Source organism: Rhinoderma darwinii, chromosome 11 (assembly GCF_050947455.1).
Source record: "Rhinoderma darwinii isolate aRhiDar2 chromosome 11, aRhiDar2.hap1, whole genome shotgun sequence".
In the NCBI taxonomy this organism is placed as follows: domain Eukaryota; kingdom Metazoa; phylum Chordata; class Amphibia; order Anura; family Rhinodermatidae; genus Rhinoderma; species Rhinoderma darwinii.
Window position 1 is genome coordinate 10902642 of NC_134697.1, and position 72089 is coordinate 10974730.

Here is a 72089-nt window from a genome sequence, read left to right on the forward strand (position 1 = left end):
TTTAAGAATACAAAATAAGAGAAGGAAGAGAACCATCAAGAACAAGTGGTAGGGTTGAGGTGGTGTATGTATATATACATTATATATATATATACACACATACACACACAAATATGAAAGAAAAAGAAGCTCTTTGGTTGCTTTGCTGTATGTTTTGGGTCATAATCCATCTGTACAGTGAAGCACCATTCTATCAGTTTTGCAGCATTTGACTAAATCTGAGCAAAAAGTCTCACTCTATACACCTCAGAACTCGTCCTGCTACGTCTATCCGCAGTCACATCAATAAACAGCAGTGAGCCAGTTCCATTGGTAGCCATACATGCCCGTGCCGTAACCCTGTCTCCACCATATGTGACAGATGATGTGGTCTACTGCCGATCTTGAGCCCTTCCTTTTCTTCTACGGTTCTCTTCCCATTATTCTGGTACAAGTTCATCTTGGTTGCATCGGTCTACTCCGGCCTCAGTTCTTGAGTGTTACCTTGAGATAAATCCTCTGTATTTACGTTCATGAAGGCGTCTCTTGAGTGTAGACTTTGACAATAATATGCCAACTTCCTCGAGACGGTTCTGGAAATGTTTAGATCTTGTGAAGTGGGTTTTTCTTTACCAAGGAAAGTATTCTTCATCCATCCACTTTAGTTCTTTTCCAGGACTTTTGGTGTTGCCGAGTTGGCCAATGCATTCCTTCTAAGAATTTACCAAATTGTTGATTTGGCCACTACTAAAAAGTTTTTGCTTTCTCCCTCATAGGTTGGATTTATTTTTGACACCTCTGTGGACCGCATATTGGGAGTTCCCATGAACAGCTACCAAATGTAAATTCAACACTTGGAATCAACTCTAGCCCTTGTATCTCCTTGTTTGTCATGAAATATAAAGGGAACAGGACACACCACAACCGGCCATGAAACCACTGATCAGTCAATTGTCCAATTAACTTAGAGCTTGTAAAAATAGAGGGACTATGTAAAAAATGGCTGTAATGCCTAAACAGTTGATGCAATATTTTTGTTAAAAGATAACTAAAAACTTTCTGAAAATTTCTGACTTGTCACAGTGACAGGTCAGAAGTTTTGATTGGTGGGGGACCGAGCACAAAGACCCCCACCAATCGCTAAAACTAGGCGGCAGAAGCGCTCGGGCGAGCGCCGAGCCGCTTGGTTCTGATCGGCTTCTCTTGGAAAGCTGATGTAACGGTCTCAATAGACCATCTATGAAGTTTAAAAAGATCTAAGAAAAGAAAGTCTAAAAAAAAAGCCGATCAGAAACGAAGCGGCTGAGCGCTCGCCCGAATGCTTCCGCCGCTTCATTTTAACGATCGGTGGGGGTCTCAGTGCTCAGACCACCACCGATCAAAACTTGTGACGTCACTATGACATGTCGGAAGTTTTCTGAAAGTTTTTTTACGCTTTAAACTCTTTGAATTAAAGCTGAAAGTCTACACGTCATTCACATTGCTTTGTTTCAAATCCATTACGGTGGTGTACAGAGGCGAAATTATGAAAATTGTGTCACTGTTCAAAAAATTCTGCACCGACTGTATTTCGCCAGTTGCAGACCTTGATAGTCAATAGAACTAATCATATGGCGGTATTTTCTTTTCCTAGTCAAAATACTATATACTGTCCATATCGGAGACTATATTTGGTCTATACTTTCCCATAGAACTGAAGCCAGCCCATTTCAATGCACTCAAACAATTTGACAGTGTCCGAGAATGCTTTATCCTAAAATTTGGGCTGCATGCTGCTACTGAAAGGTGCTGCACCGGCTCCGTCACAAGAACAGTAACGACAAAACAAGGTTATTACAAAATAATGAACTAGCATCATATCTAAACTAGGTTTCAGTGTAACCCTGGTGATTTTTATGGCCAGAAGATAGCAAGAGAAATTGGTTAGTTGTAAGGAACCTCCCCAAAAGAACTTCCTTTTTACAGCTTCCCCCCCCCCCCCATGGTAAAAACATATTAGACATAACACCCCATTCAGAATCGCAGCCTCCGTCATGTCCCACTGACCTTCTTTTCTGCTTCGTCGTTTTTTTCTAATCATGTTTTTCAATATAAATCCCGTGACCTTCATTCAAAGAAAAGAAATGGACATAACCCGTTGCCTAGTTCTCTCGTCCACAGGAGACATAACCCTTCGCTTCTATTCACACAGATGCTTAACCACAACCGTCGACCAGTCCGAGTGACACCTCTTTTTTGGGGTCTGATCTAGGACGCATCATGAGGAAGTAGATGCAATGTTTGTAACGTCTGAAAACCGAGCACAGCAAAATGTGCTGTCCTTATGTCACCCCATGTCTAATATACAATGTTCAGCCATTACATTATAACCACTGGCAGGTGACGTGAACAATGATTGTCTGGTTACAATGGCATCTAGGGGGTCGCCCAGGGGTGTAGCTAAAGGCTCATAAGCCCTGGTGCAAGTCTTTCTTGCCCCCCCCCCCCCAAACATATACAACGCACAGACTGCTACATGTCTATAGGCACGGTGTGCCGCCTTCCTGTGGCAGCCTATTCATGGTCTACTTCTAATAGGGAGGATAATATAATTTTAGTTTTTTCTCACAGGATGACCCATCAAGCGGAACCCACAATAAAGCAATTTAGTACTAGTAAAAATAAGAAAAAAAGTACCTTACACTGGCATTATTAATATCAAGCACCATTAATAAATGCAACATTTCAGACCAGTGCTTCCGTAAGATTTTTCCATTACCCTCCTCTCCTGCCAGCTGGTTGTCCGTTTTGGAATTTAGGGAAGGCAGTGCTGTGAAAACAACATAAAAAAGAGACAGACCCTAATTACTTGTGACTATTGTGGGTTTAAAAATAGTCTTCCAATAAATGTAATAAGGATTCTAGAACGCTCTGGCTTCTATTGGGGTCCTGAGGATTCTTAGTGGTCTGCGGTCCCAATCCGTGTGGTTGCAGGGGATCCTCTTCCCCTACAAATTGTGTTTTCCAGTGAGCAGTCATCTCTCGATAGGTCAGGAATAACGCGGCTTCAGTCTTGTCTTTTGTGCTACTCATGGAAGTTACTTATTAAAGAGGCTCCGTCACCAGATTCTCAAATCCCGATCTCCTATTGCATGTGATCGGCGCTGCAATGTAGATTATAGTAAAGTTTTTTTTAAAAACTTTCATTTTTGGCCAAGTTATGAGCTATTTTATATATGAATCTGAATCTTTTCTGTGAGATTTCCAGCAAGTGAAACGAAGTCTCGCGAGATTACGGAGGTAAACGAGATTTCGTTTCCCTTGCTGGAAATCTCATGAAAAGAGTCAGAAGTGTCAGGATTGTGAATACACATGACGTCCAGGCTGGATTTCATGTGTATTCATTATCAGGACACTTGATTAACGTTAATCTCTGTGTATGCGGCTGCACATCGCTGCTGTGTAAATTAATGTAGAGGAGTGTATGACGCTGACTGGTCACTGATTGGTCAGCGTCATACACGTAAACACGCCCAGTTAAAAACAATACACGCCCAGTTGGACATAGAGAAAAAAAAAACGCCCAGTTGTCCATTTCAAACCTCATTTGCATATATATAAAATAGCTCATAACCTGGCCAAAAAAAAACCTGTTACTGTTATCTACATTGCAGCGCCAATCAGTGGTCCAAGTAGGGCAAAAATACTAACAAGCGTTTGCTCATTCATCGGCTTATCGTTGCCCTGATTACACAGGGCAATGATCGGGATCGAGCCTTCATATAAGCAATACACAGAAAAAAGGGGAACATCGATATACTCAAAAAACCAGGCCATAGTTACTAAATAGGCAGGTAGACACCAGTTCCCAACAGGATGCAGATAAGTAAAAAATGTCCCCTTTTTTTTCTGTGTTTTGCTTTTATGTAGGGAACGAAAAGTTCTAGCGTAGGGACTCGCAAGACAGTGGGTTGCGAGCTTGCGTATTTTGGCCAAAATAACAATACTATGTTTATCATGGATACTTTTACGGTATACACTTTTTCCAGGATGCAGCCAGGTCTTAGGACGTCGGAAGAGCATGGTGTGCCAGTGTCTGGTGTGGCGTGCAGGGCAACTCGCCTGATCTAATAGTATGGGCGTGACTAATAGGCGTTGATCCGGCAAGAAACACTATGCCTTGCGACTGCCACATTATTTGAAGCTTTGGTTGTGTGCAGTGATAACACTCCCCTCAAGGCTAGTGGAGTGGATATTACTATTTAATGCACCTGAGCCCTCTCCCTCTGTAGCATTTTTTACTTATCTGCATCTTGTTGGGAACTGGTTTCTGCCAACCGATTGAGTAAGTATGGAGTGATTGTGTTTTTTCAAGCCTTCATATGAACACTCGTCTGCGAGATCATTGGCCCGTGTAATAGGGCCTTAAAGCGAACCGGTCACCAGCATTTCACCTATTAAACCAGCAATACCTGGCGGTAGAAGATAATTCTAGGTTACATTAAAATAATTTTTCACCCACTAAGTCGACTCTGTACATTGAGTATTACGTTTTTTTAGTGTTCCTGTGCCATATGCTAATGAGCATAAGAGTCATATCTTCATTCAAGACTTTCAGAATTAATCCCACCTCCTTAGTTTTGATAGTTCCTCACCTCCCCTCCAGCACACGCTAAATGCCGCACTTGCACATCAATGTCCTGTTCTGGTGCGTGCGTACAATCATAGCAGTGCATGCGCAGTAACTAGACCTGGACGACGCAGGGAAGGGTGTCGGACCGTACATGCACGCTATATCAGACGAGTATTCAGCTTTGCGGGCGGGCCAGTTTTTGGCAGTGGGCAGGCGTTAAGAGGACCGAACGAGACTGAATGATTATTACCGTAAAAGGCGCAAAATGTTTGCAGAGTTCTTTACCGTCAGTTTAGAAGAGGGGATAACGGCAATGGATCTGACAGCGGCGGCCAGCGAGGGAAGTTCAGTAGGTGAAACGGTGACAGGTTCAAGTCTTCACTATAAAATCTTACGTTATCTAATATTTCTGCTGTACCAAGTTTAAAACTTCCATATTTTCACTTTTAGATTTTAAAAAACCTTCAGATCTTTATTTTCAGCTTGAAAGTCGTGTCCTTGGCATATATAAAAAACTGATGAGGCCTCTTCCACCTTCATGTTTTCTTATTTGCTCAGTATAAGGCTATGTTCACACGCAGTGTTTTCAGACGTAATTCGGGCGTTTTACACCTCGAATTACGCCTGAAAAACTGCTCCATTACGCCTACAAACATCTGCCCATTGCTTTCAATGGGTTTTACGATGTTCTGATCCGAGGTGTAATTTTACGCGTCGCTGTCAAGACTGTCCTAAAAAGACGCCGCTTGCGTGTCACTTCTTGGGATGTTTTTGGAGCAGTTTTTCATTGACTCCATTGAAAAACATCTCCAATAACATCTGTAAAGTACGCCGCGAAAAACGCGAGTTGCTACAAAAACTTCTGAAAATCAGGAGCTGTTTTCAGGCGAAACCAGCTCTGTAATTTCAGACATATTTTGCTACTGCGTGTGAACATGGCCTTACGATTGTTTCTTCTATCATATTTTAATCAGTGTGCAGGCCGAATAATATATAAAAAGACCAAAAACCACGCAAAACAAACGGTGCATTTTTCCTTTATTTGCAGGTACATTGTATTTAACACAAGATTTATGTGATTAGATCGGCCATAATATTATCACAAATCATTTTTAATTTGTGGGGACAGTTTAAAGTCATCATTTTTAGATCTATTTACAAAAACTATTACGCTACTGTATGTTTACTATCAATTCTGCTGGAATTCATATACTTCATGGGTATATAGGTTCCCTCTGACATAGGGGCATTTTTTTTTTCTTTTATTACATTTGACCAGTGTACATTCGTTTCTTCAGTAAATAAAACATTGCCCACAAACCACTGAAAAGGGTATGAAACGTGAAAATACTAAAAAAAGAAACCATCCACGCTGCTGCAGTAATGTAGGTTGCGCACATTGCTTGCTCTTGGTTTGCCATGGCAGCATCACTAGAATTAAAGGGGTTCTCCAGACAGTAAAAAATTGATGGCCTATCCTCAGGATAGGCCATCAATAGCTGATCGGTCGGGGTCCGACTCCCAGGACCCCAGCCGATCAGCTATTTTGAAGGGGGCGCTGCGCTCGTACGAGTGCCGCTTCCCCTTCATTTCTACTCGTTCACTGAATCGTCAACATGCGGCGATTCACAGTATACAGTCTTTGCTACTATTCACTTCAATGGGAGAAGGCTGCAATACCTGTGAATCGCCACTAAACGAGTGTCGACGATTCACAGTGCACAAGCGGAAACGAAGGGGAGGCAGCGCTCCTACGAGTGCTACACCCCCTTCCAAACAGCTGATTGGCGGGGTTCTGGAAGTTGGACGCCGACCCATCAGCTATTGATGGCCTATCCGGAGGACAGGCAATCCATTTTTAGCAGCCAGAAAACCCCTTTAGGGTAGGAACACAACATATTCGGGGCAGATACAATGCGTTAAGCTGCGCAACGTATCGTGCCGAACACCGCAGGGAATGCCGTCCTGAAAACGGCACCACAACGTGATGCGTTTATCCGGTGGAATTTCCGCTGCGTTGGGACGGGAAAAAAGAAAAAAATTCCTACTTAGTCCGGCCTCCTGAGGACGTTGCAGGCCATGTGACGCTGCAGCCTTTGATTGGCTGCAGTGGTCACATGGCCTGCAAAATCATCCTGGGAGGCTGGACTGGAGAAGAAGCAGAGAACTCTGGGCAAGTATAACTTTATTTTTTTCTTACTTGTGATTTTTGCGGCGCAACGCTGTGATTCCGCGGCAAATATCGCAACACAGACTGCTTTGTTGTGGGTCTGCAGAATTAACGGATATGCTGCGGTTGAAGTAACCGCAGCGCAGGTCAATTTATGTGCGTTTTTTTTGGGGCGGATATTTACCGCAGTGCGGGGATGAGATTTGTTGAAGTCTCAACCACACTGCTGCTACTGTAATATGCTGCAGATTTTCCACAATTAATTCGTTGCGGAAAATGCGCAGTGTTTACACCGTGTGTTCCTACCCTTAAGCTGGTAAGAGGTAGAACAATTACTAAAAAGGGGTTTTGCGCGTTTTGAATCAAGTCGTGAATCGAATTCTTCACCATTTTTGATCTGACTCTAGCGTCTATATTAAAGTTTGAAAAACGTTCTGCAAGGAAACAATACACTTCCCATGGGAACATGTTCTCATATTGTGGGAAATCTCTATTTGTGAATGCTCCTCCCCAAATATTTTCTGACTGCCAAAGGAAAAAAAAAAAGGGACTGCTCATCACTTACAGAAAACGGCATCTATATCCAGCTTAAAGCCGCGGTCTGCGGAGCCACGTTACATGTCAGGACAGCGGGTTTCACTGCGACCACCAGAGTTTATAGGATTCTTAAACTGAAACTGGGCTAAAATCAAAAACGTGGCTTTAGGTTACACCCATGTAGCCCAACATTTCCCAAAAAGCTTTACTTTCCTGAATGGGATGACTGGACGTCCCCCACTGTCCTCCAGTCGGCCGCAGCAGAGGTCTGTGCCGACCATGGCAACTGAGCAGCACCGGTATGAGATATCCGGTGGGCAGCAGAGGAAATACTACAACCGACTGCGCTAGTGGAGTTTTTGGTTTTAGCCTTTTTTTTCTATTCTGCCGACCGGGGGGGCTCAGTGTTCGGATGTCATGGCCAGCTGCGGAAAACTAGAATAGTAGGAGCTCTGGCATCGAAGAAAAAGTAAAACTTTGGGGAGATCCAGCGCTCTGTGGGACTGATCAAAAGCGGAATTTACTTTTTTTTTTTTTTTGCCAGAGTTTCAATTTAAGGCAAGAAAAATCAACACAGAAGCATCAAACTGACCAGGATAACAGCATTAGGATTACACGCAGGCTGAGACACGGCGCGCTGCTTGTTCGTGAAAACGGAAGGGTTTTCACGCTATGCCTTTCGATCTATTCTTTAGAGAGAACACAGGTAATAGCGGTGCAGCAATAATGGGATTGAAACGACATATATACTAGGGGCTTGTTCACACTGGTGTCCCCAGTTTACAGCTGTCAGATTGAAGCCTGAAGAAGCTCAAGAGTCGGCTATGGCAAGAATCAGTAACCGAGTGCAAAGTGGCAAAAATCAGCAATTGTGGGGTCAGCGAACTCCTTTGCGTGTGACCATGTAATCCGCAGCACGCTCAATGTGTCAGGGCACGTACCCACACCCAAGCAAAAGTCTGAAAACACTGATCGGTTTTCAAGAGAAACCGCTCCTGATTTTCAGCCTTTTTTTAGCAAATCACTTTTTTCATGACGTTTTTTTACGGCCGTTCTTGGAGCGGTTTTTCTAGAGTCAATGAAAAACGGCTGAAGTAGTGACATGCACTCAGGCGTTTTTTTATGCGGCCATTTTTCAAAACGGATGCGTAAAAAAACGCCCCGTCGGAACAGAACGCCGTTTTTCCCATTGAAATCAATGGGCAGATGTTTGTAGGCGGAATTTGTTTGAAAATTTCTCAGCAAATTAGTTACGTGCGTGGGCACACTAAGCCTAAACACAGTGATCCCGCTCCTTTAATCGCAACGCGCCAAATATCTAATAATGCCCGGGGTTGTGAACCAAAACGAACATCCGATACGATGGTCTATAAAAGAGAATACATGTTTTATGTCTGACGACACGCGGGGATTATTTACCATATTGGTTCTAAAACGCAGGGGTCTCCATTCTGGCAAAGTCTCTGATCTTTACGTCTAAGGCTCCATTCAGACTAACACCGCCAACCGTGGATGTGGAAAAACGGCAGTATTTCACATCCGAGGTGCACCCCAGGAGAACACGTTATCACGCGTCCCCCATATACTAGATGCATGAAGCGCAGAAAATTAGGACGTCCTATTTTTTCACTGACCCTTCCCACGCTCCGTTGTGTGAACGGCCCCATTGAAATACATGAAAACATGGCCGTTGTATTAATGGCCGTCACATGGACTACATAAACGCTCGTCTGAATGAGCCCTTACACCTGCTTCAGGGTGGACATGTACGAAGAAAAACTATTGGGTGACTAAACTTGACATTTCAGAAGTTTCGGTCGGTGGGGGGTCCTGGCACAAAGACCCCAACCGATCGCTAAAAAGCGGCAGAAGCGCTGCTTAGTTTCGGATAGTCTTTCCTTGGCGTGGTGTTTGGCTCAATAGAAAGTATATGAGCCCGTACACCGCTCGCTTGGCTTCCCGAGAAGTGTCATTCAGAAGCGAAGTGGCAAAGCGGTCACCTGAGCGCTTCTTTTTAGCAATCTGTGAGGGTCTCCGTGCTCGGACCCTCACCGATCAACAAAACTTCTGACAGGTCACTACGACATAAAAAGTTTAGTTCCCAATTAAAGCTAAACTTCGTTTTGCGTGTTACAATTAGGCCTCGAGTCCTTCACAAGCATTGTCCAGGGTTAAAAAAAAAAACATGGCAGCGCCGCGCCCGTCCACTAGTTACGTCAGGAATTGCAGCTCAGACCCATTGATGTGAATGTAGCGGAGCTGCGATACATTACACAACCTGTGGCTAGGTGTGGTGTATTTTGGAAGCACGCAGCCAAGTCTTCCTAACCCTGTAACGTTAAATCGCTGACCACACAAGAGCGGATAATGCCAATTTGAACTGGAGCTTATAAATCAGACTATAAAAACACCTAACAAATTGGATGAAACCCATTGAGGGGTGATCGGGTTGTAGATGGAAATGGTCCGCAGCACAGGCCCTTTAACAATTAATCTGTAAGATGCTGATCTATCCCTTAAAGTCGGCAGAATTGTGCCCACTAAATGATCTCCGGGAGGGCCGATGAGGCAAAAGGTTACATGGACGGCTCCTGTGTCAAAAAGTGTCACACGGCGAGGTGTCATCCGCAACTATTAGGCAAGGTTCAAGCTAGGCGTGGATCCTTAGACAGTAGGTGAAGGATTAGAAAAATATATATTTTTTCATAAATAGCGCCACGCCTGTCCACTGCAGTTCAGCTACATTGAAGTGAATAAGGCCAAGCTGCAATACCACACACGACCTGTGTACAGCAGTGGCACTGCTTCTGGAAGGCAGCAGTCATGTTTTTTCTAATCCTGTACAACCCCCTTTAATTGAGGACAGGTATATATAAAAGTAAACATAGTGTTGCTATAATCAACCCTCTGTGCTGCGAGAACCTGGCCTAATAAATAGATATTAAAACTAATATGGGCACAAAATAGAGAGACACAAAAATTCATTGCAATATACTTATCGTACAAATGCGATACCGGTCAAACACCCAGCCCCGCATCATGTGACTGAGGCAACCAATTGCTGGCCATCTTGGGGTTTATTTTTCCAAGGTGATGTCATCGATTTGCTCAGCAGTTCCAGGTAAGTATATTAAGAATTTGTTTCCACGATTTTGGGCCCATATTAAACAAATATTAAGCTAAACAGAAGGACTTTGTAACAGACCCTTGATCTGGAGATCATTAAGGGGGTACAACCACGCTCCATTTTAATAGGGATTTATACAAGTATATTTATAAAGGAAAAGTGCAGCTTTTTACAAACTTCTCACGTGTCTGAAGATCGTATTGGGGGGTTCCGAGACCCTAACCAATGTCTGCAATGAAAGGGCTTTAGTAACGCTTCCGCATCCCAACAGCCTCTCTCAAACGAAGTCGCCGGGAGCCGAAGGGTTACAACACGCTCTACAGATCGGTGGGAATCTCTGCATCCCATCCCCATGAATACATCATGTCAGACTATAGGAACTTGCACAAAGCTGCACCTACCATAAAGGAGCACAAATCTCAAACTTTACAGGAACATGAAGGCAAATCATTCTGAACACTAAAGCACGATTATCACCGAGTGAGAGACCAGACATGAGCGATCACGGGTAACCGGGTCTATCGTATTCAGCCGCAGCTCCGCTCTCGAAAAAACGCCGACTGCAGATCTATCAGGTTCTCGGTAGAAAACGACCGAGCTGACAAAACGGGAGCTGTGAACCCAGAACGAACGCAGCGGTGAGAATTTGTTCTGCACTGAATACAATTGACCAAAAAAAAAAATTTTATAAGTGTCTTTCTGGTACCTCATCCAGTGATAATGACAGGTCAGTCATGTGGGGATGTCTATAGACCCCTCTCCCTGCGTCACATACATTTCGTCCCTGGTTTCTCATGCAGTGAAGCCTTCCTTGATATCGGTTTCCAGTGCTCCTGCATCTTTCGAGACCCCCTCTAGCTCCTAATTGCTCACGCATTTCTGGTTCCTCAGCCTCAGGTCAAATTTCAGTCTCGGCAGCTCCCACACAATATGGCTGCGATTCTGCGCACAATGTTATGTCTCCGACCAGTGAGGTTTCCGTTAGTTGAGCATTTGACACGGGAACCAGCAACGCCATCATCCACGAGCGTGGGCAAGAGGACACTACAAAGTCACAAGAAAGAAGCTACAATTTAGAAAAGCAAAAACACACAAGTGTCTTCTGTACAGAATTAAACCCCATAATGTCTTTAACAGATTCTATAACAGCAGTTACACATCATACGCCTGGTGCTCATTTCCATAGAACCGGAAAATAACCTTTAAAATCACAGAGAGCGATGAAGGAAAATTAAAAAAAAAACAAAAAAAACGACAAGCCCTTTAAATTCTACACCACATTGTAACAAGCTTCCATTTTTCTAGTCTCGGCCTCGGATGTGGTCTTTGACTTCTCAAGGAGCTTATCCCATATAAGACGCTAGTTTGGACACGTCCTTGGCAAATTTAATCCATTAACGCAATAGGACGACATCTCCGTTTTAACTTCGCAATCACCCATTTGTTCTGCGGCGATAAAAAGCCGTTCGTACCAGACTGTGGCATTAACCCGATGTCTAGAGACGGGCTGATGAAACAAAGGAGTCTCAGATTCTGCCAGGATTATGAGGGCGACCAACGCCATGAAACCGCAACGCAGCCGATGTTCCGTCATGCAGCTTATACCTACGTCTGACTATTGTGCGCATGGGTCCAGTGGCAGTGAATAGTATTGGACTGTATCTAGCTTCATAATCAAGATATAGTCTCACCCAGAAATTCTTAGGGGGTGCGCGTTTTAGTGTGCAAGACAGATTCCCAGCGGCTCAAGTAAATCAAGCTTAGATCGCCACCTGGTGTTCTAAATTGGGTGAAAAACCCAGAGCTTCCTTGAAAAGGTTCAAAGACCACATGCAAGGCTACGGAAGACATTTCCTCAGCATCTTGTACCACATAGATAAAGTAGATGCAAAAATATCGATATGAAGCTTTCTTGCTCCATCGTTTGACAAGCAACAGCGCCGTCACTTCGCTCCTACAGAACCCGTAAAGGTGTCTTCATCAGTCTGATCCAGGTCGTCAGCTTCTTGACTGTAAATTTACATATTATACCCAGGAAATGGCTCAGACGATCTCCTTGTATTTGCCCGACTCTGGGCAACCCCTAGTCGTGAGCACAAAGCCGCAGCCTAACTACACATTGAATCAAAAGGCGAGGTTCAGTTTCATAGTTGACAATTTATTACATTCCAGCTTTTTATTTAATATGTAACTTTTTTTTGGCTGTTGGCTTAAATAAGAATTAAAAAAAAATATATATATATAAAATTAAAGAAAAAAATAAAATAAAAAAAAGCACTGAAATGGAGGAATGGGACAAGGGAGAGGCCCCTGCTGCCCGCTGTAGTGTCTGGATGTTTTTTTTCTAAGGGCTAAAGAAATTACTGACCAGAAAGGGACAGGGAAGGAGGTAGGAATGTAAGAAACTAGCTGCAGGTCCCCCCCTCCCCCACCCCTTAAGACAATACGAATCCCTGCTTTAAGCCTGACGGAATAGAAATAACCGCTTCCCATAGATATAAGATTTGTTGATTTATTTATTTATTTTTCCTGGCTGATTTCTATTGTCCTCCCCGCACAAAAAAAAAACAAACCTGCAATGAAAGTGTTGCAGCCTCGAGCCCTCCCGCCTACAAGGACATTAACCTGCACCGATTCTGCGCGCCAACAGACGATCTGTGCGAATAGTCGCCCAAAAGCCTTTAAAAAAAAAAAGTGGCGTCAAGTAGACAATGAAAGGGTTTTAGAGGGTTCTGGGGTCCTACATGTGGAGGGGAGGACAAAAACCATCCAGGAAGATCTGACTTGCACTTTAATGAATAAAAGGATAGTCGCACATGTGAAAATCGAAGATACTGCATCCGGACCCGAAGGGAAGGTCACAAAAAAACCAAAAATATTTCCATCATCAAAACTAATCTGGAGAAGGGAAATGTATAGGAACGTACTAGGAGCCATGTCCAATGAGATGCCCATGTTCGACTTGGCAATGTGTAATGCGCAACCACACAGTGGGCATTTGTATCCGAAGGCCAGTGAGGACATGGCCTATTAAAAGAAGAACTACAAAAAAAGTTAAACTATCGGGTTGGGGGGGGGCCAATTCATTGGATGCTGAAACCCTGCAGCCAGAGGGGAACAGGTATGACGGGTAACACCCTACAAACAAAAACTATAAAGCTCCCTGTTCCCACTGAACCCTTCATCCAGTGCAACAGAAAAAAAATAAAAAAAGAAATTAAAGCAGCAACCTGGGATTAATAAAACAAAAAAAGAAAAAAAAGGGAAAAAGAAAAAAAGTACACTTTCCAAATGCAATAAAAAAAACAGTATCATATAACACTGCTATTAACCCTACTGCTGCTGGAGCAGCGACAGGGTTAACGAATGAGAGTGGGGAAGGAGCAGAACCCCTTCACTGCCGGAGGCACTGCTTTACATGATCCGACTATTTGCAGTGCACTGCAAGAATATTCCAGTAGTAAAGGGGTTGCATAACTGTAAACCATATAGTCTTGTGCATACATATATACATACATAGATATAGGCGATCTTACAGGGGGGCATTTGGACAATGTGCCAATAATGAACAGAATGGGGTAACTCGGGGGCATACGGCAGCTTTTCGGTTGCAGGCAAAGTGGAGTTTGAGACGTGTTTATTATACGCACCCATTGCGGCCGCTTCTAATTGGCTTCGACCAACATTCAGATATCCAAAATTTTAAAACAAACAATGCAGAAGCCTCTAGTAACGAGACGGGCTTCATCCAAGTGAATGTTGCATCGAGCCGTATAGCGGCTGCAGACAATGGGCGCGGACCGGTCCACAAGTCCATATAAATAAGGAGGGAGCTGCCAGGTTATGAGGCACCATGGGAGAGAAAGCAGGCGGCTTCAATGGCCACACCACGCTGGTTGAGTGATATTCGGTGTCATTCTGTTGCATTTGGGGCTCCACAGGAGAAATAAAAATAAGAAAACAATATACTTAATAGTTTAGGGAGCCTCCCGGGCATTTTGTTTTGCTTAAGACCTTCCATAAAAAGTGAAGTAAGACTAACAGCGAAGACGTCGAGACGCCTTAGAAATAGCAGCCACATAAGGAAGCGTCCTCGAGCCCGGCCGCCTCCAATGACCATGGGAATATCACGTTTACCCCGCTCGCTCCCATGTGCCCCATACATTGCTGGAAGGAAAATGGAGGGAATACCTGTTCATGCACATGCAACCTGCGGTAGATCCAGTATAGAGATATACGTCACCCCAGCTCTGCGTGATATTGCTTACTCCATATAACCCAGGTCAGCAGGATGATATGTAGGAGTAACCAAATAGACCCTCCAAGCATCACTCTGTATGACAAGGTCCAGCATGCCTATACGCTGACGGCTCCCTGTAACAGAAGGAGCCCCCCCTTCACTGTTCCAAATTACAAAGGACAACCCTGGAAAGGCAAGTAAAGCCGGGCCGAGGCCGCCGTGTATTTCAGTCTGATCATTTTTCGGGATGTATTCCCATAATTCGATGTGTTCCCGATGATGACAACTAGTGGTGACGTTACAGAACACGCATAGATTCAGATAACACCAACAGACCTCGGACCGTGCTCGTCTACGCCCCCTAGAGGTGAAGTATAGTATTAGATTTACAATCTATAAACCTCCTGGCGCCACTGAGCTCAATAACGGCCTCTTGATGATCGGGACGTTTGTACCACTGATATTATTAACTGCTCGTCAGCCAGAGAGGGGCAAACAGAGGGTGTGAGACCAAGAAAGAGGCCGTTCCATCTACCCACCCACTTGTGAGCGGGTAGACACTTAAAATTAAGATGTAAAAATCAGAAAAATGACTCAGCTCAGTGGCGAGCGAAAAGTTAAAGACCGTAACCTATGTAAACAAAAAAAACTTTGCTCGAGCTTTGCAGATACCGGCAGAAGAAAAAACGATTGCAATATGAGCAAAGCGACAAAAAAGTTACGTATACTTCTCCTTTAAATATGTCCAATGTAAGATGGAAGAAATCTCCCAGCTACCACCTTCCCCACTCCCCGATTCATAGCTCAGTGGTGCAGCCTCATTTACAACAGGGATTCTGCGTTTACCCATCCCGACCCTCCCAAACCCAAACACCAGCAGTAATGGCCCCTACAATATTTACACGTGCTAGATCTCCCCCCCCTCCCCCACATATCCCCCCCCCCCCCATCCCTCCCACTTTTCACAACCCCCTCCCCCATTCCAATCTTCTATTCCACCAAAAGCTTGATTTCGCTGGCAAGAAGCTGGTTCATGTTAAAGATGGCGCTCTTGGTGAGGAGCTCCCTCTCCGTGGCAGTGTCAGGATCACTGTCCACAGAGCTGGAGCTGGCACTCATGCTGTCTCCAGCTTCATGGTGGTGGAGTAGAGGAGCAGGCACGTCAACGCCTGAGCTGGAAGTTACGCCAGGCAACTCGGGTTCGCTCGTCTCGCTTGCGCTGGACACGACGGAAAGGAGGGACATTCGTCTGGTTAGTCGACTTGGCAGAAGTGAAAGGGCATAGTCGGCCACCATGGAGGCTACGTCCATGTTGCAGGCTTTGTCAAAAGCAATAAAGCCCACGTTTGCATTCGCCTCACAGACACAAAACGAACCATCTTCTTTGGTGAGCAAATCAATGCCGCACACATCCATTCCCAAGATGTTGGAGACTTGAATAGCGAGTTGCTTGCCCTGCTCGCTCAGTGAGCACATCATTCCAATGCCTCCTATTAAAAGAAAAAAGGAGCAGAGATACGTTTAGAATTAAAGGGACTAAGAACCTGTGGTGGTAAATACCCCTCCCTGGTCCAATTTACTGAAAATTGTTTTGGTTTTGTTTTCTTTTTTGAGGACTGGACGCGGGGAAAAAGGAACTACGGACTGCAGGAAGGCAACGCTGTCCACCATTAAAGTGTAGCTGTCCCACTACCTGACAACGGATGACCTAACCTACCCACAGGATCGGTCACCAGCATATGATCGGTGGGGATCCGATACCCAGACTGGTCAGCCGCTCGGGGTGCCGGATGTTGTGAACGGTATGAAGTAGATGGACCAGGAAGCAGATGGCTCCGGTCACGGAATAGCGGCCGAGCTGCGGTACTGCAGTATTAAAAAGTGTAGCTAAATGTTCGACAAACTTCTGACATGTCATATTGACATGTCAGAAGTTTGTATAGGTGGGGTTCCGAGCACGGAGACCCCCACCAATGGCTAGAGCGAAGCAGCTGAAGGTCTCGTGTGAGCGTTCAGTTGCTTCGTTTCTGTTCCGCTTTTTCCAGAAATAAACGTATTGTGTACGGAGTCAATAGAAAGTCTATGAGCTCTTACTCCGATACATCGGCTTTCCGGATAAAACCGAACAGAAACTAAGCAGCTGAGCGCTCACACGAACTCTTCAGCTGCTTCGTTCTAGCGATTGGTGGGGGTCTCTGTGCTCGGACCCCCACCAATACAAACTTCTGACACGTCAGAAGTTTGTCGAACATTTAGCTACACTTTAAAGTGAATTGGAGCAGAGCCGCAGTTAAGCAGAATGGCCACTATGCAGTGTTCGGAGCCATCTGCTTCCTGCTCCAACAACTGCACACCGTTCAAAACATCCAGCACCCGGATCGGCTGATCGGTGCAGGGTCCGGGTGTTGGACCCCCACTGATCATATACTGATTACCCATCATGCGGATAGGTCATCAGTTGTCCGGTCGTGGAAAACCCCTTTAAGATATTACTAAGCTCCATATATTGAAACAAAAATTATAACGACAAACACAATCTGACAAATTAAAGGGAACCTGTCATGTTGAAAATGCAGCCCAATCTGGGGGAAACGTGTTAAGGACAGGAGGAGCGGAGCAGATTTATATACCGAATCTTGCTACAATAATATAACTTCTATTATGAGACCAGTGGGCGGTCCTAATCACTGATTGACAGCTGTCTATTCACACTCATACAGGGAATGCGCTGAATCACTGCAGGGCTGACAACTGTACTCCGAGTCCAGAACAAGCGGAGGTTAAAGTTAACCCCTTAGCAACATGCCACGTACTATTACGTAGTATGGAGCGCACTCCGTACTCAGCGGGTGACGCGGTGTCATACAGCCGACGCCACTACAGCGGGCGGAGTCAAAGTTCACGTCGATTCTGCCCATTTAACACCTTGAATGCCGCGGTCAATCGCAACCACAGCATTTGAATTGTCAGAATCAGGGGGGCGCCCCCTCAAACATTTAAAAGTCATAAAACCTAAAACAAAATAAATTTGGTATCGCCGTAATCTTATCAAACTGTAGAAGGTACACGTGTAGTTTTTACCGCCTGATGGACATCATAAGAACAAAACTCCCCAAAAACGGCGTAATCAATTTTTTTTTTCGTATTTCACCGTACTGATCAAAGCTTCTGACATGTCATGATGACATATCAAGTTTTCTAAAAGCTTAGTTACCCTTTACATTATAAATTACAAGGAATACTGAATATTTTGGTACAAAAATATACAACCTGCTCAGCACCTCCTGCTCTATAACACGCTGCCTGATGATTGGTCTGCATTTTCAACGTGACAGGTTCCCTTTTACCTTTTTTTTTGTATACCTAGCGAGCAGTTGCTTTGCATTCGGCCGTCTGTAGAGCATCTTAGCATAGTGCCGATCACACGGCCGCCGACCACAATGACTCTCACGTCCCGCCCGTGCGACTCCTCCACGTATTTCTGGAACAGGTAGGGGGCTTCGTGCCGGATGAGATGACTCAGGTCAGCCAGGTGGTGCTTGTCCCGGGCTAAAAACACAGCCTTACCTACCAAGCAGAAAGAATAGGAGTCATACTTCTACACGCTGAGGCAGCAGCAAATGCCATAAGATGTAAGGTGCAGGACGGCTACTGTAAAGTGGTCTACAACTGGCCCTAGCAGTAAGTGACTCACCTCTATGCCCCCGGGTGTTTTTTACCACCATGGGAAATTCCAGGACTTCAGCCTCGTCGATCATTTTGGAGAAATTTTCGTGACCACCTGTGCAATAAACACATTCAAGTTATTAGGAACATCAATAAGAAATGTGCTTCTCCTTAAAGACCAAAGAGAAGCAGACGCTCACCGTAAGAAAAAGTATCCGGCAGGGGCACGCCATGACCCGCCAGCTCCTGAAACGTCCAGAATTTGTTGACACAATTGAGAATGGCCTGTGGTCGGTTCATCAGTCGACAACCCATCTTCTCCAAGTGCCTAAGGACGGTGATATCGCTGTCGCTCTGCACCCAGGGAGTAGGCACGCGCACCACCACCACCTGCGGATATGAAGAGATAAACTCTCCATTCACACGGAGACCTGCAAAGGAAAAAGTCCAGATGTCAAAAGCTTCTACTTCCCCCATCTCAGACACAATAAGCAGATACTATAGGTCTGTGTGACAAGTGTGGATGACTGTACATTGTATACGCAGCATTGCCCCATCAGATATTACCCACTTTATACGTGGCTGCCAAAAAATAAAAAAGGGAAACCATGGAGGCTACCCATACAAATAGAATGCTGCACAACAACCTGCTCCTGCTGTATCCCACCGAGGTACTAGCAGAATAGTAAACACTACAAGTAACTAATGGCAACAAGACGCGTGATCATAAGACGTGCGGCTGCTGGCACTCCCGGAGACCACCGTAATGGGGGTGGGACCCAGCAGCAAGTCTTCAGTTGCCGTGTGGTACGTCCACAAGGGAAACAAGCAGCACATCATGTCTACTGAAATCAACGGGCCAGGTATTGTTGCCTTGTAACCGCTCTTCGATCCAGCGGTTTGATATAAAACCAAAAGAAGGTCCCCCCCCCCCCTCGCTGCGTAATCTAAGGGCTCATTCAGACGAGTGCTCCTCATCCGTGCGCGGTCGGTTGAAATAGCTGACCGCGCACGGACCCATGCATTTTAATGGGGCAAATTAAGAAATGCGCAAGTTTTCACACAGCGATTGCCCGTTTATTGGCGAGTTTTTTGCGTACGTTGACGCCCATTAAAGTCAATGGGGTGAGTGAAATACACGGATAGCACACGAATGTGAAAAACGCATGAAATGCAGGAGATGTGCTCCTTTTTTTACGTACGCAAATCGGACACGCTCGTGTGAATGTAGCCTAAGAGTGTATTCAGACAGGTGATATATTGCGGATTTGCAAAACTGCATAAAACCATCGAGACCGCTAAGATTTTATTAAAATCAAGGCAAAATATGCAAAGTGTGAATGCACCCTAAAAAAAAAAAAAAAAAATATATATATATATTTTTTTTTGGACGTCAGGAATTTTTTTTTATTTTTTTTTTGAAGTCTAGACTAACCCCTTCAGGACTGAGCTTGTTTTGGCCTTGTGGACGCAGCAGAATTTTTAAAATCTGACATGTCACTTTATGTGGTAATAACTTCGGAACGCTTTTACCTATCGAAGCGATTCTGAGATGGTTTTCTCGTGACTTATTGTACTTTATGTTAGTGGAAAAATTTGATCAATAAGTTCAGTATTTGTTTGTGAAAAACACCAAACTGAGAAAATTTGCAAAAATTTGCATTTTTCTAAATTTTAATGTATCTGCTTGTAAAACAGATCGTAATACCACACAAAATAGTTACTAATTAACATTTCCCATGTCTACTTTATGTTTGCATCATTTTTTGAGCATCTTTTTTTCTAGGACGTTACAAGGCTTAGAACATGAGCAGCAATTTCTCATATTTTCCAAACTTTTTTATAGGTACCAGTTCAGTTATGAAGTGGCTTTGAGGGCCTTATATATTATAAACCCCCATAAGTCACCCTAAAAACTCCACCCCTCAAAGTTCTCAAAACAGCATTTAGAAAGTTTCTTAACCCTTTAGGTGTTTCACAGAAATTAAAGCAAAGTAGAGGGGAAATTTACAAAATTTATTTATTTGTCGTCAGAAAATCCATTTTAATTCATTGATTTCTGTACCACAGAAGGTTTTACCAGAGAAACGCAACTTAATACTTATTGCCCAGATTCTGCAGTTTTAGGAAATATCCCACATGTGGCCCTAGTGCGGTAATGGACTGAAGCACCGGCCTCAGAAACAAAGGAGCTCCTAGTGGATTTTGAGGCCTCCTTTTTATTAGAATATATTTTAGGCACCATGTCAGGTTTGGAGAGGTTCTTGTGGGGCCAAAATAGTGGAAATCCCCCAATAAGACACTGTTTGGCAAACTACACCCCTCAGAGAATTTATCAAGGGGTATAGTGAGCATTTTAAGCCCACAGGTTTATCGCTGAATTTAGTGGAATTCGTCCGTAATAATGAAAACCAATTTTTCCAACAAAACGAAGAAATTATCAATTTTTACAAGGAATAAAGACGAAAAAGCGCCCCAAGATTTGTAAAGCAATTTCTCCTGATTATGGCAATACCCCGCACGTGGTAAGAATCGGCTATTTGGCTTTTGGAGCTGAAGTTTACTGGATTGTTTTTTGGGTGTCATGTCGCATTTGCAAATCCCCTGCGGGACCAAATCAGTGGACACCCCTCAGAAGTGACCCCATTTGGGAAACTACAGCCCTAAAAAGAATTTTTCTAGAGGTATAGTGAGCATTTTGATCACATAGGTTTTTTGCTGAATTCAGTGTAATTAGGCCGTCAAAACTTCTATTGTTTTATTCTTTTTTTTTTTTTTTACGGCGTTCACCGTGCGCTATAAATGACATTTGTATTTGCACGATAAAGTCACGGTTTTAATACAATTATTCGCCATATTCTAAGAGCCACAACTTTTACATTTTTTCATCAAGAAAGCTGTGTGAGGGCTTTGTTTTTTGCAGAACAAACTGTCGTTTTTATTGGTACCATTTTTGGGTACAGGCGACTTTTTGATCCCTATTACATTTTTTGGGAGCTGAAGTGACAAAAAAAAAAAATTGCGATTCTGGTATTGTTATTTTTTATAACGGCAGTCACCGTGCGGGATAAACAACATTTTTATAGTTCAGGCCGTTACGGACACAGTGATACCAATTATGAATAGTTTTTAGTTTTTTTTTCTAATAAAAGGACTTTAAGGGAAAAATGGCGATTTATTCTTAATTTGATTATTTTTAAATGTTAATTTTTACACTTTCCTTTTTTATTTTAGTCCTACTAGGGACTTGAAGATCCAATTGTTGGATCGTTGTTATAATACCCTGCGATACTTATGTATTAGGACCTAATCGCCTTCCATAGATGGCTGACCGGAAGCCTTTGTTAGGCTTCCGGTTGCCATAGCAACAATCGGCCCCCACAATCGCGAGGCGTGATGCCGATATTGTTGTAACATAAATGCGGCGGTCGCCATTGACTGCCGCATTTAAGGGGTTAATCGGTTCGGATCACCGCTTTGATCCGACCCAATGTTTTCCCCTAGGACTAAGGCTGCTAGTAGCAGCCTGTACTGGGAGCTGCGGGGAGCGCCTGTGTGCTCTGTTAGGAGCACACGTAGATTAACATGCTGCAGGCACAAGGACCAGCTCTGCAGCCCGTTAATCTACATGGGGTGGTCGGGAAAGGGTTAAACACACTGACCAATCAGAAGTCACTGCCAGTTCCTTAAATGGTAAATTCCGAGTCAGTGTGATGTACATAGGCAACAAGTTGCAGCGCCCCGACACCATGAGGTCTTTGAACGACGACCAGGATGAGACAGCCCCCGGGTCGGACATGTGCGTGTTTACAGAAAACTTTACAGTCGGATGTCACAAGATTCATAATATATGACCTCATGCATGGGAAATTCAGTAAGAAAGCGCCTGCTTGGTCAGCGAGGCAACAGGAAAATGCTGTCAGTCTCATAATAGTGAGGACACTGGCCCGTAAGCCCCATCACGCACAACCGTGCAAAAAAATCCACCACAAAGCACCTCCATCTCTTCAGGCCCTTCCTGGGATAAGCCATTCATTGTGCTCAGTGACCTTCGCTGCTCTCACGCTGCGGCTGTGTCATCAGGACCCTCGTCAGTGGGGTAATATGCGGCCGTATAGTGCGGTAATCTATGGGAATAGACCAGGCTCGGTCCTGCTGGCACATTTATAGCTGCCGCATTGCAGGAGCCGGGGGAAGCAGACACAGGAAAGCGCTTGGAATGCTGATTGGGAATCGAGTTTCTTGAAGAGGAAATTCTTGAGTGGAAAAAAAAAAAAAAAAAGAAGGGGATAGAGGTGATCGAGAAATGGAAATGCTGAGCTGACGCTGCGAAAACAGACCACACTCTCCGCAACACAAGCATTCTTCTATCTTAAAGGGGAAGCGCACCCAAAAGATGTTCAGGCGTGTTATTGGAGGTGTCTGTTCAGTGCCGCTGGAATTTCCTTGAAATTTAATTTTTAATGAAGCAAATTAGAAAAAAATAAAGCATTTTTTAAATAAAATGGAGTCACTCCACGCAGATTACTCATAATCACTAAAACCTATGATAACCCAGGCCCCAAAGGAATGGAAGGGTATACACTGCCAGCACTTCAGTGAGCGCCCTGCCCCCCCCCTCCCCCCACAGATCCGGCGGTGTCGCGCACAGTCCGCATACCTGGACAGCTGAAACACTATTGATGGGGGAATATTTCAAAATTCCAAATGATTACAAATCGGAAACCGATTTACCTTCGCGTTTCCCTTTAATGTTCTCATTTCATACAACAGGTCCGCTGAGCGACCTCCATTAACTCCTTCCCGAAACTTGACGTAGAGCTACATCATAGCCGGGAATGGGGAAGTATGGAGCGGGCGCGCAGGCGGAGCCTGGCTCCACATTCAGCAGGCGTCCGCTGTATGTTACTTCACTCAGATACCGGCCATTTAACTGCTTAGATGCCGCGGTCAATACTGGCCATGGCATTTAAGCCCTAAGAAAAAAGGGCCTAATGAAGAACCCCAGGTTTGCCTTCCTACTACTCCTTCCTATGAAGCCCGGCCAGATAAAGACACAATATACTGTACCAGCGATCCCATAATTGCTAGTTCATGTCCCCTAGGGGGACTAATAAAGAGACTGAAAAAAATAAATAAAAAAAAGGTGTTTTCCCATTAGGGACATATCCACAGGATGTCAAATGTCAGATGCAGGTCCCACCTATCTCCAGATCGAGGCCCCCTAAACCCTGTTCTACTACCCTGTGTTGTGGCTGAAGCGTGTGATTCCAGACCATGAATTACGGAAACATCGTAACTCGCTGAGCTACTCTGATTCCGTAACCCCCGTAGTAGTGAATGGCAATTACGAATGCAGCGTAGCATGAGAGCCACGATGTTTCCGTAACTACCATTCAGTTCTATTGAATTTACGGAATCAGAGTAGCTCAGCGAGTTACGCTGTTTTCTTCCTCATGGTCGGGGGTCACACGCTTCAGCCACAATACAGGGTAGTAGAACAGGGTTTAGGGGGGCCACGTTCTGGAGAAAAGGTGGGACCCGCATCGGACATTTGTGACATATCCTGTGGATGTCATAAATGTCTCTATCTAATGAGTTCAAACCCCCCCTTTTTCGCCAAAAATAAATGCAAAAAAAAAACCAAACATGTTAATAAACATAGTTGGTATCGCCACATCCGTAAGGGTGAGCAATTACAACATAACATTTATCCCGCCGGATGAACGCCATAAAACAAATCAAACGCCAGAATTGATGTTTTTTGGTCACCTTGCTTCCCAAGAAAAAAAAAAAAAAAAAAAAAAAGATCAAAACAAGTCTCATGTACCCCAAAGTCCTACCGATTAAAAAACAAAAAAAAAAAAAAAACAGCTCGCCCTGCAAAAAACAAGCGCTCACACCGCTCCACCGATTAAAAAATAAATAGGTTATGGCGCTCAGAATATGGTGACAAGTTTATATATTTTTTTACCGTCAATTTTTTTTCTGTGTAATAGAAAAAACACCCCACCCCCTTGGGGGCGATGGCAGCAAAATATTAAATGTGAGATCATGTTACAATCGTAGACAAGGTCCATTTTGTATCGCTGAGGCGGATTGTAATAATACATCATTTAAAGACATTGATGTGACATTCCCAAGCGCACACACATTTAGGATTTTACCCGCGCGGTACATTTTGGGTAATGCCAACACCGGCGGTAGCCGATAATGAAGAGAACTTTAACGTTAAATATCTCAGCGAAAAAAAATCCCTGTCAAATGAGCCCCCACTCAACACCCCGAGACAGTTAACATTTTGATGCCCCCAAGGGGTTAGGGGGGTTTTATTTCAGGGTTGAGTGGTAGATTTTATGACCCCATTAAATCCCACCAAATTTCAACCCTCTACCACGAGCCATTCAAAGGTTACGAGGGTGTTCCAGAACTCTGGGTGGGCACATTATATATATATATATATTTATTTTTCGGTTTAGCTGTAATCTTATTGACCCACAGAATAAATTTATCAAACAAAACGCAAAGACAAAATGACGGAATTACTTTTTCCCCCATTCCACCCTACAAATATTATTCCAGGTACGTTACGTGGTGACGTGAAAGGCTACAGCTCATCCAGCCACAAAAAAAATAAAAATCCCTCACACGGCTACGTCAACAAAAGGGCAAAAAATATAAAGTAAACAACTTTTGGAAGGAAAAAAAACGAAAGAGGTTAATTTGTAAGTGAATCCAATGTATGAAGTACAAGCACGGCCACCTCTTACATAACACTGGACGCAGCACATAAAGCGGGACCAACACTAAACACATGCCCTTATTATGGCAGCACGGCCTCATCCCGAGACTGCGGGAAGAAAAAGCTACAGGGAAAGCTCCTCCATGACTCCTCCACAACCTCCCGGGGACAGATCAGCTGGTAGGAAGTTTACATGGAGGAGGGGCTGCTCCGGGCCTCCGTCTTGTGACCCTCCCCCCGCAGTTTCCACTTCGCTGTACATAGGACTGCATTTCATAAAATGTGTTCTCTGCCAAGTGGGAAAAACACTGCAAGGATACCAAAATAAACAGCCGGAAAAGACGCCGCCACCACGTTGTGGTTATGAAGAAAAAAAAAAAAAAGACTCCATCTAGTTCCCTTTTATAACCCTACGATGGGAAATGCATGGAAAGTCATTCCTTAATATCAATTTACTATAATAGGGGAGGGAAAGTCACAGGGAAATGAGAAACTGCACTGCGTTCCTGTGGAGGTCATCATAGACAGTATACAGGCTGCCCGCCGGCTCAACAGGCTGCCGCCGGCTCCACACGGCTCCACAGGCTGCCCGCCGGCTCCACACTGCTCCACAGGCTGCCCGCCGGCTCCACACTGCTCCACAGGCTGCCCGCCGGCTCCACACTGCTCCACAGGCTGCCCGCCGGCTCCACGCGCTGCCCGCCGGCTCCACGCGCTGCCCGCCGGCTCCACGCGCTGCCCGCCGGCTCCACGCGCTGCCCGCCGGCTCCACGCGCTGCCCGCCGGCTCCACGCGCTGCCCGCCGGCTCCACGCGCTGCCCGCCGGCTACACAGGCTGCTCGCCGGCTCCCCACGGCTACACAGGCTGCCCGCCGGCTCCCCACGGCTACACAGGCTGCCCGCCGGCTCCCCACGGCTACACAGGGGATGGGGGTTTTACATTTTCAGGCCTACAAACTTGCAAAGTAGTATTTCCACCATACACATTCAAGCACTGTACACGTCAGCAGGGCTAGCCTCAGGGGTGGGAATCCCGTACGATCACACAGAGCGCCTCAGCTGCTACTGCTTAGGGGGGAGGCTGGTATAAACAGATTATGTGGGTCCCTGTAATATTACCCCCATCATCCCTGTATATAACAGCCTACCATCATCCCTGTATATAACCCTTGTTCCAGTATATAACCCCCATCATCCCTGTGTATACCAGTCCATCATCATCTATGTATATACCCCACCCCCCCCCCCCCCCCCGTGGCACGTGGGCATTGAGGCTAAACAAGAAGTAAATGGGGTGGTTGTTGTTGAGGACACCGTGGACCAATAGGATGCCCAAAACACCGATATATGGCAGAAGTCCAGGGGAATCTGAAAACATGCGCAGAGCGGAGGAGCAAGGGAATCTACTCCACTGGTCGTTGGAACGGCGTTAGGCGAGTATATATATTCGGCACTATTGGAGCGGTCTGGCCAGGCTTACTTACCTAGGTTTCCTTGCTCGATGGTCAGGACCACCTCATCCATGAGCAAATACCGGAACTCGAGGTCTTCTTCACAACATTTTGCTTTGAGCGCGCGGAGAATCTCCTGCTGGGGGTAGTCATCCTTTATCCTTCTATCTGTCAGAAACCAGAGCCGGCCATTGGAGCTGCACATTTTCACTGGCCTAGAGGGTGGATAGACTGCCGGGCTCCCCGAGTGGCCTGTAAGAAAAACGGGAGACATTAATTTACTACATAACACATCTATATAATATTTGTCCTCCTCCCCATTACTTCCAGACTAGGACCTCGCTCTCCGCTAGAGGCTCAGGCTCTATGTAGCTAAATAGGCCTCCTGTACACCGTACAATAAAGCCAGTTGTGACTCGCAGACACTTGAATGGAATAACTGGGTGACAGCCTCGGGGTCTCAATGATCCCTACAATTGCCCAAAACGAGAGTGAGTGAGTGATACTATTTTCCAGCCGCTCCTACAACACTGTCGCAAATTTGCAAATAGTCGAGCTGTCCGTAGAAAATACATAAAAAAGTGGCATTAAAGGGGTATTTCAATCTTAGACATGTATATTCACAGGATATGCCATAATTGTCTAATAGATGCAGGTCCCAGCTCGAAAAAAGGCATCAGCAGAATAGGGGTATCCCCCCCCCCTCAGTTCTGCCCGGTAAGGCGGCAGCATCCAGGTTCAGAATCAATTGAGGTGGCCGTGAAATACGTAAACAGCCACCTCACTGGACTGGATCGGGGGACCCCCGTTCTAGTGACCGGTGCTGGTCCCACATCTATCAAACATTTATGGCATAAACGTCTAAGATAGAAATAACCATTTAAAAACTGGTGGTCTCAGAGACAAAGGAGCCACTGCTATGATCAGCCGATCACTATAGGTTCGATTCCGGCACAGCTAATTTTGCCGGGGTAGGCCGTGGCCAGGCATTTACCCCTCTAATACATGGGTGGTTCAAGTCCACCAGAATGAAAGGCTGCTCTTACAGTCTCTCCATTCTGGCTCAGAGGGTGTTCTGAGCGGGGGACCCCTCCACTAGCATGTCATATGCGACAGCCCCTTTAATTATGGATTCTAAAAGTCAACTGCCTTGGTCCTCCAAAACATCAAAAGATAACACACTTTAGCAAGCGGTCATCCAACACATATCCATTCCGACACCCCCATAAACACGCAAGCTCTGACATGGTAAGGGGATAAGGGGCTGCCAGACATCTGCCAGCACTTATCTCCAGGTGGAGCACTTAGAACATCAAGCTGCCTCCATAATACGACAGGCAGAGAATCTTAGACATTAAATAATTGGCGACAGATTCCTCCAAAATCTATGGCCACGCTTTGGTCTACAACTTCATGGCACGATGCCAGTTCGAGATGGGCCAGGCGATCCGAATCACATAAGGCCACGTTCAAACTTGAGTGATGATTCTGTTTATAACCGAAGCCGCAACGCAATACTGGAGCCAACGCACGCCGGATATCACCAGAAACCAAATACAGGCTTACAATGGAGTCCATCAGATTTCACGGGAAGAATAACGCAGCAGGCAAAACTAGGACTCCCGTCAAATCTGACAAATGCGAACAAAGCCTTAAAATCAGTAGGAGTGGTAAAAATTGTGCGACTGCCTTGGTGCCCATAGCTTTGGCGCGCTTCCATCAGAGGCGTATGCTCAATGTATTCCTATGGAGGGGTCTAACGTGACAGTCCCGGATTAGAAGTAGTCTAGCCGAAATCTAAGGAATGATTACAACCATATAAACCCACCAGCAGCGCCACGTAATGTAGGAGATCAAATCCATCCGGACCATGAACTGTACTGCGTCTGCAGCATCTTAAGAGTTAAACATTAAAAATGACCGACTACAACATCGCTTCACGCCTGATCATTTATATTGCGCCAACGTCATCGTTCGGGCCATACGGTGTTATACTCCGTGTATTTATCACAGTACAGCAGGAAGATTCTCGCAGTTGTACGACAAACCATCAACTATCCATATGGCATAAACTACAACGCAGGCCGACAAATCACGTGATCCGGTTGTTTAATGTGTTAATCATCACGGCGAGCGGCACAAAAGATGCCGCGTCTCCTCTATTCGGTGTAAGGGACGATTCTTCGCTTCACCCTCCTTGCGGCGCAGGACGGCATTGCTGACGCAGCTCAACTCTTCAAATCCCCCAGCTGCAGAGACGCAGCCAGCAGACAATAGACTCAGTGTAACGTTAGACGGCTGCCTCATGCTGCCCTCCCCCATCCAGCAACCTGGAGAGCTGCACAAAAGAGATGCAGGGGGAGAAAGACTGGATCCAAACCCCCTCCCCAAATACTCAAGAGAAGCCCCACCCCAAGACAGCTCTCATCCAGCCTCTGGGCAAGGGGTCCACCATTAATCAGATGTCGCGCGCCCACCCCTTCCCCCCTTTTCATGCACAAGGATCGAGCACAGTCTCTCCAGCCACCTATCCATAGAGGCATCGATATCCGGTAGCACAGCGCTGGCATATTCCCTCATGAAACCCTTCCATCTCCTGCACAAAGAGGTAGATGGCACAGACAGCCCTTCCTTTCTCTCAACAGCCGAGACGTGGCGCAGCCGACACCGCATCAAGGGCATGGAAGCTGAACGTAACCCAGGCCCCCCCCCCAACCATAGCGGCACAGAAGTGGTTAATGACTCACTCTCCAGTTCACCACTTATACAAAAAAACCTGTAACAATCAGCCATGTTGTCTGCACTGGCGCGTCTCACCAACCGGATACTTCACTTTAACCCCTGCCCTACCAAGCACCATATGTCAGCTGTGTGCCGTCCCGATGCGAAGGAAGCACATGACATTCAGCAGGATTTGGTAATAATTAAAGGGTCACATGCTGGATACCTAGAGCACAATGACGTCATCGGCTCTGCTAGATATGGGTGGATGCTGCATTGTAGAACCGGCCAAAGGGGTTTTTTGTTTTTTTGCATGGTTGCACTGAGCTATGCAGACAGGGTGTGCCACCGAGAGATGGACGGCTACTAACGTCAGGCAGATGGCCCCCACAGACAAGGAGTATGAATGACAGGACACATACAGCTACAATGGAGACGTCATCCCTGCACGACGCGATTAGGTTCCCACCAGTGGATAATGCATGAAGGTGCAGCTCGGCACCCGCTGAAGTCCACACCTCGGGGGTTAGAGGGGTCAATTGTGGCAGCTTTATCTGACCGTCACTGCCGATCCAATACACTGTACATGTTAATGGGGGAGGGGATTCAAATGTTCATCTCATGTGTAGGACCCATCTTCTATACATTTGAAGACTATTGCTCCCAGTTATCAGCCATTTTAGAACTCCACGTAACACTAAATGTTTCGTCTTTTTGCCGTAGACTGGATAATCTATCCCTGATCCAACCGGCATTGCGATATTTCATTCTCAGGACGCTGGATGTGGAAGGGACATACATGGAAAGAAATGTGCAAATATATGGAGGTCGTCCCACATGGAAAATGTTTGAAGCGGCGCAAATATTTTGTGGCCGTGCTGCTCAAGGATTTCTCTTATCGGAGTCATCGCAGCAGAGCATGGAAGGTCACACATCTGGATACTGAACAGCGATCTAAAGTGAGAAGGTCTCTTTAGACAGCTCATTTAATGTGAGTCCATGCCAGGGACCCCCCAGAAATCTGCTGACTATGCCGGGGGAATAAATGCCCACCTGTACATTTCCCATGCAGCGGCCTCTACAGGAGAAGTATAGTATTGCATGCAGCCAGTCAAATTAATGGTCATTTGTGTAATACATGGGACGATCAGGTCCTCAGTGCTGGTTAGCTGCTCTCTGCTCGGGCTCATGGGGGGGTAATCGGGCATCTGGAAAGGGGATGTCAAGATGCCACAACCCCCTTTAAGTTCTGGGGGAGGGGGGCACATTCCCTGGCTCTACATTCGGGCATCCTCCATGTCATCTGTACACTACACTAGGTGGTTCCCAGAATCAGATCAATCCTAATTAAAACATTTTCCAGACGTCCAGTGAAGATTAAGGAAAGTGAGATTTTCTCCCCTGAAATTGTATGAAAATGTCTTTAACGTGGCACCAGATCTGCTGGGACCCCTGCAATCATCGGTTACTGCCAGGGAAGTGATCTGCAGTGCAGCACAGGAGGCCTCACACAACTCCTCATCCGTGTACGTTACAGCAGCGAGCGGACCTACAGAGTAAAGGCCTAACGTGCACGACCCCAGTAAACGTCTGTGTGGCCTTTAAAACAACGCTCGTCGCACGGACTCTCGTACTTCAATGGAGCGGTTCACCCGGCCGTTGAAAAAAATAGAACACGTCCTATTTTCTTCTGCTTTCACTGATCCCTCGATACTCAAATCTATGTTGATCCTGTGGCACGGGACCCGCACCGGTAATACGAGAACGTAAAAAACTGGCCATTTTTCACGTCTGAGTTTGCACTCGTTCGTCTAAATCCTGCCTAAGGCACGACCGTAGCTTTTTTTTTTTTTTTTATCCGTATGCCGTCTGCAATTTTGCAGCTAGCACACAGACCCACGATGTTCTCAGATCTGTGTGGGGGCTGCAAAAGCTCAGGACATGTCATTTTACGGTCCATATTTGCACCTTGAAAAACAGTGATAAGTCATGGGCTGATCAATATCTGTTAAACGGACACCATAATGGTTATGTATTGCGGCTGCCTGTGATGGACGCCTGACACGGACATCAGACTATAATGGCATCTGATTAAAGGGTTTTTCCCATCTTGGACATTTATGGCATATCCACAGGATATGCCATAAATGCCCACCTCAGAGACCCGCACCCATTTCTAGAATGGTGCCCCTGAACCCAGTACTACCGCTGAGTTCCCGCTGCCTCCCGGCCACTTCCTGGTTAGGTGGTCGGGAGTTCTCACTGAGCTACGCAGTTTCCTTCACTCCCACAGTAGTGGAGAGCAATATCCGTAACTCCCAACCACCTAACCTGGAAGTGTCCGGGATGCAGCGGGAACAGAGCGGTAGAAAGGGGTTTAGGGAGTCCCACTCGAGATTGAACCCACATCTATCTCACACAACATATCCTGCGGATATGCCATAAATGTCCAAGATGGGAAAAACCCTTTAATGGATGTCATAAAAAGGTCATGAGCGTTCATGACGTATATGTTTAATGTATCCCATATTAGTCTATGGTGACGGATGCCACAGTTAGGCTTCCATCATAGCTTATGTGTAACGTATCGTGTGAAGCTTATCCCGGCGATTACGCTAAACATAGGCCAGTAAACGTGAAGCGAATGTAAGGCTTTTCTAAAAAAAAAATTTTTTAAAAAAAAAAAAAAAAAAAAAAAAAAAAAAAGAGGGTTCCTGCGTGTAGAATCTCTCCATTATCTCCAGGTGTCCTAATAAGTATTATAAACCATTGTTAGGCCTCGTTCACACCTGCGATGGTATTTCCATTGTTCTGCTTCGTCAGAGAAGCCGAACAAAAATACCAGTTCTGTTTTCGGACAGACAACCGGCAGCCGACTGAATCCTTTGACTTAAAGGTGCTCATGTGTCCGGGGTTTTGCATGCTGCGCGGTTATCGTTCGGATCGGCGACGGAGCCTCCAATGCAGATGTGAACGAGGCCTCAGTTTAAGGGTATGTTCACACGAGGGCGTCCGTAACGGCTGAAATTACGGGGATGTTTCAGCCTGAAAACATCCCCGTAATTTCAGCCGTACCGGCATGTGCAGGCGCTTGAACGCCGCGTCAATTACGGGCGTAATTAGCGCTGCTATTCACTGGAGTCAATGAATAACGGCTCTAATTACGGCCAAAGAAGTGACAGGTCACTTCTTTGACGCGGGCGTCTATTTACGCGCCGTCTTTTGACAGCGGCGCGTAAATATACGCCTCGTGTGAACAGACAAACGTCTGCCCATTGCTTTCAATGGGCAGATGTTTGTCAGCGCTATTGAGGCGCTATTTTCGGGCGTAATTCGGGGCAAAAACGCCCGATTTACGTCCGTAAATAGGCCGTGTGAACATACCCTAATAATTCACAAAACCAGCAGGTCCTTTCATACGTTGAAGGCTAAACCTTGCCGCACTGTGGTATTACCCCCATGTATGTGGTGGCACACTAGATTGTAAGCTCCATTGTATTCTCAGTAAAGATATGGGTGAGGTGCGGAGTATAATGTGTGCCCTTCGTATTTTATTCTCAACCATTTGCCATTTCTAGCAGCTCCGTGGTCTCAGGACCAGCGCTGAAGGAGTGTGTTTCTGCAGAACTACACAGGGGGGGGGGGGGGGGGATACACCAGATTTGCTGAGCAGGTAGAGGGGACCCGTCTGAATAATTCTTCATCAGTCCTTTATATGGTTTATAGGATGTCTAAGGATACTGCTCCACTATTGGCAAAGCATCGCCGATACCTAAAGCAATTGGACGACGTGGTCACATGATATTACACCACTAAGGACATTCACTAAAAGCCAAGAAATCACAAGGAACCAAAAGGGAGTCAAGCAGCGAGGAGCAGAAGGAAAATGCTGACGGTAAGTATAATAGTAAGGGCATATTTCTAGTTTGTACTGGTTTTAGGTTTCTAATCTAAAGCTATTGCTACCTGTTATCAGCCATTCCAAGCAAAGGAGAGGCCAATTGTATAGTGTTCATGAACAGGATGAGGTCCAGATAAATATCTGCCCCCCTGATCACTACATATCACTAGTGCCGAGAGTCTGGGGTTCCCGCTGCAGCTCAGAACCAGAGCCCGACTAGATGGATCTGGGCATTTTATCACCCTGGTGCTTGACGTCACTGCGTATAAATCTCCGGCCCTCCCATAAAACAGTCGACGGCCAGAGGACGGGCAGAACGGCACTTCCATTGATCTGCATTTGTCTGAGTGGAGAATCAAGAGACCGAGAGCAATAAGAGGAACAGGACGCTGCTCGCTAATGGGATATGAAAGGCTCCAGCTGCCCGAGTTCAGCATCACATCTGAAAAACATGTGCAAGTCAGCAGGAAATAAGTCAAATCAGCAGAGCCGCCAACACCGCGGTGTGGATAGGAGCCACGTACGGCAAGACGCCCTCCTCCGCTCATGGCTAGGATTCTGCAGGGACGGAACATAACCCCCCCCCCCACCCCGAGGTCCACACCACAAGCTATACCATGGCTGCTTATGTAACCGCTTCTTAGGAGGCAGGTGACGTCATTAAACCCAAGATCCACACGGAGGAAACATCTACACGCGGGTACAGGACCTATAACCATATACATTCATAAAAGCACAGCCATTACAGTTCCATAGGTAGAATCACCAAACTTTCCACCAACCCAGAATGGCATCTAACAGGACAAATCCCAGAAGTCAGGCAGCCAGTGTGCCTAGTAATTGGATGCCAGCGTCTAAACATATTGTAGGTTTTCTACTAATGTCTGTCTGTAAGATGTCACCTCATTACTATGCAGAACTACATCCATCCACTGCTGTGTCAGTCCTTACTGCATCTTCTTGGATTCTATTCTCAGGAAGCTCAGATCTATAGGTACGGTTGTTTGCTGCAGTGCAGGAACAGATAGAACAATTGAAATGTTATAGTGAATATTTATGAACCAGGAAGACATTACATGCGGTTATTTGAGCTGGTCTCAGGCCTTCACAGAACATGTGCGGATGGTCAGGAAGTCACATTTACTATCAGCCAAACCACCAAACCCTCCGACGCGTCAGTGCTGTATACACGTTACTGACACACCTCTGAGCCCGAGGCAAATAGGAATCTGGTGACTGGCAAACGTTACAGGAAAACTACACAAAGCGTCGTCCACATCAATGAACCTGAATTACAAGGCAACAAGTTTCCACCCAGCGTTTACTATGCAGAACCATTACAACATCTACAGTCACATGACTTCCTGTTCACGCAGCTCCGCACAACAGAACAAACGGCGTTCATATTACAGACCCGGTCTATAGTACGAGACCCCCACCCAGACAAATACACCCCCCGCTCGGGTCAATGACCTGCCTAATGGCCCTTCGCAGAGCGAATTATATTCTGAGATCTATGGGATTTAATAAAGGGATACGGAACAAAGCAAATCTTATCCTCTAAGGTCTAACATGGGTTGTCTTAAAGGGAACAAGTCAGCAGTTTTGATGCCTCAAAAATGCTGACAGGGCAGTATAGGGAAGGGGACGGGGCTCGATGTGCCAGTGCTTCTGCATGCCCTCTGCTCTGAGTGACGCATTTCGCTGCCTGCCAATTGGCCGCTAGAGCCATCACTCATAGCAGAGAGTGGCACTTGCGACTGCTGCGCCGGGTACTCAGACGTCAGTTTCTTGGTCATGCATATTGCAGAACTGAGAAAAAGTACATTTAAAAAGTCCATCCCATACATCACCCAGTCAGCACTTCTGAAGCATCCAAACCGCTGACAGGTTCCTTTTAAAGGGAACGGGTCATTCACATTATCACTGAGTGCAGCATAGGGTAGTGACAGACAGAGCACGGCGTATTCATGAGCTGCCGCTTCGCTCACGTCTCGCTATGCACAGTAAGACATCTGTCAATTAGCGGAGCGGACGGAGCTGGCGGGAGCTCATGAATACGCCGTACTCATCCCTGGCAGCAACACCCGGGCTCCGCATGTGAGGTCTCAGAAACAGCTTCACTTAAGATTCCGCTGAAGTCAGTACATTATGCGGCCCTCAGTGAGGATGGCAAAATGTGACTGACAGGTTCCCTTTAAAGGGCTTGTTTATCTTTGAAAACTCTCATAGCATATGTATAGGTATGTTCGATAGGATCAGTTCAAAAGTTATGTATATTTTATCCTACTTTTTTCTAAGTTTGTCTGTATTGCACTCTAGGAGATGCATTCACAAATCTGGTAATGGCTATTGGAAACAGTCAGCAAGCTTGTTGACGGGCAATCGCCTTACAAATTTGCTCAGCTTCCATAATGCAGGGGAGAGGTTATGTAGAGTGCCTGGTGTGAAGAGGGCCCATCCAGGAATACAAGTCACCGGAGTAAACTCTGTGCAGACACTGAATAAGCAGGAAATACAGGGAGACTTCAGCTCAGAGGCCTGTTGAATATACACTGCAAAATTCAGCACCCAAACGAAAACAGCAGGTAAAAAAGTGGTCTGTATACATGTGGATTATCCACACTGACTCCAATTATTACACCGCATAGATGATGAAATCCTGAAGAGTAATGATTAGCAGAGCCAATGGTCATAATCTACATGATCCCTGGGCTACGTGCAGGTAAGGTTGGATAAATGAATGCAGAAAGGAAACCATTGGCGATTTCTGGCCTCCCTGAAGCAGAATACACACCGGCTTCTCCAACATGAAGGATGGAACTAGGACTCTTATGTAGCTTGCAGGTATTTCTTGCACTGCAAAAGGTTTGCAGGCAAAATGATCAATGATCCCCAAAATTCATAAGTCAAATATTTCCAGATATGGCCCATGAAAGAACAGTAACAACTGCTTCACTTCCCAAACCTCAGGCCACCCCTTATCTAGAGCAGCTGTCAGAGGCTCAAGGTCACACAGACCATCCATTAGGGTATGTTCACACGCACTGTTTTCAGGTGTAATTTGGTCATTTTACGCCTCGAATTACGCCTAAAAAGACGGCTCCATTACGCCTGCAAACATCTGCCCATCGCCTGCAATGGGTTTTACGATGTTCTGTTCAGACGCGGTGTAATTTTACGCGTCGCTGTCAAAAGACGGCGCATAAAAATACGCCCGCGTCAAAGTGCATGTCACTTCTTGGCACTTTTTAGAGCAGTTTTTCATTGACTCCATAGAAAAACAGCCTCAAAAACGGCCGTAAATTACGCCCGCCGCATCGGGCGCTCTGGTGTGAATGGTTCACTGATTCCACAGTCAAGGATAGGAATTAAAAGGATTTATCGGAGAACATGTTAAAAAAACAATAAAAATTGCTGCTGCAACGCGTTTCAACCTCGCACAGAGGTCTTCGTCAGGCATATATTGGCAACTAGAGAATATGCAGCAATTCTGGTCAACATGCAGTAAAGCTGGTGCTAAGAACACTCATTGCAGCGTAACATCAAAGCTTTAGGACATTGCTCCTAGTTATACCATAAATACTAGTCAGTGCGAGAGCACGAGTACAGGACATGCAGAACTAGAAGCACGAATAGTTAGGCTGGATTCATACAAGGCGTATTTTACTGCAGCAAATCCGTCAAAATCTGCATGCATTATATGCAGATTTGCCGCTGGCTTTCTGCAGATTTCACCCTTTGCATTGGGTCAATTCCACAGCAGGTCCACACAGTTTTTGCATCTAAATCCACGGCAGAGAAATCCTGCCTACGGGTATGTTCACACGTATATAAAAGAAGTTTCTGAAGATTACGGAGCGGTTTTCGAGGGAAAACAGACCCGATTTCAAGGCGTTTTTTGAAGCTGAAAATGAAGCGGACTAAGATTCTCTGTCACCAGATTATAAGTGTCCCGTCTCCTACATAATCTGATCGGCGCTGGAATGTAGGAGTGGTTTTATTTTGAAAAACGATCATTTTTGAGGAAATTATGAGCAATTTTAAATTTATGGTAATTAGTTTCTTAATGACCAACTGGGCTTTTAACTTTTGACCAAGTGGGCGTTGTGGAGAGAAGTGTATGACGCTGACCAATCAGTGACCAATCAGCGCCATACACTTCTCTCCATTCATGTCCATTTGTACTCAGCACAGCGAGATCTTGCGAGAACACGCTGTGCTGTCACTTACTCCCACATTAACTTTCCTGAAGTGTCTTGACAGTGAATAGACATCACCTCCAGCCAGGATGCGATGCTAATTCCCAATCCCATCAATTCTGTAAAGTTCAAGTTGGACTTAATCGCTGCACAGCGTCCTCTCACAAGATCACGCTACTGCGGTCATTCGTAGCGTGATCTCATGAGATCAAGCTGTGCTGAGTACAAATGAACATGAATGGAGAGAAGTGTATGACACCGATTGGTGACCGATTGGTCAGCGTCATACACTTCTCTTTACAATGCCCAGTTGGGCATTAAGAAACTAATTAGCATAAATATAAAATTGCTCATATCTTCCTCAAAAATGATCGTTTTTCAAAATAAAAACCAGTTATCTATATTAAAGCGCCGATCACATTATACAGGAGATAAGGAACTTATAATGCGGTGACAGTCTCTTTAATTAAAAGCTTATTTCGAGGTGTTTCAGTGTCAATGGAAATTCAGCTCCAAAAACACCTAAAAAATTAACATGCTCCTTTTTACGAGGCGTTTTTTGAATTGAGCAACATAAAAAAAAAACACCTCATGTGAACAGGGCAGTGTATTTCTCATCGAGACGAACCGGAAGCTGTTTGCAGGCTTATTTCAACTGTATTGGAGCGTAAAACGAGGCTTTTCTGCTCCAAAGTCAGCCTGAAAATAAGCCGTGTGAACATACCGTTACACATCAGATACCGTGCCATTTTTTGGGACAGACGAACATCTATGACTCCTTGTAGGTCAAAGTGACCCCTCATCATCGCCTCTTCCTCACCCGAGATAGGGAGATTAAAAGGAGATCTGTCTGAAGATCCCTTACCCAGTTCTTTTGATTCATAAACAGGGCTTTAAAGGGGGTTCTCATTGCAGACCAGCCCTTTAATGAGACACTGACAAGCAGCTAATTTTGCTGGGAAAAGTTGCCCTCAGCTGCTCATTTCCCCTGCAGCAGCCACTAGAGGGGAAATTTAGTATTGCATGCGGCGATGGATGGCAGTAACATGATTGGCCCAGGGGTGGGGTGATACTCTACTGGGCCTTGCAATCAGTTGGCACTGATGAGTGTTCAGTGATCCTTTAGCGATGCAGCAGGAGAAATGAAGCAGTGAAATGAACCTGCCAACTGATATAAGTAGAAGTCTATCTCAACCAAAGAGGACGTCGGTCAAGAGCCCATTAGTAACGCTCTATCCTGGACGGCTCACCTGCCTGGGAGAGAGCGATAAGCTCAGGATATATAGCCTTCTCACCCATATTTGCTTCATACAGGGCTTATACCAAGCAGATTAGGCAAAGGCAGATATGACGAGTCGCCTTTCAATGAATTGCAATTTGATTTAGTATCAGACACTTACTGTGAGCTGCGGCAGTAGGTGGGTTGTTTGCAGAATCTCAATGCAGATTTTCCAGGGAGGTGACAACACCTATAGAAGAGAGAGAAATACATTACAAACACAGCCGCGCTCCTACTACGTACATACTCCACACTGACCAATAATTGGGGCGCTGGATAATTGTTTGCCGTGTGGATACATTGCATAAAGTCGTCCAATAACAATGTGACGTATAACAATGAAAACAAATATATTGCAAGATAATTACATCCCAGCCGTGAACCACCACAGAGCTGCCGCTGCCAACTCTTATCTGCCGCCGCTTATCTCCAGACAATATTTTGTCTCCTTAAAATGTCACGATTATACTCATGGACATCAGACAACACCCAGATTATGTCCACATTTACACCATTGACCTTCCACACAACCATCAATAAACTGAATGCTCCATATAGGGCTTCAACCAGGGGGTCTCCAGCTGTTCCAAGACTACAACGCTCAGCATGCCCAGGAAGGTGTAGTCATGCAGCAGCTGGAGGGAGGCGTAATCCCATTAGTGTGCAATACACAGGCGCTGCAAGGGAAATGTGTATACATTAGACATTTTCCCTGGTAATCAGCCCTTTAAAGTAGAACTCCAACTAGAACTTCACATTGCTACTACTTATTAGGGAGACCTCCAGACGGCATAATGAATTATTAGGGATGGCCCATCTGTCAGACGAGTCTGGTTTAACACAAGCTGCAGGGCTCCCTCGATCCTTCTTCCCTTACATGAACTCTTCATTATTATTCCATTCAGCTGTTTGTTAGACTCCTAAAGGGGCAACAGATTGCTTGGCATCATTACTGTGCGCCATCCAACCCTTCACAGACACATCATCTCTCTTACGGCTCTGCCTGTTCTTGTATTATATACATGAATCAGGGGGATCAGGCTGAACAGCATTATATAGCAAACCACTACCACGCGTCACTTAGAGGAGCTGTCCTTTCTCCTGACGTGTCTATTTTAGCAAATAATTTTATTCCCCACGAAATAATTCCGCAGCATCTTTTCTTAAAACTCTGTGTTGTACCATTCCTCTGTTAGTCCTCCTAGAAATGAATGAATAAATAAATTCACAACCAGTTGGGGGGGGGGGGGGGCGTCCCTGCACAGTTTATCATCGTCCAATCAGTGCTGACAGCATGACTGCAGGGACACGCCCATTTGACAAGGGGAACGGTAACACCCAGCTGTCAATTCATTCATTTCTCAGAGGAATAAGAGGAACGGCACAACGTAGATGTCAAAGAAAAGTTGCTCCAGAATTGTTATTTTATGGGGAATACAAATAAAACAGACATGTCAGGAGGGGTGACCGGTCTTTAAGCAGAAACTAAAAAAGCGAATAAGGGGGCTATGGGTGTGCTGACTACTTTGAATTTCGACGTATCAGATACTCTGCCCACCAGAGATCAGCAGCGCCGGATGTGCCGCTTATTAGTCAGTGCATTGACCAGACATTTAGCCGCGCACGTTAATGGAGGGAGCCAAAGTGACAGCTGCTGCCCAAATAACCCCAGAATGGGCAGCTTTAGGAAGGGAACGCTGTACAAACACCATGCAGGGGGCACTGGTATAAACCGGCACGACAAAATACACTGCTCAACTTGTGCCCTGGTGCAGCGGGCCGCCTCGCAGCTTTGCTCAGGCAATTAACACTTTAACCCTTGACTTTCCATGACTTGGCGCCTCGCGTTCACTGCAGGTTTAGGACTCTGGCAGCGCTGGTCAACGAACGGTGTCGCGCTTCTATCATGTAAAACATTTTTTTTTTGCAGGTCTGTAAATTCCCTTCAGCTCCAAGAAAAAAGACCTGAAGGGAGAATTGACAGAGTGAATCACCACCTCACAGCAGCACAGAGGGTGTAAATGATGCCCGGACAACGTCCAGCCATTGCTTCATGGACACACTGTTGTATGATCAGCGCCACTTCGGCTATGAAGCAGATGCTACTTTTTCTCACTGATTTTTTTTTTAGCTGGCGGACAAGAGAAGCATCCTGCCCGATCTTTTGGGGGGGGGGGAATCCCGCTCAAACCTCCCATTGAAGTCAATGGGAGTAGGAATCTTCCTGCTGACCAGAATAATTCTGGGGCAGGACCCGCCAAGCAAAATCCGCCGTGTGAACAGAGCCTAAGGCCTCATGCACACGACCGTAGCCATGTGCACGACTGATTGTCGGGTCGGCCGGGGGCGGAGTGTCACCGGCAAAAAGCAAGCCATTATTTGCTATGAGCCTGGACCGGGCCCGTTCTTTCTGCGGGCCATGCACGGTGACATCCGCAAAATGCGGATCATAAAAAAGTGCAAGGAAAACTTCCTGTCGTCGCTTAGCAACACTTCAGCAAATCACGTATGTCACACGAGGCGTAGCAAATTTGGACGCAAAAACACATTCGTGTGAACGAGGCCTTAGTGTTCGTAATATTTTATACAATATCGAAGGCCTCACGCACACGAACGGGGTTTTGCATCCGCAATTCACACGCAAACCTGCAGGTGAATTGCGGACCCATTCATTGCTCTGGCTCCATGAACACGACCACGGTTCCTTCCAAGACCACAAATATGAGCCACAGAAACTCAGGACATCTTATTACAGCCCGCAAATTCGCTACAGACTTGTCCACAGAAGGCAATGGGACCGTGGCAACCGCAGATACTCCTCCGTAAGTAACATCCGTAATTTGCAGAAGTGTTGCCAAGCGACGAGAGGAAGTTTTCAGTGCACTTTGTTATATGCTCTGTATTTTGCGGACGCACCAGAGGACATTTCATCCGCACAATACTGACCGCGGTCCAGGAATCTGCGGACCGGAAAACCACTACGGTCGTGTGTGTGTGTGTGTGTGTGTGTGTGTGTGTGTGTGTGTGTGTGTGTGTGTGTGTGTGTGTGTGTGTGTGTGTGTGTGTGGGGCCGGAAACCCCATCATATGTAGGGGGGGGGGGGGGCAATAATTATATACAAGAATATGCCCTTATAGATGCAAATGCAAAAACCGCCTGCTGTGATGATTGTGGACCTTATAGAATCTACCACCCCCCCCCCCCCATTAGAGGCAACAGAGCGAAACCACAAAAATGCAAATGTGCCAGGTGTAGGAGGGGCCGCGGGCAGCGGGAGGTCATGCAATCCGCAGGTATGAACCTTAAAAAACAGCCACATGTGAATGGCCCCTCATAGCCGCCACATGACTACAAGTCCACTACATCCATGATCCCCGACACACGGCATAAGCTGGCACCGTATACTGTACACAGACTCAGTCGCCCCCTAGTGATGAGACAAGGACCATGTGGGTTTATAAACACATTAAGGCCTTGTTCACACATCGCAAAAAAAAAAATCTTAAACGTGTCAAAAATGCTAGCGTTTTTGTAAAGCGCTTCTTAAAATAGGAGTTTGTCACATTTGTTTATGCGTGGTCTTTTGGCACATAATTAGGACTCCCATTGACTGCAGGAATTAGGCACTTAATTAGGAATTTACGCGCACAGAAATAACCGGTCACTTTTTACATGCCTAGTTTTTTTTTCCAAACACGCGCACGTAAAATAAAAAATGGCGCATGCGCTACAACGCGCTATCCCATTGATGTCAATAGGAAGCTTAAAAGCATGAAAAACTAGTCAAATACACGCAGTGTGAACAAGGCCTTATAGTGGTATCTCCCATCAGCACCAGCATCCACGGACTCCTTCCCATGACACCCGTCATGGCATTTGTCTTCTTTACTTGATTAGGCCATGCCATTTGGTCAATCATACCCCCACGTGCCATCCTCAACACAGTGTGCCACATATCAATGTGGCGATTCATATATTGCAGCAGGCATAGGATGCCCTTGCACCAACATGCCTACCCATCTCCTCTTGGCTCATTATTCCTCTAACACACCAGTCAATCAATTGTAACATCCATTCTCTCCTGGAAAGAGACTCTGGCCCAGGTGGGCATCCCTGGGTATTAGTGACATCTGTCCAGCCTCAGACAGCCCATCCTCTGCCACCAGGAACGGGCACACATCGTGTCCTAAGAATCCATTTCCAAATTGAAGTAAATCCCAAAACCTGGTAATTGTCGGTCTACCCTGGAAGGACGGCACCGTCTATGGCCTACGTAAGGGCTGACGCACATGAATGTATTACGGTTCCATACAGTCGTAATATGGCACCTATAGAAGAGTGTGGGGCCTTACTGCACCTCTGTATAAAAACAAAAATCATCGTTACATCCAGGAGGTTTATACCCAGCACCAGGCTGTGCCATGTCCATGCCGCCAACAAATACCCCCAAGCTCATTATTTCTCATCCCCACCGCACCAGCCCCCCCCCCCAGAAACATGCAACCCACCAACTCCGCACCATTGAACTCCCCCCTGATGCCATCCAGCTGATGCTTTATTAGTAGACCTGTTCACTTGCTGCCATCATGCCAGTCAGTGCCCTCACCCATAAACTCAACCAAACCCCCTTGGGTCAATCTCCCCAACATCCAGTGCCCCTCATGTTATGCCAGTCTGTGCCCCTCCGCTCCACAAAATGCCAACCAGCGTCTCCTCAGCATCACCATTACTTTACCTTCTTCACCTCAATACGTTCTATCGCTGCCCACCAAATGCAGCCATGCCAACCCTCAGCAGACCACGAAATGCTGTGTAATGCCCAAGATGTCATACCCACCATGCCAACCGCCCCATCATTCATGTACCAGCTGCTTCAGTAGATTATGGCTCTCCTTAACCACGGCATCCAATATCATCGGCCAGTCTCTTGTACCCCACCAATGCCAGCCTCCTGATGCCCTGTGACTGCCATCTGCTCGAATGCATGGACGACAATTCGACAGACCACCCCCCCCCCCATCATTATCTGTCAGTGTAAAATGCCCCTAATGACATCCCCGCACCCAGCACCAAAGACCCAATCGAATCATCCCCACATCGGCCGATATGAGCAACACGACCTCGCGTCCACCCGACTCCCATCATTAATCATCTCCTCACACATCAGCATCATCGCGGCCGCCGGACCCGCTGCAAGAGCAGACCCCCTCCCCCATATTGGGGCCCCATCCTCACACACGTCTCATCATCCCGCTCCGTCCATTACTTACACAGCCGCCTTCCAAACGACGTCGTCTTTGTTATGTCTGAGGGGGGATGAGGACAATGCGGCAACACAAAGGAGCGGCTCAGCCACGTACAGCACGCGATAGTGTCTGCAGATGAGATCCGGACGTGCCTCCGCCTTGGCGGGCTGGGATACGGGCGGACACCCCCGCCGCCGGAGCAGCTAGGACGAGATGACTGACTTCCCCCCGAACACACGCAGCTCCTCAGAGACACGTCCGCACTCCACACCACACTCACACCGACTAGAAGACAGTAAGCACACGCTGCAACCCTCGGCCACACCCACCCACATCAACCGCCGACGCTCTATTGGTCGAGGGGTACTCTGGACACCGCCCATTGGCTGGAAGCTAGTGGCGGGAAAGGAGGAGAAAAGAAGACGGGGCTGGGACACAGGGGAGGGGGGGGCGTTCAAGAGTGACGGAGGGTGCGGCAGTATAGCGAGCGCTGATTGGACCAGGCATTAAAGGAAGGCGGAGTCGAGACGACACCGTGCTGTTCTACGTCCTGCATCTTCTAAGTACGCCTCTAGGGGTTTCTGACGACGTCAGCAGGGGCCTCCCCGTATATAAAAGCATAAAGCAGCGGGGCGGGCGGGAAAACGAAGCTAGAGTGATGGATTCTGACTGGAAAATATAAATGAAAATATACTAGTAATACAGGGAGAGCTTCAACACAGTCTGCTCTGTGTAGTAATGGTAGCATGAGCTCGTTGGTACATAACAGCCAGTGAGTCATTCAGTCAGTGCCAACCTACAGCCATTCACAGCGAATAGACTAAAGAAAAGTAATTCATAGTCCGCCCTCTTGTCGTTTTCTCTCAAGTAAAATAAAATCTGTACGTCAGTTCCAACTGTATCTAGGAAAGCAGCGTGGCAACCAATATGGCCGTCGTATCGCTTCTACAGGGAGTGTCACGTAGATTCCTGAATGGTCAATTGTCTTGGTGCCGTCATGTATTATATGGTGGCCGCTCAAATTCGATGTGCACACGTGTTATTTGGAAATATTGCTCTTAGCATGTTCTGTCTTCATTCATGTGGTACACCCCCCCCCCCCCTGTGGTTTTCGTTCTTAAGGCCCCATTCACACGACCGTAAAAATCGTCTGCAATTACGGACCCGTTCACTTTTGTCCACGGACACCTTCCTGTATATATTTACTGGGAAAGTGTCCGCGCCTTAGAAACCTTCCGCAAAAGATAGGACATGCCGTATCTTTGACTTTTTTTACGAACTGTGCTCCCATACTTTATAATGAGAGCACAGCCCGCAAAGTCGGACGATTGTCCGCGGCCGGCCGTGCCCGTAGATACGGAGTGCGATTACGGGCACGGTCGTGTGCATGGGGCCTAACAGAGCCATGACGGCTAAGATAGATCCAAAGTGATCCCAACAAATCCTGACTGGTCGCTTTGACTTGTAATGAGGTCAGCCAGGTTTTGGGGATTTTATTAGACGGTATTCAGACGAGCGATGTAAAACTTGTCTGTGTTTCATCAGGTAAAAACGTACGATTTTACATTCAAATTGAAATCGTATTGTGTCCGAGTGCGTCCTATTTGTCCGGTTTTCACGTTTGTGTAGCACCAGTTAACTGACTGAGTCTAGCGCGAGAATCCTACGGATGTCTAAAGATGACAAATATCACTAAGGGCCTGTTCACATCACCGTTCATTTCAGTTCCGGGGTTCCGTCGGGTGAACCCCGCAACGGAAAGTGAAAGTGACAGCACAGCTTCCATTTCAGTCACCATTGATCTCAATGGTGACGGAAACATCGCTAATGCTTTCCGTTCGTCACCATTCCGTCTTGTTTTCGGTTTTCCGACTGAATCAATAAAACCGGAATGGTGACGAACGGAAAGCATTAGCGATATTTCCGTCACCATTGAGATCAATGGTGACTGAAACGGAAGCTGTGCTGTCAGTTTCACTTTCCGTTGCGGGGTTCACCCGACGGAACCCTCCGACGGAACCCCGGAACGGAAATGAACGGTGATGTGAACAGGCCCTTACTTCATGGAAAAACGCCAAACCAACCGCCTTGAAGCGATTTGAGAAAAACATCATTGAGCCAAAAAACGTAAGACAAAAGAGGAAAAAAGCCACCTAAAAAAAAACACAATGTTTGTAGCGCTTTCATTATTTCACCATTGAGTTTCAGCTAACATCTGGCCGCAAAAAACACCACAAATAGCTTGGCGTTTTTCCTAGAACGTTAGTATAATTCCTTTAGGTCTCCTTCACACACACTGGGGAAAATATATTAGGACTGGCGTTTCAAACGACAGTCTTAAACTAATTTACGTCGGTGGAATATGTGCCAAAAATATTAGGAGGTGCACACCTCTTAATATATTTGGCGCATCTTTGCCATGTGACAGAAATGCAAATCTATGCCCGCTGAGTAGGTGAAGATTTGCGCCTCTTTTACTACTTTTACAAAAAAAAACGAATTGTAAAAACAATTTTATTTTTTGTCGCCAAATTCTGAGAGCCATAACTTTTTGACTTTTCCGTTGATTAAGCAGTGAGGGTTTGTTTTTTGTGGGGTGAGCTGCAGTTATTTATATTTTGTCACTATTTTGGAGTACAAATAATCTTTTAGTCACTTTTTATTCCATTTTCCGTGTGAGACATGGTGACCAAAAAAACAGCAATTCTAGCGTATTTATTTTTTAAATTTGTTTATGTCGTTCACCATGTGTGTTAAATAATGTAATATTTCAGACTTTCACTGGTGTCTCGAGGGTTCAGGATAATGTGCCTGGTGTCTAGAGGGTAGAGGATTTCACTGGTGTCTCGAGGGTTCATGATAATGTACCTTGTGTCCGGAGGGTATAGGATAGTTTCACTGGTGTGTCAAGGGTTCAGGATAGTGTCCCTGGTGTTTAGAGAGTAGAGGATAATTTCTCTGGTGTCTCGAGGGTTCAGGATATTGTAGCTGTTGTCTAGTGTGTAGAGGATACTTTGATTTGGGTCTCGAGGGTTCAGGATAATGTCCCGGGTGCTTAGAGGGTAGAGGATAATTTCTCTGTTATCTCCAGGATTCATGGTAGTGTACCTGGTGTCTCGAGGGTAGAGGATAATTTCACTGGTCTGTCGAGGGCTCAGGATAATGTCCCTGGTGTCTAGAGGGTAGAGTATAATTTTACTGGTGTGCCCAGGGTTCAGGATAATGTATCTGGTGTCTAGAGGTTAGAGGATAGATTCACTGGTGTATCGAGAGTTGAGGATAATGTCTCTGGTGTCTAGAGGGTAGAGGATTATTTCACTGGTGTGTCGAGGGTTCAGGATAATGTCCCTGGTGTCTAGAGGGTAGAGTATAATTTTACTGGTGTGCCCAGGGTTCAGGATAATGTACCTGGTGTCTTGAGGGTCCAGGATAATGTCCCTGGTGTTTAGAGGATAATTTATCTGGTGTCTCGAGGGTTCATGATAATGTACCTGGTGTCTAGAGTGTAGAGGATACTTTCACTGGTGTGTCGAGGGTTCAGGATAGTGTCCCTGGTGTTTAGAGGGTAGAGGATCATTTCTCTGGTGTCTTGAGGGTTTAGGATAATGTAGCTAGTTTCTAGAGGGTAGAGGATACTTTCACTCGTGTCTCGAGGGTTCAAGATAATGTCCCTGGTGCTTAGAGGTTAGAGAATAATTTCTCTGGTATCTCGAGGGTTCATGGTAGTGTACCTGGTGTCTCGAGGGTACAGGATAATTTCACTGGTCTGTCGAGGGCTCAGGATAATGTCCCTGGTGTCTAGAGGGTAGAGTATAATTTTACTGGTGTGCCCAGGGTTCAGGATAATGTACCTGGTGTCTAGAGGGTAGAGGATGAATTCACTGGTGTGTCGAGGGTTCAGGATAATGTCTCTGGTGTCTAAAGCTTAGACGATAATTTCACTGGTGTGTCTGGTGTCTCAAGGGTTCAGGATAGTTTCTAGAGGGTAGAAGATAATTTCACTGGTATCTCGAGTTTTCATGATAATGTACCTGGTGCCTCGAGAGTATAGGATAATTGTACTTGTGTCTTGAGGGTCCAGGATAATGTCCCTGGTGTCTAGAGGATAGAGGATAATTACTCTGGTGTCTCGAGGGTTTATGATAATGTACCTGGTGTCTCGAGGGTAGAGGATAATTTCACTGGTGTGTCGGGGATTCCAGATAATGTACCTGGTGTTTAGAGGGCAGGGGATAATTTCACTGGTGTGTCGAGGGTTCAGGATAATGCACCTGGTGTCTAGAAGGTTGATGACAATTTCACTGGTGTGTCGAGGGTTCAGGATGATGCCCCTGGTGTCATGAGGATAGAGGATAATTTCACTGGTGTCTTGAGGGTTCAGGATAATGTCCCTGGTGTCTAGAAGGTAGATAATAATTTCACTGGTGTGTCGAGGGTTCAGGATGATGTCCCTGGTGTCAAGAGGGTATAGGATAATTTCACTGGTGTCTCAAGGGTTCAGGATAATGCCTCTGGTGTCTAAAGGATAGAGAATAATTTCACTGGTGTCTCTGGTGTCTTGAGGGTTCAGGATAGTGTCCCTGGTGTCCAGAGGGTAGAGGATAATTTCTCTGGTGTCTCGAGGGTTCAGGATAATGTCTCTGGTGTCTAGAAGGTATGGGATCATTTCACTGGTGTCTTGATGGTAAGGGAGAATATCCCTGCTGTACAAAAAGTTCAGAATAATGTGTGCTTGTCTTGAGGGTCTGGATAATGTCCTTGGTATCTAGAGGGTTCAAGATAATTTATTTGGTAGCTATTGGATTAACATTGTCTCTGGTATCTACTGGGCTAATAATGAAGTTGAAGCACCTATGCTCAACCATGCCCTCAGATGACTCAACCAATGTCAGTTTAATAACTTGAATACTGGGGCACAAACATTAGGATATGTGGGTTACCCTGAATTCTCTAATGGCACTAACTTACCTATCTGCTGAATGATGTAGATTTGCTCTTTTCATTAGTTGACTTCTTATTTGGCCAAGTAGCACCAATACTCAATGCTTTTGCTCTTTAAGGCTATGTTCACATCTGTGTCGGAGCCTCTGTTGGGGGCCTCCATCGCAGATCCGGCAGGTTTTGCCTGAGACAATAGCGCAGCATGCTGCAGTATTGTGTCCGGTGATATCACGGACACCCTGACGGTAAGCCGATGGAACCCATTAAAGTCAATGGGTTCCTTCGGCAAACGGCAGTATCTGTTGTGCAACGGAACCGTTGGTTCCATCATTCCCTTGTTCTGCACCTCTGACGGAGCAGAACAACGGAGCACACCAACGCAGGTATGAACCCAGCCTTACTGGAATATAATTATGACTTTGTATGCACTGTGGTTACAACACGCGTTGTCTCCATTTCTTGAATGTACTTATGAAATCCATCTAGGCGGAGATGGAATGGAGAGATGGCCATACATGTCCAGGGCTCTCTCAATTCTAGTCTATGGGAGTTATGGAAACAGACGTTCTCCTGATAGGTGGATCCCCACCTATCAGACATGAATGCCATAAATATATTTTGTAGAAAAGCCCTATTAATAATCATATTTCTGATGTTTGTTAGTTTAGAGGTTTTAATGTCCGTGGTATCCAGTAGTCTAATTATTTTGATTGTAATTATTGGGCAACAATAATATCCCTGTTGTCTAGTGGGCTACCAATAATATCCCTGGTGTCTAGTGGGCTACTATTAATATCCCTGGTGTCTAGAGGGTTACTAATAATATCAATGATGTCATGCATGCTACTAATAATATCCTTGGTAGCAAGTTGAATAATACAGTTCCTGGTGTCTCGTAGGCTACTTCTAATATCTCAAATGCCTGTCTAGTTGGTTACTAATCATTTACATGGTGTCCATTCGGCAACTATTAATATCCCTGGTGTCTACTAAGCTACTAATAATATCTGTAGTGTGTAGAGGGCTACTAAAATGGCCCTAGTGTCTAGTTGGATAATAAAATCCCTGGTGTTTAGTGGTCTATTAACAATATTTCTGGGATATCAACTCAGCTTGTTTTCCAGACACATTTGCGACTGTTTCCAATGAGGTCCAGCAGAACTGGAAATGCAGCTCTGAAGTATAATAGAGGCTATACTCAGTATATGGATCAGTGCACGATAAGTAATATAATGTATGTACACGGTGAATCCACCAGCAGAATAGTGAGTACAGCTCTGGAGTATAATACAGGATCTAAGCTTGGATCAGTACAGTATAAGTAATGTATGTACACAGTCAGGGGCGTAACTAGGAAACACTGGGCCCCATAGCAAACTTTTGACTGGGGCCCCCTCCCCTGGGTGCCACACACAGCCCGACATTGTAGATAGTGCCCCCCCCTATAAATAGTGCCATACAGCCCCACCTGTAGACAGTGCTGTACAGCGCCCCATGTAGACAGGGCTACACAGCCTCCACATACAGTGCTATACAGCCCCCCTGTAGACAGTGCTATACAGCCCCCCCCTGTACACAGTGCTATACAGCCCCCCCTGTAGACAGTGCTATACAGCCTTCCCATACAGTGCTATACAGCCCTCCCTGTAGACAGTGCTATACTTTCAAGTAGCACAAAGAGGGACAATCGATGCAGCATGCAGCGGCAATTTTTTCTTTCTTTTAAACCACGCCTCTAATCCCACCCAAACCCTGCCCATACACACCCAGTTCAGCCCATACAGAATCATGCTCCCATAGTGCCCCCCACACAGTATAATACTCCCATAGCTGCCACCATACAGTATAATGCCCACACAGATGCCCCATACAGTATAATGCCCACACAGATATCCCATACAGTATAATGCCCACACAGATGCCCTATACAGTATAATGCCCTAACGAATGCCCCATACAGTATAATGCCCACATACTGTATAATGCCCAAACAAATTCCCCCATACAGTATAATGCCCACACAGATACCCCTTACAGTATAATGCCCACACAGATGCCCCCATACAGTATAATGCCCAAACAAATTCCCCCATACAGTATAATGCCCACACAGATGCCCACATGCAGTACAATGCCCAAACAAATTCTCCCATACAGCATAATGCCCCATAGCTTCCCCTACAGTATAATGCCCCAATAGCTGCCCACACACAATATACTGCTCTCCATAGCTTCCCCCACACAGTATAATGCCTCCCATAGCTGACAACACACAGTATAATGCCTCCCATAGCAGCCCCCACAATATAATTCCCCCCATAGCTGCCACCAGTATAATGGCCTATATAGTATAATGCCCACACAGATACCCCCATACAGTATAATGACCCCATAGCTGCCCCCACAATATAATGCCCTCCATGGCTGCCCCAGAGTATAATGCCATCCATAGCTGTCCCCACAGTATAATGCCCCCCATACAGTATAATGCCCCCCATAGCTGTCCCCACAGTATAATGCCCACCATATAGTAAAATGCTCCTATAGCTGCCACCATATCAGCCCACCTTCCCTACCCAGTATAATGCCCCATAGTGCCTAAGAGAAAAATAATAACATAATTACTTACCTATCCCCGTTCCCACGACGGGTGGCGGATCCTTCTCCGGGCTGTGCTGTGAGTGACTCAGCGCAGACAGGCGTGATGACGTCATTACATCGCGCCTGCCTGCCCCGAGCCGCTCACAGCAGAGTGAATGCTGGACCAAGGAGCCATTGCTCCAGCATTCAGGAAGTGGGACTAGCGCGGTCAGCGCTGTGTGGCTACGCTGTGTGGCTACGGGGGCCCTATGGGCCCCTCAGGCTTAGGGGCCCGGTCGCAATTGCGACCTCCCTGCTCTGTCATAGTGTTCAATAGCATCTGCGTCCCTTTATGGCTGCTACAGCGGTAGTTACGTCACTGTACACAGTGAATCCATCAACATAATAGTGAGTGAAGCTCTGGAGTATAATACAGGATGTAACTGAGGATCAGTACAGGATAAGTAATGTAATGTAGGTACACAGTAACCAGCAGAATAGTGAGTGCAGCTCTGAAGTAGAATACAGAATGTAACTCAGGATGAGTACAGGATAAGTAATGTAATGTATGTACACAGCGACTCCACCAGCAGAATAGTGAGTGCAGCTCTGGAGTATAATACAGGATATAACTCAGGATCAGTACAGGATAAGTAATGTAATGTATGTACACAGTGATTGCACCAGCAGAATAGTGAGTGCAGCTCTAGAGTATAAAACAAGATGTAACTCAGGATCAGTACAGGATAAGTAATGTAATGTATGTACACAGTGACCCCCCCCCCCCCCACCAGCAGAATAGTGAGTGCAGCTCTGGAGTATGATACAGGATGTAACTCAGGATCAGTACAGGATAAGTAATGTATATACACAGTGACTCCACCAGCAGAATAGTGAGTGTAGCTCTAGAGTATAACACAGGATGTAACTCAGGATCAGTACAGGATAAGTAATGTAATGTATGTACACAGTAACTCCACCAGCAGAATAGTCAGTGCAGCTCTGGAGTGGGTGGAGTAGGACGTGTGGAGAGAGCTGCTGAGACTTCCGTGCAGGCCTTGGATCCAGGGACTTTCCTTATCCTATCTGCCCAGGCCTCATACCATCTGCCTGGGCTTGGAAAGTACCCTGAGGGGGGTTCCATCCTAGGATGGAGCCTCAGACCTCTACCTCCCGGAGCATGCCAGCGGGGGGTAGAGGGTCATCCCAGCTGGCTGGGAATATGCAAACAGTCGCGGGGGTGAGGAGATCATCTCGGGGCAAGGCTGTCCTGGCTCCCCCTGAGGTTGGAACCCTGGATAAGGGTATGGAGACGCGGTCCGGCAGGGTGATCAAGGTGTTGTCGTCTGGAGAAGGACCAGCACCGTCCGGAAATATGGGAGACGGTCGTGTGGAGGAATGGGGACAGCTGAGGACCGGAGAGACGGTGGAGAACTTCAGCTCCCGTCTGGCTATGCGGTTGGAGGAGTATCGGGACCTCAGGAAGTCGCTGCAACGGCTCCGTGCGGACTTGGCGGTCGCCAGAGGAAGAGCTGCAAAAGCCTCAGGAGGTAAGAGGTCCCGATACCTTTTAAATGTGAAATCCTTGTTGGAGGAAATAAAAGAAGTGGAAGAGAGACGTGAGGAGATTTTGGCAGGCGGAGGGGTGTTTGGTGAAAAATTAAAAAACGAAGAGAGGTTTGCCGAGATGGCAGAACCTATAAAAATAGAATGTGTGGAGGAAGACAGCAGAGCCCCAGACACAGCAAAGGAAATTGTGGGGGAGAAAATGGAGCATGAGAATGCAAAGTCCAGAGAAGGCTCAGATTCTGATGCACCCAGGAGCAGTGAGGAGGAGGAGGGTGGACTCACAGCTGGGAGAAATCAGGAGAGTTTTGATACTGACAGTGAGCGGCCTCCAGGATTACTTACACAGATCCGTAACGTGGAGTCGCCGGTATCCTTCCAGGGATTTTGTTTCGGTGCAGAGTTACCCGCAGAGGAGGAAAAGCAAAAGAAAAAAAAATTTAAGAAGAAAAAAAAGACAAAAGGAAAAAAAATCTGCTGAAGGTTCATTTAAAATGGTGTATACAGCAAGATCCTTCCTGTGCTCTGAGCCAGATGCAAGTCAGGATCAGGGCGCAGGTCCCGCAAGACCCCCAGCTCAAGCCTCTGCAGTGGGGCTGGAGCGGGAATGCGGGGAGAGTGTTACGGGTCCGGCATTAGAACACGTGGTGGTCAAAATGGCGCCGGACGCCAACCCCTGCAAAGGGGGCGGTACTGGTGGCCTGGTGACGCCAGGGGGTGTGTCCCCGTGTCCGGTTAATGGCGAGCCCGGGAAACTGGTCTCTGATGCGAGTCAGCGGTCTGGAGAACGGGTAAACCAGAAACCGGATGTGGTGTCTGAAAGCCGGAAGTCTGTCGGTGTCAAGCCGTCAGACGTTCCGGACAAGGGCGGTCACAGAGGGGGCTCCGGCTCTGTTGGCCACTCCTCTGTGGGAGGGGGGAGTGGTCCGGCGCCGGAGGCGGCTCCAGTGACGTCAGTGGCTCCTTCGTCCGCATCACTGAAAAGTGGTGTAGGCGAGAAGGGGGCTGCTGGCGTCGGGGGCGGCGGTGGCCCCTTTCCCAAAAATGTTCCGCACATAGAAAAGATGGAGGTTAATGAGGCGGAGGGCACAGCGGGGACACCGCTTATAACATCTGGTGGCGTCCCTGCAAAGGTGCCTGATGATGCGGAGACTGAAGCAGTGTCTACCCACACAAAATGCACAGAAAAAATACATAACATAGGACCAGGCCTGGCCAGAAGGATGACTGCAGGGGGACCTGGTGGGTTAAATAAAAAAGTTGCGGCTGTGGATGTGGGAACTGCTGGGGGTATGCAGGTGTCTGTAAATGAAGATGCTGGAGTGTCTGCTGGTAATGGGGTGTTGAGTGCTGTGTCTGTAGGTGGTGAGGTGGTGGGTGGTGGGGATGGGGTATCAACCAGGGGCAATGGGCCTGGCGCTCCTCTTGCTGTGACATCCGGCAGGTCTTATGCTGGTGTGGCAGCGGGGGGACAGCGGGCCCACCCATCTTCATCCTCAAGGTCCGGGGACGGTAACTTGCAACAACGTCTCTTGGACGCTTTAAGAGAGGGAAAGCAAACCCTAACCATAGGGGGAGTGCAGAAGGACCTGTCTTTCTGGATAGACAGATATGGTCTAAATGCCTTCCGAGAGCAACGAGGAGATCAGTGGTCGCTCCCAACAGCCGGGCAGGCTGTAGCCAGGAGGAATGTGGTCCGTCTCCGGTGGCGTGGCAATGATGCGTGCCCTCCCAGAAAGAGGGTGGTGGAGCTGCTGCTGGGGATGGGCTTCAAGGCGAGTGACATCTTTGCCTTGATACATCCTCATGGCTCGGTCGAGTTTGACATCAGCTTTGTTCACCTAGGGGGCCTTGAGGTCTTCTGGGGGAACTACGAGCTGATGAAGGACAAGCCTGGCTGGCGAGACTTTGCTGCACAAGCAATTTCTCGCCAAAGTGGTCCCAAGAGAGTGACCGTTCTTACCCGTAACGAGTCACTCTCTTGTATTGATATCATGACCTGGTTGGGAAGGTACGGAGAGGTAGTAGAGATGCCACGGAAGAACATGGATGAGTTTGGCATCTGGTCAGGGGCCTGGACGTTCATGGTTAAACTAAAGCGTCTGGGACAGACGGTGTCCCACATACCATCGTCTGCTTTCCTGGGAAGAGATCGGATCCTTGTCTTCTACCAGGGGCAGCCGAAGTTGTGTCACCGGTGTGGCGACCCCTCACATTTGAGTGCAGGCTGCAAGGTGCAGAAGTGTGCTCATTGTGGGGGGATTGGTCATCTAGCCGCATCGTGTGACCGTATTCGCTGCAACCTGTGTGGTGACTTAGGTCACCCGTTCAGTCGGTGTCCTCGCTCTGTTGTCAATGCCTGTTCCAAACCTGCGGAGGATGAAAGGAGGGAAGCCTCCGTGGGTGAGGGTGCGGGCAGGGACGATGGGGCACAGGGGCAAGGGAAGAATGCAAAGAAGGGTCCCCCTTCTCGCCAGAGAAGGGCGGAGAAGCGAAGGAAGGAGAGGATTTGGAGGGCGCTCCAGGAAACTGGGACGACCTCTGATTCGGATCTGGATGCCCCCCCTGAAGCTGATGCCTCTGGGGAGGCCGAATTGAACGGGGAGATGAGGAGGATCCAAAGGGAGCAGAGGGCTGAGGACTCTCAGTCCTCCCACTATGAAAGTGTGGGAGAGGAAGAGAGGACTCAGCCTACAGCAAAAGGGACACCGGGCAAAACCCAAGGGCCAAATACATCTGGCCCCGCCCTGGCCCAGGAAGGTAAATCCTGTACCCCCCTGGTGCGCTCTACTGATCGATACCATGCTCTCGTGGACATTCCAGCCTCTCATACTAAGAGGGAGGGCATGGTAGGGCACCCTAGAGTCGTTGAGCCTCCCCTGCTGCAGGGGCCGTTGCCCCCAGAGGGGGAGGTTGACCCGGAACTTGGGGATGAAGATGGGAATAGGGTGGTGAGTATGGACTCCTCAGTTTGCAAGAAGCGAGGCAAAGAAGGGGGGTCCTCATCAGATAGAGGAGGGGGTGGGAAGAAGAAAGCCGTCTAACTCAAACATCCATGATGGCGGCACCCACTCCGTTGACGCTGGCATCAATTAACGTTGCCAGCATTAAGTCAGATAGGGCGAGATTTGCAGCCTTTGATTTTCTTGGCCGAGTTGAAGCCGACATTTTGTTTTTGCAGGAGACCAGGCTGTCACTTTTGGCAGACGTCGTTAAATCTAGGAGGGAGTGGCGACGCGGGCCCTCCTACTGGTCTCTTGCGGCTGAGCCCTATAGCGGAGTGGCGGTCCTTTTCACCGCACCGGTAACATGCCGACGGATGATTGAGTTAGAAATGGGGAGGTGCTTGATCTTAGATGTCCTCATGAGGGGACAGGAATTAAGACTAATCAATATATACGGACCCCAGAGCAAATGGGACCGTAAAAGTCTCTTCATGAGGATTAAGCCTTTCCTTTTTTCAGGTCGACAAGTTATCTTTGGAGGGGACTTCAATACTGTCGTGAGGCCCCGAGATAGAGGAGGTTCCGGAGATAAAAAATTGACCTATGATAGTGTAGCATTAAAAAATATAGTTAGCGATGCTCGCCTGGTGGATATCCACATCAGGCATACCCCAGGCCACTCGGGCTTCACCTATCGTAGAGGTAGTTGTAGGTCTAGGATAGACAGGTTTTTCTTGAAGGAGGAAGCCATCTCTTCACCAGTGTCCGTTGTTGAGGTGGAGTTCTCCGATCACTGTATGATTATTTTCTCTTTGAACATTGCAGAGTCCCTCCAGATGGGAAGAGGTATATGGAGGCTGAATTCTACTCTCTTGGAAGAAGCGGAGATAAGACAGGCCTTTGAGGATTTTCTTCAGAGCCAGGTACCTTTGTTGGATCTCAGTGGTACTAAGTCTGAGTGGTGGGAGTTGTTTAAAGTCCGGGTGGCAGGATATTTCCGCAGGCTCTCGAGCCTCAGTTCCATAAGTAGGTACCACCTATATCAGGAACTGAGGGGGAAACTCGAACATCTGGTCTCAACCGGGGGTAGTGGGGAGGAGATCTCCGTGGTGAAAGCTTTGCTCAGGAGGTGTCAGTATGATAGGCACACATCTTTAGTTCTTGAGAGGGATTTCAGGAAGTACCGCTCGCCCGACCCCTACAGGAACTGTAAGATGTCAGTGAGTCGTAAGGTTGTGACAGGACTGATTGATAGTACAGGATCTCTGAAGAGATCCAAATCAGGGATCTTGGAGGTCGTCAGATCCTTCTACTCGCACCTCTTGGGGAAGCAAGATCCAAACCGAGACGAGATGTCGGCTTTCCTGGCTGAAACCATCCCTGAGCCAGGGGTAGACCCCTCTCTCGGTGTTTTGATAGACTCGATCAAGGAAGAGGAAGTTGGATTGGCGATTGATGGGCTTGCCCTCAAAAAATCGCCAGGGCCGGATGGCTTAACATCCGAGTTTTATAAGACTTTTAAAGGAACCCTAGTTCCCCTCTTGACTGAGGTGTTTAATGAGTGCCTTTCCTCGGGTACTTTGCCAATGTCAATGAGGAGGTCGGCCTTGATCGTTTTATCGAAGGGTAAAGACTCGACCCGTATTGAGAATTGGCGTCCCATAGCGCTGCTCAATACGGACAGAAAGGTTCTCGCAAAGGTGCTGTTTAATCGGCTGGTGAAGTTTGCATCCCGGCTCCTTTCGCCGGTCCAGCATTGCTCTGTTCCAGGCCGCAGCACATTTAGTGCTGTCCTCAGTGTCAGAGAGGCAGTGGAGCAGGGAAATTCTGGTCGGTGGGAGGGGTACATCCTGTCCTTGGACCAGGCCAAGGCTTTTGACCGGGTGGACCACGAGTACCTCTGGTCGGTCCTTCTGAGGTACGGCCTACCGGGGGGGTTTGTCAATTGGCTACAGACCTTATACACTGGGGCTGAGACTTTTGCGCTGGTGAACGGTTGGGTTGGAACCCCCTTTGAGGTTGGGTCTGGTGTCCGCCAGGGTTGTCCCTTGAGCCCTTTGCTATATGCATTCGCAATTGATCCTTTTCTTAAAAGGATCGATCGTGGGCCATTGGCGGGAGTCGGGGCCGGCCTGGAGGGGCCGGAGGCCACTCAGAGGGTGGTTGCGTACGCAGACGACGTCTCCATTTTTGTCTCCTCGAGAGGGGAGGCAGAGTGGGTGATGTCGGAAGTGGAGCGTTACTCATTGGCATCTGGGTCCAAGATCAACCGGGATAAGTGCAAAAGTCTCTGGCTGGGAGGAGGAGATCCTGGTTTTGATCTCCCGGACACCCTTCCAGAGCCTCAGGGGTCTGCTAAGATCTTAGGAGTCGAATTTGGCCCGGGTGATTACCCCAAGAAGAACTGGGAGGATAGGCTGAATCTAGTTGCCCAGAAGGTCGACCAATGGAAGGGTTGGTCCTTAACCCTGAGGGAAAGGGTTCACTTGGCCAAGGCCTACCTGGTGCCCATGTTGCTTTACCTGGGCAGTGTGTGCATCTTGCCAGAACCTCTCTGGACTCGGGTCTATAGCCTGTTCTTCCAGTTGTTATGGGGGAACAGGCTCAACCTAATCAAGAGGGAGGTTACTTACCTACCAAGGACACTAGGCGGGTTAGGTATGGTTAACCCGGTGGTGTTCCTAGTGAACACCTTTGTTAAGATCAACCTGGCAAACCTCTGGCAAGAGAGGGCTCCTTGGTGGATATCCTCCTGCAGGGGGTGGTTTCGGCCTTTCTTCCAGGAATGGGAGAGAGGAGGGCAAGTGAAAGACCTGCGTACACCTCACGGACATCTCCCGGCTTATGCCACCCTGGCGCTGAAGATTGTTCGCCGGTGGGGTCTGGAGGTGTGGGAGATCAGGACCATGTCGAGAAAATTTCTTGACAGGAGGGTCCTGATGACCCACTTCCAGAAGCCCCTGGCGCTCAAAGACTGCCCAAGTAGTGACCTCGGGGTGGGATTAAAACTTTTAAATTCAGCGAGGATTCCCCAGAAGTTTTGGGATCTGGCTTGGCGTTGCTTCCATGGGAGACTGTATGTGAGGGGCAATCTAAAGTGCAGAAGCTCTGATGATCGGGATTGCCCCCGGGAGGAGTGCGGCGGAGTGCTGGAAAGCATGGAGCATTTCCTGCTTCATTGCCCTTTCAATACAGAGGTATACAAAAGGGTGGGAGCCTCCATTGGTTGGCCAGGCCTAACCAGCCTCTCCTATGCTGGGTGGGCCTATGGAGTGTTCGGAGACCTCGGTGGTAGGGACCATTGCACCTTGTTTCTAGTCAGTATAGTGGTCAGGCACTTTATGTGGAATGCACGATGTCTAGTTTCTACCCAGAAGAAAATCCTCCTAGTGGATGAGGTTGTTAGCAATATCATGGGTGACCTGGTGAAGGTGCATTCTTTGGAGGTTGGCAGATTGGGAGCATCCAAAGCCTCTCGTCTTTGGAGGGGCTTTTCCTTTTGGGTGCCTTAATGTGTCTGCCTTCATGAGGGAGGGGGGGGTCGTCACCGGTGCTCAACTGGAGGTGGGGGTCTGCGTTCCGCTGAGGCACCAAAAAAAATATAGCGATAGGGCTCGGAATAAGGGAAAGGTGAGGGTCAGCATAGGGTCAGCTTTCAATAGGGTCAAGAAAGGGCTAGTAATAGGGTAAGGAGATAGGGCAAGCGATAGGGAGGGTGCAGCGGTGGACGTGGTACCTTGGCCTCTGGGGGGGTGCTGGGGGGGGGCTTTCCCTTCTCTCTATCTGGTGATGGGCTAGGTAAGCACAGGAAGATTTTTGTTTTGTTTAGGATTGAAATGGCAGGAAAAAGGTTTACAAGCGACCGAACTTGGTGCTTTCGGGTACGGTGTATTTTGTATATGGTTTGGTATTTGGACAAGTTGGTGATGTGTATTGTATTATATTGTAAAAATGTTGTTAGAATAGGGATAGACTTAAGGGGGTTAATAGATAGGTTGGGAGGGGTTTGCCTGACCCAGCCCCGGACTATGCGGACATGGGAGGACATGGGGCGGGGGGCTGGGCTGGGGTGTTGGGTGTGGTGGTGGGGGCCAGCATCTGGACTATGCGGACGTGAGAGGACATGAGGCGAGATGCTGGCTGGGGTGGTGGAGTTTAGGTAAGAAGGGTAAGGTTAAGGAAAGTCAGGATGTGTATAGTGTGATTAAAAAAAAAAAAAATTTAAAAAAAAATTAAAAAAAAAAAAATAATAATTGGGATTAGTATTATTATATTTTGGATTGTTTTTGTTATTATTATTATTATTATTATTATTTTATTTGTTATTATTATGTTGTTTGATTATTATTATTATCATCATTATTATGTTGTTTCTTTAGGCCCTTGGTTGACGCGGGTCGGGGGATTTTCTGTTAGTACTTTGGATGACGTTTATATGATGTTTGTATATATTCTAGTTATTGTTTAGCTTCGGATGAAGTGTAGATGTAAGTATATAAGAGTGGGGTGTATGTGGCCGGGTCTGGTATAGTTTTCTCTTCTCATATACAGAGATGTATATAAGAAAATTTGTTTATAAGAATTGGGTTGTGACTTTTTGGTTATATGGAATTAGTTATGTATTTGTTTTTCAGTTTATGTTTTGTAAATTTATATAAAATAAAGAGATACAGGATGTAACTCAGGATCAGTACAGGATAAGTAATGTAATGTATGTACACAGTGACTCCACCAGCAGAATAGTGAGTGCAGCTCTGGAGTATAATACAGGATGTAACTCAGGATCAGTAGAGAATAAGTAATGTAATGTATGTACACAGTGATTCCTCCAGCAGAATAGTGAGTACAGCTCTGGAGTACAATACAGGATATAACTCAGGATCAGTACAGGATAAGTAATGTAATGTATGTACACAGTGACTCCACCAGCAGAATAGTGAGTGCAGCTCTGGGGTATAATACAGGATGTAACTCAGGATCAGTACAGGATAAGTAATGTAATGTATGTAGACAGTGACTCCACCAGCAGAATAGTAATTTCAGCTCTGGAGTATAATACAGGATATAACTCGGGATCAGTACAGGATAAGTAATGTATGTACACAGTAACTCCACCAGCAGTGTGTGACACTAAGTGGGCATCATAATGTAGGGGGGCACTAATGGGGCATCATTACTGTGAGGGGACACTAAGGAGGTATAATCACTGTGTGGGGACACTATTACTGTGTGCCACATAAACAGGGCATTATTAAAGTATGTGGGGCACAAAGGAGCACTTTTACTTTTTGTTACAGAAAGGAGGGCACTATTACTGTGCAAGGGCACAAAGGGGACAGGGCGTGTATGGATAGGAATTGGGCGGAGTTAGGGACATGGTTACGCATACAAAAAATTGCATATGTTGCCCCCCTTTGAAGTCTTTGAAAGTTGAACGGTATGCCGCTGTGTCGACAAACCTTACTATAATTTCCCCTTTGTTACTTTGTTTCATTGTTTCAATGAGTATCTCATGAGTTTATTTGAGTCACTGTGTTTGTATTTGCCGTTTGCTCTTGCTAGAAATACAGGTCTGTATTTATAGATGTTACCGCCTGAAGCACCAGTCGTTCATACATACCTAGCTAGCAATTGTGGCACTTGTGTATTGCCAATCAGACGTAAGTGTCACCATTTTTTTTGTCCTGTATTTGGTACCCACAGCACTCTTGGGAACGTCAGGTTCCCATTTCCTGTTTTAGAGCGGCAGTTGTGCTATTGCTGCTGCACATCTCCCCCCACCACCACTGATATGACATATTATAACAGGGGCAAATTAAAGGCTATGTACACCTTCGAAAGTGACTTATTTATTTAAAAAAAAAAATGTCTATCATTGTGTTTGGTGCAACTTTCTTATTAGTTTTTATTAAAAATTATTTATTCTGTATACAGAGCAGCTGAGACCTTAATCCATAGTCGAGTACGCTATTGTTTCTGTGAAAAAAACGAAAACTTTACGGAACGGAAAGAAACTTTCTGTTCATCTGTTGTTCTGACGGAATGGATGAACGGAAACCCCGAATGGAACCCGACGCTGATGTGAACACAGCCTAACTCACAGACTGGTTTCAATTGTCACAAACCGTCAGCTGTGAAAAGTATTAGGTCTGTGTGCAAGAATTAGGTCTGTAAGCAAGAAAGTTCCAAGTGGGGAAGCTGCAGGGGTAGCAGTTGCGTCGGGGCCCTGGCGCATGAGGGAACCCAAAGGCCCCTCTGCCAAATAAGAAGACAAAAAACACAAGACAAAATAAAAAAAAAGCCACCAAACAACAATGTTTGTAGTGCGTTCAATAATTTCCTATTGACTTCATGCTGCTGCGTCCAAAAATGCCAGGAAAAACGACACAAAAAAGGAGGAGTTTTTCCTAAAAACGCTACGCGTGAAGCCAACCTTAAATGGGTTGTTCCAGATTGGACAATTATAATTGATCTGATCGCTGGTATCCCCACCGATGGCGAGAATCGGGGTCCTGAGCCCCCAGATCCTCCTCACTTCGCCCCCCCCCCCTGCAGTGAGAACGAGCTTGAATGGAGCGGGGGTTGAGCATGCGCTGCCACTCCATTCAAAGTCTATGAGAATGATGGAAACAGCCGAGTGTTGCACTTGACTGTTTCTGGCATTCCCATACACTTTGAATGGAGCGGCAGCGCATGCTCGACCCCCACTCCATTCAATGTTCTAACATTCAATGGAACCCCGGTTCTCACCATCTCTGGGTTTCCAAGCGGTGGGGCCGCCAGCGAGCTGACAATTGTCCATTCTGGAAATAACCCCTTTAATATATACCCCTTTTATCATCCATTACACCTCTATTTCACTATCTGCCATGACTATCTCTCAGCAGCCACCCTGTTCTAGTAATTAATGGTGGTTTATAGTGGGAGAATCATCTTCTGTCTAGCTGTTAAAGAAAATAATTATATTGAGCCAATTATTTATTATATCTGGGAAATCTGACAGCAAATATGGCCACCATTATAGCTCCTCCCACAGCGGTTGTCAGTCACCCAGCATCCCATGAGTCCTAAATAGCAAATTTGTCTAGCTATCTTATAAAACACCCCCTGAGGCATCTGTAATGGCGGCCATATTGATTGTCACCCAACTTAGCCAGAAACAGATATAACGAAAAAGTACCCTAACAAAGAACAGGCAAATGCCCACCTGTCTGATCTATATTTTACCCAACAGCTGTGATGTCGGGGGCCTGCCAGGCAATCTCTCCAGACACCAGTCTATAGACGTCTTTAGGCATCGGAGTCTGGGAAGGCTGCAATAAGGAGTTGGGGGGGGAAGGTGTCATGAATTTTAACTGTGAAGGAAGGAATGACAATACGGCCTGAGGGGGTAAAAATCAGCGAAGACAGAGATTTAGGTCCTTAGGTATGGAGGCTGAAGAGCAATGCCCAAGTCCTGCCCCATAGAGCCCTCAGGTTTTATTAATCCTCGCCCCCTGGCTCCCGTCTTCTTATGACATTGCGTCGTCACTGCGTTACTTGACATCATCCTTTGCTTTCTCCCCTCGTAATGCCTTTTCTTTGCTGCTCTGGAGGTCAAACCGTATTATAATAATTCCCCTGTTTCATTTCATTTACGAGGCTGAATACTGCAGTAATTCTTTTATTGCCTGGGTGCAGTGCATCGAGCTCAGTAAGACTCGACGTAGACATGGGCTGCGCTAGACAACAGCCTCCGCACATCCAGGCTCGGGTGGGACAGCGTCGCCCAGATTCGGAGATGTGGTGGTGGCGGCCGCCATGTATTGTTCAGGTGCAGGGAGATGCATACAATGACACACTCAAGATGCTCATCCACAATTAGAAGGACGCTGAGCCAGACAAATCCATTCAAATTAGCTGACGCACGGTGATTTCACTTGTAAAAAGGAGGATCTGCAAACCACGACCCACTGAACTAGAGGAGAGAGAGACTGCACCGTTTCTGTTAACCCCTCATATGACGGGAGTGGCGGGGGCTCTATGTATGTAGATGGTGACTCTGCAGGGTCCATGGGGGATCCATCACGACACGTTGGGCAGGCTGATGACTTTGCTAGATGTGAATTAGCTAATCAGTAAATACATTCGGTTTAAGCCCGCAATTACAGCCATGAAATGTGAACGGCAGCATGTTGTAAGGAACGGGATTTATATTAAAGGACTATTCCTGGAAGCCCCATAGATTGTAGGGACAGATTCGGCATGACTGATGATAATCGTCTTATCAATTACATTCTGTCCTCCCACAATCCCATGCACTGCAGTTCTGACCTGTCAGGAAAGATCTATAGCACTGCTCATCCTGAGCCTCCTGGTTGATGAATAGAGTGCATCACTACATTGAAAACTGATGCTTACAGAGGCAGAGCAGTAGGAGCGAGGGTTTAATTTTCATTATATTATAGGGGTTGCCTCATGAAGGCAACCCCATTCCATATGCCCTATTGGTGTGGGGACACGGGACCAGCAAAAATGTGTGGGCACTAATAATCATTTTTTAAAAATTGACGATTTGTGGTAAAAGCGCATAGAGACTTGGTGTTTGGCCCCTATGTGTGTCCCCACCCTTAGAGCATATGAACGTCATAGTGTGGGCAGGATCTCCCACTTGGTACCCCCTTCTATGAGTCAAAGAGGACAACCGTTCCCAAAGGTAGCTCTCTAAATATTAATTTGAATGGCCGGCATGTAATGCTACATTTCCTCTGAAGTGGCCAGGCAATTGCAGCCGATCACCGACTGGTGTCAATTAATAAAGGGGTTGTCTTTATGAGATAACCATACAGCTATACATGTAATCAACGCTTGGCTACTTCAGGGAGGCAACATTTTCAGACATATGGTCCACCCCTTAAACAATAGACCATGCCCCCAAAACACATTACCATCAGGCCTGGGGTGGTTTTTCATACTGATGACCTATCCACAGGATAGGTCATCAGTATATGATTGGTGGAGGTCCGACTCCAGGACCCGGCAACGATCAGCTGTTTCCGGCTGCCTCCAGCACTGGGAGTTATGCAGTGGTCAGTGCCGGAAGCAGAAGGCTCTGACCACTGTATAGTGGTTGTTCTGCAGTACTCCAGCTCTGCTCCTATTCAAGTGAATAGGAGCAGAGATGCAGTAACCCAGCATGGCCGATATACAGTGGTCAGAGCCACCAGACGGAGGTTGTGAATGATGAAAAAGAAATCAGTATGTCTAGAGAGGTGGCTCTGAATGACTTAAAATGCTAGACATAATAATCTGCGCCCCAGCACGTTTCCCCTGAAAATTGGCAGGTTCATCAGGGAACAAAACTAGTAGTCAAAAAGAAATAGTAAAAAAACAAGATCAATACTTGTAAGACATAATTGTCACGGCTGTGGTCGCGGACCGCCACGGTTCCTTACATTGTGACGGCCACGATCACAGACCGCTGGCATCCTGCCAGGGTCTCCCTCCTAGGAGATGCCGGTACTCGCGGCCGTCCGGTCCTGCTCTCAGTGTTAGGGTGCGCGCGCTCGGTCCCGGCCCTAAGAATTCCCTAATCCATCCCTGATCATCCTGGACTATAAAAAGGGCTCTGCCCTTCCACTCCTTGCCTGGGCATTGTTGTAGTTTTCCCATGTTTGTATTGCAAATGGTCCCTTGGTGTTATCCTTCTCCCAGTGTTCCCGTGCCCTGCTACCTGTACCCTGTATCCCGTGCTGTGTTTTTTTCCTGAGCCTGTCTAGTGTTGGAGTCGTGTTTTGCTGCCTGCTGTTATACACCACGTCTGGTGTCATCTGATATCATCCGCCACGTCTGGCGTAACCTGCCACACCTGCTGGTATACACCACGTCTGGTGTCATCTGGTATTATCCGCCACGTCTGGCGCAACCTGCCACATCTAGCCCCATCCGTGCCAGAGCCTCTGCCACCAACTGGACTATCTCAGGTACCTTTGTGCTACAAACTTCTTGTAGGGACTTTGCATAGACCGTGACTTGCCCAGCTGCCTCTCTGCTACGGCGGAGAGACCTAGTGGGTCCATATAACCCTGGATCGTGACAATAATGCAACAGAGCTGGATGTAAAAAGTCCTACTGGTTCAAGATTATCAGCAATGTACAACGGAAAATAAAACCAATGTATCATGTGGGTTGAGGTGCTCACAACCCAGGTTTCCGTATGTAGTACAGAGAAGGAGAAGAGAACCCCATCAGTTCACAGGGAAGCTCTCCAGGCTAGGTCAGTCCTGGAATCCCTCATTGCAGACCGTGATGATAGTCCATGTGGTAGCTGGAGGAAATGCACCAAAAAAAGTGGCATGCCTCAAATTTATTATGTGCTTTTAGAAACTTTTAGGAGTATCTCAACGTTTTTGGCTAAGAAGAGTTTTAAAATGCACTAACAACGTGTGCCAACGGGTGTAAGAGAAACAGACTGGTCTAATATGACCAGCAAGTTGTGGCAAATATATATTCCATTGCATCTGAACCAGGCCTAAGGGATCCCCCAGATAGTAAAAACATTTTTCACATAGTCTCAAATGGTTGGTAGTCAAGAAAAAAGTTTCCATATTGCTACTACTGTATCGAAATGTAAAGTAATTGACACAAAGTAGAATAATATTATATTGTGGATGGATTTAGAGAAATTAGGAGGTTGGGCTGAGAAACAGCAAATTTAATTTAATCTGGATAAATGTAAGCTTATAGACGTGAGAACTATGTCACTATCACATGTTATGTGGAAGAAAAGAGACAAGAAAAATAATTTAGGGATATCGGTGGGTAATAAGCTGACTTGTAGCAACCAGTGCCAGGCAGCTGCCGCTAAGGCAGGGAAGAACCAGGTATGCAGCAAAGAGGTGAAAAGAACATAGCGTTACCTGTATATCGTTAATAAGTCAAACCACACAAGGAGGATTGGGCACAGTTTTGCCCACCAGGCATAATATAGCATAGAGAGGTTCTCTACCGACATTTATTCATGAGTGTATATCATGAATAGCACAGCCTGACATAGGGAAGAGCATGAGTCATATGAGATGATCTAGTTGTACGCTTAACAAGGGAACAACCAATACAGCATAGTAGAGTCTGTGTATTAGTCTTTACTCTAGTTTTAAAATTTTCTTCATGAACCAGGAAGCTCAGGATGAACAGGGTTTTATGTTTCTCCAGATAGGGCAGTACTGCAGTGCTTGGAGTCATGGGAAGACAGACTATAATTTAATGAGTAAGTCTCCATTCACATCTGCATCCTGGTTTCCATCTATGACATCCGTCGGGTTCCACTGTTGTGTTCGTTGCTTTGATAGAAAAAATTGCACTGCAGCAGCGTTATTTTTCCTGTGAAATATGACGGAATCTGTGCGTCTCTGCGGCAGATGTGAACAGAGCCTAAGATCTCTAAAGGGTTTGTCAAGTTTAAACGATCAATATCCATGCGTCCTATTAGAAGCGGCTCTCCCTCTGGAGCACCCAGCTTGACGATGCATTACATGGACGACTTATTGATTTCAATGAGGTCTTTGTAGTGTTTAAATACTGAAGTAAAGACTCGCTGGCAGACTCCCCTGGTGATAACAGCGGATTGTGAGGTGTCCACTCGACCCAAGCCGCTGAGGGTCCCTGTGCAATAATAACATATGGGTCCCCTTCATCCAGCATACCTGCAACTTACATTTTCTCATATTTAAAATAAATAACGATTTTAAGAATATTTTATGCTGCTATTTTGCCGGAAAATGTTTGGTTAATCTTAATTTCCCATGCAGCACTGGGTAACATCCTTGGTAGTCTAGGGTTGTGAAGGGGTTAATGGTATTATCTCATGTGGTCTAGGGCAGCGAAAGGGTTAATGATAACATCCCTGGGGGTCTAGGGCAGTGAATGGTTTAGTGCGAAAATCTCTGGAAGTCTAGGGTAAGGAAGGTACTAATGATAACATCCCTGGTGGTCTAGGGCAGTGAAGAGGTTAATGATAATATCCCTGGTGGTCTAGGGCAGTGAAGGGGTTAATGATAATATCCCTAGTGGTCTAGGGCAGTAAATTGCTAAGGATAAATCCCTGGTGGTCTAGGGCATTGAAGGGGTTAATGATAACATTCCTAGTAGTCTAGGGTAGTAAATTGCTAATGATAATATCCCTGGTGGCCTAGGGTAGTGAAGGGGTCAATGATAACATCCTTGGTGGTCTAGGGCAGTGAAGGAGTTAATGATAAGATTCTTGGTGGTCTAGGGCAGTGAAGGGCTTAATTATAACAATCCTGGTGGTCTAGGGCAGTGAAGGGATCAATGATAACATCCCTGGAGCCTAGGATAGTGAAGGGGTTAATAATAACATCCTTGGTGGTCTAGGGCAGGGAATGGGTTAATGATAACATCCTTGGTGGTCTAGGGCAAAGCAAGGGTTAATGATAATATCCCTGATGGTCTAGGGCAGTAAAGGAGTTAATGATAACATTCTTGGTGGTTTAGGGCAGTGAAGGGGTTAACGATAATATACCTGGTTGTCTAGGGTAGCGAAGGGGTTAATGATAACATCCTTGGTAGCCTATAGTAATGCAAGGGTTAATGATAACATCCCTGGTGGCCTAGAGTAGTGAAGGGGTTAATGATAACATCCTCAGGGACCTGCCAGTCAGGAAGGGGGTTGCCCAGATCAGACACCCCGTCCTGCTCTATTACCACATATTATATAACTAGTTACGGCCACTATTTAATATCCTTTGTGTTCCAATTCTTTGCTATTATCAAAATCTTTTCTTGCTGCTAGTGAATGGAACATTGCTTCTTTACATCCAGATAATAAAAACCTGTCCTATTCATGTCCAATCTCGAATATACTGTAACTAGCCCTGCACCTGTGTTAGCGGGACATGACCAGGACAGCAAGCAGAGTTCTTGTAAATGCTGCAAACACCAAGTATATTCCAGAGTTGCAGAACATTTCATTATACAACAAATAGGTTTTATGTACTGAAACGAGGAACTATGACACATATCTGTTGTTCATGCTCATAGACACGGAGCCGCTGCTTGTGAGGCTTTACCAAGGGCCTTGTTGTTTCTCCGCTATCTACTGTGCTGACACAACAAGGTCATTGACAGATGCAAGACGGCCGCCCTCTGCACACTGTCCGGTAAACAACCCCATCTCCTCAACATATCTAACAATGGGCCTTTGAGTCCATTAGGGGATTAGCCCCACCATTAACCAGTTTTCTGCTGAGGAAGTAACTTATCAGACATTAGCACACCAATAAAGCACTGACCGTGCACACGATCAGAGAGAATAGTGGAGATGAGAGCTTTGATCCGCACCTTCCCTGTGTAGATGGACGGGATCTCTCCGGCTCATTACTGTATTCAAGAGCAAATGGACGAGAGAGTCTAAAGGGGAGCAGGACGTAAACCAGACATGGTGGCAAAGGGCAGCCGGGGCCGTATGTGTCTCTCCTCTTTGGGATGTTCAGATCCATGTTCCTGGGTTCTCCCCTTAGGCTCGTCATAAATAAGGGGCACTATATACTGACAGCTGCGACCCATTGATCTAATGGATGTCCGGCTGGCCACACATTATTGATTTCAGGACTTTTTTTTATAGGACTCGTCATTCCCGGTTGGTCTGTGAAACTGTGGCCTGGTCCGGACTTCTATGGGATACAGATCTGTCATTTGCCATGAACGACTTTCCAAGGACTCCTCCCGTCAACGACCCAAAAAATCTTTTTTACAGATATCTGTCTTCGGTCGGCGTCTGATATACTGACTGCAGCGGTATTCGGCAGAAAGTGGTCTAAATCTGTATTTTTGTCAATGAAAATCTATAGTGTATGGCCAGCGAATACCAGTCAACCCCGGCCCATATACATGTACAGAGCTATTTACGGCCACACACACATATACACAAACACACCTGGCAGTCCCTGCCGGCCTGACACAGGAGGTAATGTGGGGTAGACTCTGAGGGTTATGTGTGGCAGGGACTGTATAGGGGCATATCTGGCCCTTTACAGTGGCATATGTGTGGTAGGGACTCTGCTGCAAAAGGGCAAAAATTGTGTGTCATCTGGATATATCAGACTGACCGTTCCCAATTCGGATCGGGGCTTGCATGACCTGCTAATATATAATTATACTGCTGTGGTCATCTGTGGCTTACTGGGAATTTTGGGTAAATAAGAAAAAAAAAAGGAAAAAACTTGCCACAAAGAACTATGCATATATATTTGTCCTTTATGTTGACCAGGGAGTAGGAGGTTTTTATACCTATTTTTCTATTTTAAGTGATAAAGGATATGAAGTGGGTCTGCAATTGGTTCTTCAGGCCCGTTTTACTGCTAGGTCCCATAGGTAGATGAGGCAAGTTCAGGCCGATGTCTGCCCAACCTTGTGCTCCCTATTCCTGTGATATACTTCCCTATAAGGGCAAAGCCACACGTGGCAGAATTGCTCTTGAATTCCGCTGCGGACACTCCGCAGCGTTAATCCGCAGCGGACCCGTTTGCCCATTGCCTTCCACTTCTTTTTAGAAGGCTTCGTTTAGACGAGGCTGAAAATTCCGCTGCGGAGCATAGGCTGCGGTGCGGAATTTGGTGTCCGCAGCATACAATGGATGTTGCGGACCAGTGGCGGACTGTTTGCGGACTCATTGCGGAATTTCTCCATTGACTTCAATGGAGATTCTAAATTCCGCAATGAAGTCCGCAGATGTCATGCACATGTTATGTGTGCTGCGGATGCGTATTGCTTTTTGGACATGACATTTCTTCATTCTGGCTGGACCTATGTATTTCTAGGTCTACAGCCAGACTGAGGAAGTCAATGGGGCTCCAGTAATTACGGGAGCGTTGCTAGGAGACGTCAGTAAATAGTCACTGTCCAGGGTGCTGAAAGAGTTAAGCGATCGGCAGTAACTGTTTCTGCACCCTGGACAGTGACTACCGATCCCAATATACAGCAACCTGTCAAAAAATAGAAGTTCATACTTACCGAGAACTCCCTGCTTCTGTCTCCAGTCCGGCTTCCCAGGATGACGTTTCAGTCTAAGTGACGGCTGCAGCGGTCACATGGACTGCCGCGTCATCCAGGGAGGTCGGGCTGGATGCCGAAAGAGGGACGCGTCACCAAGACAACGGCCGGTAAGTATGAAATTCTTTTACTTTCACTAGGGAAAGTGCTGGCCCTTCTCTCTATCCTGCACTGATAGAGAGAAGGGAAGTACTTTTACCGCAGTCCGCAGCAGCTAGTCCGCATCAATTTACTGCACATTTTGGGCAGATCCGCCGCAGAATCTGCAACGCAGATTCTGTGCGGCATTGATGCGGACAGTTGCGGAGGAAATCCGCCACGTGTGGGCATGCCCTAACACGTTCCAGAGTGCACCCATAAACAGTGCCAGAGAACCCTCATAAACAGTGTCAGCCAGAGGGTGCCTCTAGAAACAGTGCTAGATTTAAAGTGAATACACCATAAGCGGCTCTGGGGTGTGAAGTCTGGGAAGAATTTCAAGTATTAAAATAATGATTTCCTCCGGTAACAATATAATATAGAATTTACTGTAAATATTCTGTGACGTAGAGCTGAAAATTCTGATCATTATCCTGTACTCCAAGTGTCAGTGTGTCATTATCCTGTACCCCAAGTGTCAGTGTCTCATTATCCTGTACCCCAAGTGTCAGTGTCATTATCCTGTACCCCAAGTGTCAGTGTATCATTATCCTGTACACCAAGTGTCAGTGTCATTATCCTGTACCCCAAGTGTCAGTGTCATTATCCTGTACCCCAAGTGTCAGTGTATCATTATCTTGTACCCCAAGTGTCAATGTGTCATTATCCTGTACCCCAAGTGTCAGTGTATGATTGTCCTGTACCCCAAGTGTCAGTGTGTCATTAACCTGTACCCCAAGTGTCAGTGTGTCATTATCCTGTACCCCAAGTGTCAGTGTCTCATTATCCTGTACCGTCAGTGTACCATTATCCTGTACCCCAAGTGTCAGTGTATCATTATCCTGTACCCCAAGTGTCAGTGTATCATTATCCTGTACCCCAAGTGTCAGTGTATCATTAGTCTGTACTCCAAGTGTCAGTGTGTCATTATCCTGTACTCCAAGTGTCAGTGTATCATTATCCTGTACCCCAAGTGTCAGTGTATCATTAGTCTGTAC

General features: G+C 46.5%; 1 protein-coding gene across 4 annotated transcripts; it reads right to left on the bottom strand.

The window, feature by feature from the left end:
- Positions 1–5612: 5612 nt before the first annotated feature.
- RIMKLB (ribosomal modification protein rimK like family member B) lies at positions 5613–44203 on the bottom strand. Of its 4 annotated transcripts, none has more exons than XM_075842914.1 (7): positions 29052–29188; positions 26558–26776; positions 18532–18762; positions 18360–18446; positions 18029–18232; positions 16042–16155; positions 5613–11469 (listed from the first exon to the last, which is right to left on the bottom strand). In XM_075842914.1, exons 1-7 carry the CDS (start codon positions 29092–29094, stop codon positions 11324–11326), a joined length of 1044 nt encoding a protein of 347 aa, XP_075699029.1. In that variant the 5' UTR covers positions 29095–29188; the 3' UTR covers positions 5613–11323. The 4 variants fall into 4 exon arrangements, with proteins under 4 accessions (XP_075699029.1, XP_075699026.1, XP_075699025.1 ...); XM_075842911.1 differs by lacking the exons at positions 5613–11469; positions 29052–29188 and adding exons at positions 38749–38817; positions 43898–44203 and having other exon boundaries at positions 15639–16155; XM_075842910.1 differs by lacking the exon at positions 5613–11469 and having other exon boundaries at positions 15639–16155; positions 29052–29185.
- Between the last annotated feature and the right edge of the window lie 27886 nt (positions 44204–72089).

What these genes read in the sequence shown, in the direction of transcription:
- RIMKLB (XM_075842910.1), bottom strand. Translation starts at nt 29,094, where the DNA reads ATGCCAGCGCTGTGCTACCGGATATCGATGCCTCTATGGATAG. An exon ending in ATCGATGCCTCTATGGATAG is followed by an intron (nt 26,777 to 29,051) that starts GTGGCTGGAGAG and finishes TTTTTCTTACAG; the next exon opens with GCCACTCGGGGAGCCCGGCA. An exon ending in GCAAAGCAACTGCTCGCTAG is followed by an intron (nt 16,156 to 18,028) that starts GTATACAAAAAA and finishes TTCTTTTAATAG; the next exon opens with GAGGCATTGGAATGATGTGC.